At 36.2% G+C, this 72,089-nt stretch overlaps 5 protein-coding genes across 6 annotated transcripts; 2 read left to right on the top strand and 3 right to left on the bottom strand.

The window, feature by feature from the left end:
- The first annotated feature begins 17,639 nt into the window (after nt 1-17,639).
- LOC141640421 (uncharacterized) lies at nt 17,640-26,760 on the top strand. The gene is made up of 4 exons (XM_074449225.1): nt 17,640-17,780; nt 26,122-26,246; nt 26,428-26,542; nt 26,644-26,760. Exons 1-4 carry the CDS (start codon nt 17,640-17,642, stop codon nt 26,758-26,760), a joined length of 498 nt encoding a protein of 165 aa, XP_074305326.1.
- A 4,579-nt stretch (nt 26,761-31,339) lies between these two features.
- On the bottom strand, nt 31,340-33,933 carry LOC141640362 (F-box protein At4g22280-like). Its single transcript, XM_074449167.1, has 4 exons — nt 33,850-33,933; nt 32,605-33,613; nt 32,022-32,171; nt 31,340-31,853 (listed from the first exon to the last, which is right to left on the bottom strand). Exons 2-4 carry the CDS (start codon nt 33,592-33,594, stop codon nt 31,548-31,550), a joined length of 1,446 nt encoding a protein of 481 aa, XP_074305268.1. The 5' UTR covers nt 33,595-33,613; nt 33,850-33,933; the 3' UTR covers nt 31,340-31,547.
- A 429-nt stretch (nt 33,934-34,362) lies between these two features.
- Nucleotides 34,363-38,043, bottom strand: LOC141640363 (F-box protein At4g22280-like). 2 transcript variants are annotated; one of them, XM_074449168.1, is made up of 5 exons: nt 37,508-38,043; nt 36,067-37,051; nt 35,575-35,724; nt 35,118-35,424; nt 34,363-34,497 (listed from the first exon to the last, which is right to left on the bottom strand). In XM_074449168.1, the coding sequence occupies exons 2-4, from the start codon at nt 37,018-37,020 to the stop codon at nt 35,119-35,121; spliced, it is 1,410 nt and encodes a 469-aa protein (XP_074305269.1). In that variant the 5' UTR covers nt 37,021-37,051; nt 37,508-38,043; the 3' UTR covers nt 34,363-34,497; nt 35,118. The 2 variants fall into 2 exon arrangements, with proteins under 2 accessions (XP_074305269.1, XP_074305270.1); XM_074449169.1 differs by lacking the exon at nt 34,363-34,497 and having other exon boundaries at nt 34,517-35,424.
- A 15,988-nt stretch (nt 38,044-54,031) lies between these two features.
- LOC141640422 (uncharacterized) lies at nt 54,032-56,447 on the bottom strand. The gene is made up of 2 exons (XM_074449226.1): nt 56,054-56,447; nt 54,032-54,732 (listed from the first exon to the last, which is right to left on the bottom strand). The coding sequence occupies exons 1-2, from the start codon at nt 56,445-56,447 to the stop codon at nt 54,032-54,034; spliced, it is 1,095 nt and encodes a 364-aa protein (XP_074305327.1).
- An 8,872-nt stretch (nt 56,448-65,319) lies between these two features.
- LOC141640371 (uncharacterized) lies at nt 65,320-67,839 on the top strand. The gene has a single exon (XM_074449176.1). The coding sequence runs from the start codon at nt 66,108-66,110 to the stop codon at nt 67,815-67,817; it is 1,710 nt and encodes a 569-aa protein (XP_074305277.1). The 5' UTR covers nt 65,320-66,107; the 3' UTR covers nt 67,818-67,839.
- The last annotated feature ends 4,250 nt before the right edge of the window (nt 67,840-72,089 follow it).

Consider the following 72,089-nt stretch of genomic DNA (forward strand, 5'->3'; position numbering starts at 1 on the left):
CGACATCAAATATGAAAAACAGAGGGAGGGTTGAACTCCTTACCTTCCTGCCGCCATAGCTGCCACCACGGCCACCCTAGGTCGTCGACAATGGTCCCTTGCTCGTCCTTGCTGCACCGTCAACCACCTATGCTCTCTCTCTCTCTCTCTCGTTTTGCGTGAGGGTGAAGTTTGAGATGAGGAAAGGAGGGGGAGGCTACTGAGTTTAGAGGGAGGCGGGTTGAGGGATTAGGGTAGGTAGTCTTTAGGTTTAATTAGGGTTAGGGTTAGGGTTAATGGGCTTTGGGTTAATTGGGCTGAAACTGTATTGGGCCAGCTCAAATGGGTCGATGTTTAATTGTTTGGCTCTCCTTTCGAATTCAATATAAAAACCCGTCACAATTAACTTCGCTTGATAATTTAACATAATACTCGACTAACAATTAACCCGACATAATTAGTAATATAAAATGTATAATAATTAATATATAATAATATCCGTTTAATTAATTATATAAAAAAAATACGGGGTATTACAGTCTTCCCCCCTTAAAATGAACTTCGTCCCGAAGTTCGCTCCCATACTCAACAACAGAAAGGTATTGTATATTGTACTTACGGACGTCACGCAATTCTAACATGGTTAACACACTTTTGACTCATCAATTAAACGTAACAAATACGGAATGTTACATTCTGCCCTCCTAAAAATAAACTTCGTCCCGAAGTTTAACTCATCGTTACTTAACCCAACTAACTACGACTAATAATTACCCGGGAACACAGATATATAACAACTATATAGTCATCTGAGAACACCGTCATCTTCCATCTAAATTCCGATCTCAAACTCAAGTAACTCAATAACCATGGTCGCACTGGACCGTAAACATAACTCCCGTAATCATCACTCGGCTCATAGGCCAACTCATAACTCATTACCAGTAGTTTAATCACACTCTCCTTTTTCACATCAATCAACTAACCGAAGTAGGAACAAAACATATAGAACTCATTTGCATAGGTACCCCACAACTAAACATCAACTTGATCAACTATAATCTACAAACAAGTGCAAATTAAACATCAAGATTTTACAATCCTCCCCAACTAAAAACATGGTTACGTCCTCGTAACCTCTGACAACTTTCATATACATATGCAACAAAATCACTCTCAACCACGTGTAACAGGAAAGAATCACAAGATAAGAGATTGCGCATTAACATTAAAGTCGAAACAAGGTTTTATTATGGAAATAACTAATTGTCAACAAGTAAAATTTATTACTAGCTCATGCTTAGCTTAAAAACACAACATCAACCTAAGAGAATCAACAAGAAAGGAATCATGGTTTACACGGTTTCACAACTAAACAAATTTGATGATCAATTATAGACTATGAACGAGTGAGAGCAAAATCAACAAAACAATTTAAGAACTTCTCACAATTGTAAACATATCACAGAAATAGATCTACCACTACTATCTATCACAATCACAGGATCTTATTGACATGTCCATACAACCATTTACTCACTCACTGGTTTAGGTCACGAATTAGGTCGATGAATTTAAGCAATCAACAACATACTCATAATTCGTATTTTAAATTATAAAAATTGTTTGCACGATATCAATTCTGAAAACATGTTTCCTAGTAAAAGTAACTACATATGATCTATGACAACAACAACATCACTTTCATATCCCACATATGTTTCATATTTCAGCAATCATATCTGTCAATTGTGTCTAGCAACTTAGTATACTTATTCTCAGCAAAAACAAGAGATATTATATAAATAGTTTAAACGTATACATTTGCCATCATATACTTTGTAGAACACTAGCTATGATAAAAGATTAGTAACTTGAACAACTTTTCTGATTTGCATGATTGAATAATTGGGCAACTCGTAGGCTCAATTAAATGTAACTATAATGACTATCATTTAAACCAATGCATATCATGTGACTCATCAAAAGAGTTATCCCATTATAATTGTCAACATAGTTATCATAACAATCTGTATTATAATATAATTGATAGTAACGACTCGAGAATATAGATATGCCAATTGTCATGTTATATCAAACAGTTTCCTTTATATCACACCCATACAATTGCAAGAATCACTATAGCATTTTATGACAATATAATAACGAACATGTTCAATAAGGAATAACAACATTGTTTATTATCATGTTATAGTTTTAGGTCCCACTGAAATAATTTAATGTGATGAAGGTAATAAATATAACTATTGGCACACAACTCATATGAAAGACATTAGAACTTAGATGCATCCTACCTGTGTGAACATTTAGACATACTCATTCCTATCTTACATATGTAAACATTTAGACATAATTATTATAATTATTCATGCGAGTATATTAGAACAATCAAATTAACTTTTAACGCCATCAACTTTTACCAAGATATGACAACATAGTTTTATATTTATATATATATCCGACCACCATGCAAATATGATGAACATACTAGAGATATTTCAACATGCCAAACATACATAAAATATGCAACAACTGGACTCGTTTAAAATATTTCACCCTTGATTAAGAATCAATTTAAGCTATCCAATTTTACTCACGCTATCATGCCAACAATGTTATCAACTAAGTTTTAATTTTTATCACTTGTTAAGATACATAACTACTGAACATGCGTGCTACTATCGTCATATAAAGCATTATAAATTTACCTTACTAAGGCTCATGAATTAATCAAACAACTGTATGAAACTCAACCTAGAACACACATTTATAAGTCATGTTTCACGTTGTAACTTTCAAAGATCACGAATAAATAACCGTTCGATTAAAACTTGATTCATATTACTTTTATAAAACACGGAGAGATAAAAACACAGGGGAAAAAGAATTAGGTCTAAAGCACAAAAATTTTATTTTTAAAGAATTTTACAACTCAGTTGGTCCAAACAACCATGTGACAGCAATTGGTCCAAAACTTGGGTCAGTTTGCAAAACCTACCGTTTAATATAGAGTCATCAAGAATTTTCGTGGCTTATCAATTTGAAAACATATGCGAATTTTATGATTGATGGAGTTGGAATTATGCGAAAATGATTAAATACAATTTAAATGAGGATTTTTACAAAATCGTTGGTCAAACATCACTGCACAGAAACTTCCTGACCACAGCCCACTAAAATATCTATTACTCCTAATCCGTATATCCTATATGCATGAAACCAACGCCAACAGGACACTAACTCCCAAGGTTATTTCTCATAAAATTTTCATCCATAGGCAATAAACAGAAGGAAAAAAAAATGGCAGTAAGGTCAATTAAAGAGTAAAATCAACAAAACGAGTTTCAGCACTAAGTCGTCCATTTTCTATGTTCCAAACTCTTACAACCATATTATCGATACTAACCCATCCTAACTTAAATCTCACACTGTACTTTCGTAAACATCTATCCCGTAGAATCCCTTCGCCTATCGATCTACTCCGTACATCTAAATCACGATTGCTATGACTATAAACATGCAATTCAAAAGTGTTTCTAATTACTATCACAAGACTATACTAGCATGGCTTTGGGATCACATAACCGCATATTACTAGACATAATAGTACTATCAACACATCATTCAACATCCAACCAGGTAACTATCATCGACTCGCAATTATTTTCATGCTCACGACTAGCACAACTCTTCGTTGATTATTAACCTGACTCGAAATCTTATTTCTCATTTCCACAACATTTATGATCACGTCATCAGTCATACAAAACACCTACCGTAGCGTGGTCCTGCATAATGGTTAGAATATATGGGTCTCAAGGTATTCATCAACTCGATTATGCAATAATCAATGTATCAATCAGTTAATACTTAGGCAACGATATTTGAATTTCATGTTCAACCTCAAGCAACTTTTCTACCCTTTCTCTCATGTACACTCAGGGTTTCCGGGTCAAACTGAGAGGGCCGCTGGTTCGGTGTGAGGGGGCCCCTAACTCATACCTTACCTTAGTGTGCTCCTAACAGTCCTATCCCGGGGTTCATTTTAATTAGACACATCCTATGTTCATTGGGCTCATTGGTTTAGGCCTGAGGATCGTTCGCTCTGATACCACTTTGTAACACCCCCATTTATTTAAGGGCCTGAACTAGGACTCCTCAGATAAATGACGGTGTTACCATCTCGGTTTCCCGAGGTAGTGAATAACAAATTAAACTCCAAGGCAATTTATATAATATTTTAACTTAATTATTACAAATTCTCCTTTTAAATTGAATTACAAAAACTGACGTAAATAAAAGTGAAGTCTTCTAGATGATGATCTAGCTACTAGGTCGTCTGATCCAGTGTCTCACGCCCATCAAGCTCCCGTCCTATCTCTTAAACTCAAGTCTCGCTCCCCATAAAACGGTTCATCACGGGTGTTCACGAATACACGTGGTCAACCACGAGGTTGAGTAGGGAAAACAATAAACAATAAAATATGATATGCATGATACTCCGCCACCTCCATCTCCATCTCAACTCATCACACACATCTCATACCCCGAACGCCCACCATACCGATCCCGGTAGACTATATATCGACCGAAGCCGATCTCGCCACCAATACCAGTGAGGACACCAGGGCAAGTCTGCAGAACCCGCCCGGGCCTTATCACAACATCACATCGTATCTCAACATCGTCACCACCACATCCTCCTCCAACTCCAATGCATATGAAATGCTCAACAATAATTAATGCAATGCAATATGTATATAAATCATCGAATCGATAAATCATAAAGTCATGCCGTTACCCGATGTTGTGATATCATACTCAATACGGTCAAATCAGTCAATCACATTTCCGAATATAAATGGTAACGTAAATCAACAACCAGGAATCAAGTCAACACAATTCAACAACGACGATAATAGGACAAGTGTATTTCCCTACCTCAAGTGCCAGCAAATCCAATTAAGCAGTCCAGAAATAAAGCAATGCATTTGATTATCGATCCTTCACGAATCCGTCACCTAAAACAATTATGATATTTATAATTACTAACTACTAAATATAGAAATCTCCCAAAATAGAACTTTCCCGATATAGTAACTTTCTACTTTAACCAGTCCCGACTCAAAGTCCATCTCTAATTATTTAAACGACTTGGGGATCAAATTAAATAAATTATTTAAATGTCTCGGGAATAATTTATTTAAAAGACTCGGGAATTAAATTAAATAACTAATATGATAAATAAAAGATTACACGAATCATATGATTTCAGAGATACCCGAATCAACTTTAAACAATTCAAACATCCCGACTCAAACCCGTCTTTAATTATTTTAATGCACTCGGGAATTAATTAATTAATTTAGAATACGACCCGATACGAAATATAACGATTAGATGATGAAAAACCCGTTTAAAACCAAAACAGCCCGCATCGCACTACCCCCTTCCTCGCACTCACGCACCACCACGCACCACCTCACCACCGTGGCAACCACCAGACCAGTCCCCCACTTCAACCCAGCCACCAGCAAACACCCCCACTGGGGTCGACCCTCGCCGGCGAGGTGAACCACGGCCGTCTTTTGGCCTGGTTCACAGCCGTGCCTCACCAAACACCCCCGATCTCGCCCAAACCACCACCGCAGCCTAACAACCATCACCTCCGCCAACTCACCACGTCCCGCTCTCCGTCAGCCCGTGAACCCAGACGTCATGGCACCACCATTTCGACCTCCCCCGAGTCCATGGTGGTGCCACCCCAATATAGTCGTGTAAACCGCCTGAAAACCCATATTATAAACCCGTTTCATCACCCCTATCGCTGCTGCCTTTCACAACCACCATTACCACCCTACACCACCCTAACCACCACCATAACACTCGTCCCTTACCACCCATTACCAATACCCCATCAACAACTACTATCCTCACCTCTCTAAGTCACGAAACAATCACCAAAAACCCGACATCAAATATGAAAAACAGAGGGAGGGTTGAACTCCTTACCTTCCTGCCGCCATAGCTGCCACCACGGCCACCCTAGGTCGTCGACAATGGTCCCTTGCTCGTCCTTGCTGCACCGTCAACCACCTATGCTCTCTCTCTCTCTCTCTCGTTTTGCGTGAGGGTGAAGTTTGAGATGAGGAAAGGAGGGAGGCGGCTGAGTTTAGAGGGAGGCGGGTTGAGGGATTAGGGTAGGTAGTCTTTAGGTTTAATTAGGGTTAGGGTTAGGGTTAATGGGCTTTGGGTTAATTGGGCTGAAACTGTATTGGGCCAGCTCAAATGGGTCGATGTTTAATTGTTTGGCTCTCCTTTCGAATTCAATATAAAAACCCGTCACAATTAACTTCGCTTGATAATTTAACATAATACTCGACTAACAATTAACCCGACATAATTAGTAATATAAAATGTATAATAATTAATATATAATAATATCCGTTTAATTAATTATATAAAAAAAATACGGGGTATTACATTGCTTGTTAGAAAAAAATTGCAACTTTACTTTGTTTTCATGTTACCAATCAACTCAAAACCCCCCTTTTATCTATGTTCATCTATTGTTTGTCATTGTTGATAACCATTGTTTGTTTATACACTTGTCATTAGTATTCAATAGTTTAAAATTCAAGTATTTAGCTTAAAAGTCCTTCTCTTGGGGACCGACCCTTACTTGCATTATATTGCTTTATCCATTAGAGTAATCTAGAGTATAGTTTGGCTTATAAATTTTTAATTTGGTAGTTTAATTCTAGCATTTAACGACCTAGTCTTATTTTCTATCAGAAATAAAGGGTAAATTAGTCATTACGTTTCCATCTTGGTTACAGCACACAAATGCAATTCCCTAAACAAACTCACTCATCTTCTCAAAACACATTTGCCCAGACAATCTTTCAAATTTCTAACCTAACATTATTTCACCATTATACCTGAGAAAGATAATTCAAATCCTCAAAACAAAATCCCAATAGAAATTAGGCTCAAATACTCAAACAATGAGTACTCCTCAAACAATTCTTTCACCGTTGTGATTTGAGGGATAACTTCTACCGAGAGTTGATTAATTTTTCTGCAAACAAGAGCCCGTACGGTGTGGATGTTTGGGGTTTGGTTTGGGTCTTTTCTTTCACCTCTTTCCTTATTTCCAAAAAGAAGCGTGCTTCAGTCTCTCAAACTTCTACTCAGTCCTAACTTCTAACTTATACCCATCCTCTCACCAATGCTCATCAATTCAATTCTCACCTCAAAACAAAATATCAACCACCGTAGCAGCAACAACAACCGCAGTATCAGCAGCAACAACGACAAAAACCACAGCAACAGCAGGATCGGCAAGCGCAGTATTTTAATTGATTGCATGGACGAGTCTTATATTAGCATTGCTTCTCATAAACAGCCGAGATTTGATTAGATAATTGTGGGGAGATCGGGAGAGAAAGTTTGGGGGTTTAAATTATTGAGGCATTAAATTGAGTAGACTTAATTAGGTCATTAGGTCAATTCTGGAAAGAATTTGATTTAGGTGAGTGAAGATGACAACATTAGTTATTTAGTGGTATTAGTGAATTTTTTTTTCTCTCTAAAAAAGTGGTGTAAAAATGATCATTTCAAGTTAACCTACACGTGTATAATGCAACATGGAATACGGCTAAACTACCAAATTGGTAAAAAAAATGAAGGTCATTTGCCAAATTGGTAAACAAACTATAGATTGTGACAAATTGATAAAAAAAAGTGAAGATTTATGACAAATTGGCCAAAAATGTTGCATCTTTCTCAAATTTCTTTTATTCCAAATAAATTGACAAAACTACCCTTGTTCAAATAACTCGATTTGAAAAAAAAAATCTCATCCGCAACTCGTCCTTAGCAACTGGACTATGATCCCGATTTCGAAATAATACAACCTTACCCAAACTCGATTTGAACCGAATATTTTTTCAATTTAATGATTTGACCCAAAAATAATGAAATCCAAAATGGCCTTTATTCAAATGTTGCACAGCCAAATAATCGATTTCGCCACGAATGACTCGTATGTCGTAACTTATAATAATTAATAGTCTAACCAATAAATTTCTCTTAAAATGGCATTATCCTCTTTCTACAAAAGCTAAAGCATTTAAAGGGCTCTGATTGGTTCCCTGATTTTGTTGGAATATGTGTCCTCCGACAATAATGCGATCACGACTGTTGATCATGATGATCACATGTTTAAATCTTATTATATAGAATACAATTGGGAAGTAATTTTGTTACTGTCAACTGGTCAACATATATCGGTAATGATTGGCTGACTAGAGTTTGACATTACTGTCGTGTGACGGTGGTGATCAGTTGACCCCCTAGGTCATACCTATAGGGCAACACTCTTAATTGATTATTTAATTAATCGTATAATGTTACGAGTTAATTAAATTACTTGAAAATTGACGGACGATTTTGGAAGTAAAATTTACGTATCATATTGAAATGTGATTTAATAAGATACGGTCTGAGTAATTGAATTGTATCATTACTCGGATGAAATTATTGTTTAAAGAAACAATCGGAATTGAATGAATTATTATAAATACAATCTGTTGTGATTTATAAATTGGTAAAATATTTTGGCACAAGTAATTATGATATTACTAAGTCGATTTTTGTATGTGACGTATTTTTAATACGTTGATTTTTAATATGTTAAAAATACATAACAAATTTATGTTACATGTGACATGTTACATATTGAGAAATTGACAAAAATAATATGGACTCCATATTATGATTGTACCGAAATTAGTGGGGTATTAGGGTAATATTGTGTTGATTAATTTATTAAGTAAACATAATGATTGCCTAATGGTCTAGCCATGCAAGCCTATGAACATTGTTAAGAGCAACAATTTCATGCATTGGCTCACCCATAAAGCCCCCCTCCACCAGGTTTTTGATGACAAAAACCATCATTGGTTTTTCATCTAATTTTACCTAATATTACACTAAAATAAGTTAGTGAATTCATTCTTATTCATTCATCCAAAATTAGTATTCTAGAGAGATAAAAAGCTCTCTATTTCTCCCTCCATAAAACCGAAATATATAAGTGTTTTATAAATATTTTGGTTCAATTTTCTACTTGATTAATATTATACTAGTATTTGTAATATTAATTAAAATTAAGAGAAGCCTTGGGTATAAAGCTTAGGGAGAGATCTTATACTTAGATCTTGTTCATCCATAAGGAAAAGCTCAAGATCAAAAGAGAAAGGTGATCTCTTTTGTGCCCTTAAATCCGAAATCAACAATGGAAGGACATGATTTCTCTTCTATTATATTATTTGTTTGCATGCATAAAATCCGTTTTAATTTTATGACAATTTAGTTAGACATATATGAGTATGTTAGTATGTATATGAATCTACATTTCCTTCAATCGGTATCAAGAGCCACGGTTGTTTGCATGCAAATTGGTTAAAAGTTTTTCCGAGTTATAAGAATAACAAATAAAACTTGTAAAATTTGTGTTATTATGATATATCACGAAATTATTACATGCATGTTAATATTTCTGGTCCTAAAATGTTTTAGGATATTTTGGTTAATTTTTCGGATTTTTATTGTTCAGAATTTACTATAATGGCATTTAAATGTGATTTTATGAGTAAAAATGTCATTTTTGATCTAAAATTAGCTATACTTCGAATTTTAACTTGGTTTTTGGGTATGTTGTTACATATATTATTTTGAGATAACCTGTAAATTTTCATAATTTTTGGACTTGTTATGCTCGAAAAATGAATTTTTCATTATTAAATTCGGATTTAAGTGAAAAATAGGTTAATATGAGTTAAATTTCGAATCTGGTCATAGGAAATTAATATGTTATCACATGCAATTTTACAAGATGTGTGTAAAATAATTGGCTATAAAGAAGTCTTTTTGCATGATTTATGAATTTTTGAAGAAAAATAGCATAAATAGTGACATTATTAGTGGAAAATTAATAAAACATGATCTATGACTTAGGAAAAACGTCTAATGTTTCATTTTATTATATTTTTCAGATCTAAAATTGAAAAGTTAATGAAAATATTTTTTTCATGTTTTTATGATTATTTTATTAAATTCAATAAACCGCAACATTGTTTTTCCGAAAAATTTTCGAAATTTTTTAACCTAATATTTTGAACATTATGAGTGTCATGGAATTTTTCCAGAATGTTCATGAGTTTAAATTTCAAATTTCAAATTTATTTGAAATTTTGTGATTTATTTGAATTTTAATAGCTTATTTTTGTAATTTTGGTCCATTTATGAACAATTTTATAAAATATGGGTTAATTATGGTCAAATTATTAGTGAAGACTATATTTTGAGTCCTAAGAGGTTAGGGTAATTAACTTATGCATAAATATGAGTTTATGTATTTTTGTGATTATAAAAATGTTGAAATCACGCAAATCCGTAAAAACCGAGTAATATACGATATTGGCTAATTAAAGGCGATTTAGCATAAAATTGAGCATGTTCATACATATTATAATGCTGCATTTTTCTTTATGATTGTCATAATTTTAATTTATGTAATTTTGAATTATGTAATTTTACTTAGTATGGCCTTAGTTTTAATTGGTATTTCCCGAAATGTATGGGAATATCGATTCGGTTGTAATTTTATTGTAATCTCGTATCACCGTTTTGTAATTTAATAGATTTATTTTATTTTAGTTACAAATGTATAATAGGAAATTATGTAATTTATTATGTAATTTTATTCATTCCGGAGTTCCCAAAGACGGATTTCTTCAAGAATGGCGATACATAAAGACGGTGTTACCTCGAGATGCGTGCCACAACCGAAGTTCAAGGGACCAATGGAGTTGGTTTTCGAATATGTAATAGTTAAATAGTTTTTCTATTTTAGGAAAGGCCATACTATGATTTATTTATCTTTATGCTTGCATTTTATTTTATGTCACATGCATCGCTAAATCGCCATAACTAAACATGCATTGTCTTTTTATCGAGTTTATCGACCGTGTCAATTAGAATTATCGTAGTTCACCGCTTTAGTTCACTTAAAACGTGATAGATAATAAATTGACATGACCTCTCGCTAAAACTATCAATTGAGACATAGCCTTACCAAATAGTAGAAACCATGAAAACCTATTTCGTGAGGGAGTGCACTCGGCCACACCGGGGTACAAACCTTGTTACGTAGGGGAAGTGGGTGATGAATGTTAATCCACCGAATTCATGTTGATGAGGGATGTATCGGCCCCACCGTGCCCAAATTAATGTGGGTTTGGATCATGGACACATTTATTCGAAATTTGGATTGAACTCAACAAAAGTATTTGATAAGGGATGTATCGGCCCCACCGTGCCCTTGTCGATGTGTTTTGGGCTATAGATAATAATTAATGTAATATTATCGACCAAGAGTTCTAAAAGTAGAATCGATTAAACGTTAATCCACCGAGTTATATTGATAAAGGATGTATCGGCCCCACCGTGCCTAAGTCGATATGAATTTGGGTCTTGGAATCATTTATCTAGTTGGGTAGAGGTCACTAGAAAAATGCATATAACTTGTTTAAATCATACATTTTTACGAGTATTATAAAAACGACAATTGTTTTACTCCTTATATTTTGTTTTGTAGACCACTTCTTTTTCATAACAAATGGCAACATCAACACCAACTCCTAATGCTACACCACTCGCTAGTTCGTCTTGGCTCCGATCCTTTATGGATCGATGTAAACTTGAAAGGAATGGGTCAAATTTCAACGAATGGGATGCCCAACTCAAATTAGCCGCCGAAGGTGACGACAAGCTTCGTTACCTTACCGAGGCCTCTCCACCCGAACCCTCCACTAGGTCCACCGCGGCCACTAGGGAAGCCTATGAGACTTACCAAAAGGAGTCCGCCGCAATGAAAAATGTCTTGATATTTGCAATGGAGGCGGACCTCCAAAGGAGAGCCTTTAAAATGGGCAGTGCTAATGAGATTTACTCCAAACTTGTGACCATGTTTTCACAAACTCCGCGGATCGTCCAATATGAGGCGGCCGCGGCATTCTTTGATCTCGACTTCAAAGAGGGCCAAAAGGTTAGCCCTCATGTGCTCAAACTCATGGAGCTTGTCGAGACCTTGAAAATTCAAAAGGTTGAAATCCCCAAAGAACTCATCGTAGATAGGATTCTACACTCCTTGTCCAAAGTCAAGGCATATGTGCAAATCCGGGTGAATTTCAATATGCAAGACAAGGATGTGTCTCTTGAGGAGTTGCACAAGTTACTTGTGCAAGCCGAGAGGGACATGGGGTTAAATGTGAACCCTCCCAAGGATGTGCTTAACATAAGCACAAAGAGTAAGGGGAAGTTCAAGAAGAATGGGAGAAAGGGCAAGAAGCAAGCTCCCACATTCACCAAAGCTAAGTCTTGTGAAGCTAGCACCTCCAAAGTCAAGAAGGGTCCTCTTGATAAGTGCCATTATTGTAATGGCATGGGTCATTGGAAAAGAAATTGTTCCAAATATCTTGGTGATATCAAAGCTGGAAAGATCACTCCAGTAGGTAAATGACTATCCTTCTTTTATGTTTCAAATTCAACTATGGTATTATGATGCAAAGTTGTGATAATGTATCTCCCTTTTTATTGTAAATAGGGCCTCCACCAAGCAAAGACAAGGGAAAAGAAAAACAAGCATGAGAAACCATGGAGAAGCTAAGGATAGCTTTTGTGGAGCTTTGTTTTTCATTGTCTTATTTTAAGTTATGTTTTGAATTTTTAGAACTTTAAGTTTCCGTGTTCGACATGGAAAAGTATTTTGGATAATGGTTTGTATTTTGGATGATGGTGACTTGGTTTGCAACCCGAGTCACCCGTTTTATCATTTATCCTTTTAATGTTCTAAATTTCATCTTTAAAATGCTTGCATTTTGAAACATAAGATTATTCACTTAAAGGTGATCTAATAGACAATTATAATGACGGGTTTCATTATATGTCCACATGCTTAAGGCTTGTGTATGATCATTTATGAAGCGATTTTGAGTCTATGAACTCTCCTAAAGGTATGTCAATCACCAAGTACACATATGAATTCAATAACAATTAGTCAACCTATGAGGAAGTTCTCCTTATACTTCAACATCATTAATTTGTGTCTCATATGCTATCTTTGAATCTATAGTGTATTTATTCTAAAGATAGAGTGGGAGAAAAATGAGGACACAACACACAAGGCAAGATAAAATTGTGTACTTGTGTATATTAAGATCTACGCAAGAAAGAATGATTTGAATGAAGGTATATCTATTTACATAGTATGCCGAATAGATGAGATCTATGGTCTCAAGTTAGTTCTATAGGACTAAGGAGACCAAGTGTAATAATCATAAGAGTATATTCTCAAGATAACTACACGAGGAGACCAAAAGAAGTTTTGGAATAAAATGACTAATGTAAAGTCTTAACAAGTTTTTGACTAAGTTTATGAAACATTTGACCAATAGTTTCAACCATGAGATTTACTTAAGAGCCTAAATGAATCAAAGTAACATACTAGTTATGATCGAGTTGCAAAATTGATATACCGATATCTTCAATGGCCAAAGTTTTAACCACGCAAATGTCATTGCTTAACCTCCCTATGAAATGGTGAAATCTCCTTCCAAAAGGGTATTTGCGAAGGACGTATTCTAGATATTGTTTATACTTGAATAATGACATTGTTACACATCATTATGACATGAGTGTGTTGGAGATTTAAAATCTCTTTCCGAAAGGTTAAGATGAGACCACTTCAAAATAGGTATTTTGAAGGGATATGATGGGAACATATATGGTTCTATCTAAGTAACTTGGCAAATGCAATTCTTTATAAGTTCCGATTGAGAAGTCGATTTCGAAACATGTGGAATTGAGTGGGAGTTAGGAAATTCTCATGTGATGACATGGAATTTAGTGGGAGCTATCATCCTTTGAATGTTTACAACTCATCACTCATTAAAGAATGACGAGCTAATACCTTCTTTCATAAAGAAGCTTTTGAGTTTTCAATTCTGGATGAAAATGGACTATGATGAATCCAATTACATCAAGGGATGTTGGATTAGTATTAAGAGATACACATCGTATCAACATATACATAGGTTATTCATATGAATGAAAATGGGATTACCATTAGCAGTCATAGTAGTTCATTGAACCTAAAAACGGTTGATCTCATGATTATTAGTAACTAATGTTTCCGCCATTAGAATAGTCATGTACATGTCCAATTATGAATCATATGCATAAGAGCATGATGATTGATTGGTAAGCCATAATAGAAACGTCATAAATTCTCGAGTAGAATCCGATGAGCGATTTCAATGATTGACGGAATGTCCTATTGTGTGTCAAGAGGTTGCACATATTGTAGAAAATCCGAGCACATATGAGGATTTATGAGAATCCCAAATCTTTCAAGCCTAGAAAGAGAAATGAGAAGTTTTGGAAAGATGCTTGGTTGAATAAAAGGTTATTCAAAAACAATCTTTCCTAGTAAAGCTAGGACTTGTGAGAAGTGCTAAGCTAAATAATCTTGTCAATTGTTACAAGATTCTACAAAACATATACCTAGTACATTGTGTGTGGATCGAGTACTTGATCAGTACAAGTTATATCATCCATCACAAATTCGTTCGTTATGAGATGATCGATAAGAAAGTTCTTTCAAGTTAAAGAACCAAAACCAAGGTCGAGAACCTTGATGTGTACTTGGTAAGATTCATGCTATGAGAGAGAACATGAATGTGAAGGAGATTGCAAGTGTAAGAAGTTTGAACACATGGACACATGGGATGTTAAACTTCTATTGCAATCAATAAGTGTTTACACTGACGATATACATCACAAGGTTGTAATATGATATTGACTACCCGAGTGTGATGTCGACATTTGTCGTTTGAGTTATTATTAACTCACCTTGTACATTGTTATATCCAAACGGGCTGTGAAGACAATTGAACCCCGTTAAAGTGAACATGGATTAACATTGTTTTTGCCCATAGTTACTTATATGAGGTGACGTCTCGAAGTGACTAGAGTGTGATGCAATTGATGGCAAGTTCAAGTGCCATAGAGTCATGAGAGATGACTAGTTGATCACATAGGCAGACTGTTAGGAACATTTTGTCGGGCCTAATGACCGCTTATAGAGTTCTGGCAAATTTATATAGCCTGTTCGTGGCGAGAGCTACTATAGTATTCAAATGAGTCGATTCTTTTAACTAAAGACTATTCTCCTAAGATGGCACAGTTTCAGATTAACTTTGATTTGTGTTACTACGACCTTCGTAAATGGGGTCAAATGGGCATATTTTGGGTTATGATGGTTGTGGCTAGTCGAAGGGAATGAGTGCGATAGGAATTGTCCACCCCTAGTCAGGGTTATAACAATATCTCAGGGCCACTCGAGGAGTAATGAACTGGAAATGCGTGGCCACGCTCGGAAAGTATCTATGATAGATAAGTCCGGTCAATCAGTTATTCTCCAGATCGAGGAAACCACTCTCGATATGATCACTTGCAAGTACGACCGAAAGACACCTTGCATTGAGTGGGAGATAGTAATAGGACAAGAGAATTGGTGAACGCACACTTGTCGAGGACAAGTGGGAGATTGTTGGAATATGTGTCCTCCGACAATAATGCGATCACGATTGTTGATCATGATGATCACATGTTTAAATCTTATTATAAAGAATACAATTGGGAAGTAATTTTGTTATCGTCAACCGGTCAACATATATCGGTAATGATTGGTCGACTAGAGTTTGACATTACCGTCGTCGTGTGACGGTGGTGATCGATTGACCCCTAGGTCATACCTATAGGGCAACACTCTTAATTGATTATTTAATTAATCGTATAATGTTACGAGTTAATTAAATTACTTGAAAATTGACGGACGATTTTGAAAGTAAAATTTACGTATCATATTGAAATGTGATTAAATAAGATACGGTCCGAGTAATTGAATTGTATCATTACTCGGATGAAATTATTGTTTAAAGAAACAATCGGAATTGAATGAATTATTATAAATACAATCTGTTGTGATTTATAAATTGGTAAAATATTTTGGCACAAGTAATTATGATATTACTAAGTCGATTTTTGTATGTGACATATTTTTAATACGTTGATTTTTAATATGTTAAAAATACATAACAAATTTATGTTACATGTGACATGTTACATATTGAGAAATTGACAAAAATAATATGGACTCCATATTATGATTGTACCGAAATTAGTGGGGTATTAGGGTAATATTGGGTTGATTAATTTATTAAGTAAACATAATGATTGCCTAATGGTCTAGCCATGCAAGCCTATGAACATTGTTAAGAGCAACAATTTCATACATTGGCTCACCCATAAAGCCCCCCTCCACCCGGTTTTTGATGACAAAAACCATCATTGGTTTTTCATCTAATTTTACCTAATATTACACTAAAATAAGTTAGTGAATTCATTCTTATTCATTCATCCAAAATTAGTATTCTAGAGAGATAAAAAGCTCTCTATTTCTCCCTCCATAAAACCGAAATATATAAGTGTTTTATAAATATTTTGGTTCAATTTTCTACTTGATTAATATTATACTAGTATTTGTAATATTAATTAAAATTAAGAGAAGCCTTGGGTATAAAGCTTAGGGAGAGATCTTATACTTAGATCTTGTTCATCCATAAGGAAAAGCTCAAGATCAAAAGAGAAAGGTGATCTCTTTTGTGCCCTTAAATCCGAAATCAACAATGTAAGGACATGATTTCTCTTCTATTATATTATTTGTTTGCATGCATAAAATCCGTTTTAATTTTATGACAATTTAATTAGACATATATGAGTATGTTAGTATGTATATGAATCTACATTTCCTTCAGATTTAAGGCATTTTAGTTTCATTTTCTAAAGTTGGCCCACTACTAACTTGTCTCACATTATTTAACCTGATTCTGTAAAAGAATTTTTTTTAAACATGGATAATTAGAATTTGGAGAAAATTAAGTATTTTAAATCATATGAAAATACGATTATCCTACCCCCAAAAAAATTATTAAACAAAAAACGTTGTTTGTTAATTGTTAAAAAAAATCCGAAATTCGTAATAGTTATAAACACAATGAAGATATAACAACAAGAAAAATTATTAAAGGAAATTTGAAAAACGGATATTGAAAACAGAAAAAGGATAATTTTTTGAAGAAAAATATTCTAGCAGATTTAATCAACCAATTTTTTTTTAAAAAAAAAATACATATATGATATAGAAAAGTAATAAAACAAAATTTAATAGAATTATCGCAAGCTATTAACACGAGATCTACGAATTTACAATAATGTCTATATTTTAAGACAAATATTTAACTTTTTCATTTGATTTTTCCTCTTTAGTTTTGTAATCATTAATCATTAATTAGCCATAAAAGGAGATATGCAAGCATTTATGTAATTAATATTGATGAATTTCATAAAATATGAAGGTGGTGATTTTTATTGAGTGTGACTGATTAGGGCGGCGGCGATGGTCTTTTTGTCATAAGGAGGCTGTCGTGACAATAACGAAGCCATCATATATGGTCGGTGTGTTTAGCGTAGTGACAAAAAGAGGTGTTGATGAGAAGAGGAAGGTTGTGCATGTAGCAGAGTTGATGGTGGTGGAGTTACGAGAGCAGAAGGATGTAGATAAGTTTACCCGGAATCTTAGGGTGAATGAGGTATAAGTGGGATCGATTTGGATGACGAAATAATGGAAATAAATGTAGATATGAAGGCTTCTAGATTAACTGAGGCTGAAATTGAAGGGTTAATTGGGCCTTATGTACAAGAAAAAGATATGTAAATATTAAGTAAAATAATATCAAGAAATAAATTGACTTACTCTTAAAATGGGCGAGAATGCTACTATCATATAAATTGGGAGTTTAATTAATTTATTATTAGTAAACTAAAATTATTACTCGTATTATTTTTTTATTTTTTTATTATAAACAGGAACTATTATTATTATTATTATTATTATTATTATTATTATTATTATTAGGCTCAATGTCCATTTTTTTGTTGGGCTTTATAGTTATGACGGTTTGATTTACCATGGTCCAGATAATATAGCGTTATTTTCACTTCTGTCTATGTTATGAGTAGAATATCTCTCTTGCACTTTTTATTAATCTATCTATAATATTAAAATTATGTTATGTTCATTAAATATATACTCCCTTCGTCCAGGTCATTTGTTGTCCTTTCATTTTGACACAAAAACCAAGAAAACCACTAAAAATACCAATTTAACCTTCCACTCGTGAATGTTCCAGCGGGAAACTAACTGTAACACCCCCTCATACCAAAGTGCCTTACCAGGACCACCCTAACATGAAAGGATGTTACCATCTCGGTTGCCCGAGGTTAGTATATATCAAAAGCGTCCGTCCTAAACACATTTATTAGAAGTACTGTAAAGTATTAATGTTTACAACAACCAAAACCAAAACAATTACCGATAAAATTAATTCAACTGGTAACAACTACAAAATCATAACTAAGACTCGTAACTGTGATACTACAACTGGTGGTGACGACTTCCCCATGACCGCCCAAGCTCACCAAAAGCAATACCTGTCAAGTCTGCTCACCATCCCCGAATGGATCACCGCAGGTTTTACAAAACAACAACGGGGTCAGTACCATTCAATCAATATAAGACAAACAAACAATGCAACCGGCTGATCATCCTCCGTCCCCGGTCTCCTGATCTCACACAGTAACCGACTACGCACCGAAGTGTGTAGCCCTGCCAGATTACCCATCGCAACAGGTAATCCTCGCCGCCAGTGGGTGACCGCAGCCCATCCCCACCTAGTCCAGCTCATCAACGAGCGACTAACAATCCCTGTCCCTTAATGTGCACATCCCCTCCCGTGACGGGTTCCACGGAGGGCGAACCAGGGTGTGAAGCCACTCCCGCAAGTGACTCCACCAGAATCACACATACCACAGCATCACAACCGTCACAACACAACCACATCACCACCGTCACCACAACAACCATCCTCCGACGATCAGCAGATAACAACAATTATGAAACAAACACAATCTTAATCAATTAACAGTACTGAGTAGGGAAACCCTACCTTTTTCGCAATCCAAGCACACACAAGCAATCAACTATGATCCTTCACATATCCATAACCTACATAACATAATTATATATAATTACCACCTACTCAATAAATTAATGATGCACATAACCTAGACTCATCATAACTTAATAGGAATATCAACTTAAAGAACTAACACGACTTTTCCTGATTTTCCAGCACATGACAGACTCGGTATAAAATATATAACTAATTCCATAAAAATCGAATGGATGAAAAGCCAATTGGATTGGAACCCCATGAGTCTTAGCTACAAATTATATCTAACGAAGTTTTCTCAAATTCCAAACTTATCAAGGGTTTTCAGACTGATTTCCAAAAGCTGACAGAATCCGTCGCATAAAAAGTATTGATTCATAAAACGAGTTTAAATCATTATTTTTTTAGAAATTCCAAATCATATTGTCATCTAGACTCTACAAATATGATGTATAAAAAAAAGCCCCAAAACTGAATCGACATATAAATTAGGGTTTCATATCATTTTTCACAACCAAATCAGATTCGCGGACTTTTCAGCGACATGTTCATAAATAAATCACCTAGGACAAACCATAAGGAATTTGACTACGAGATTTGGTATGCATAAACTAGACTTCAAATAAACAGGACTCTCTTCTCAAACTTTTCGAAGACAACGAATTTAAAATAGTATAAATAATTGAATGAAATCGACTTACAAACAGGGAAATCAAATTAGGTTGAAATCGATGAGAAATCTTCAAGTAAATGAAGGGCTCGACAAATCCTCTTCCTCTCCCTCTCTCTAGGTTTAGAAATAGTTTTAGAAATGTTAAAATGATTTTAGAAAGCATTTAACTGTTATAAACAAAAACCCTTTGGCCAAAACATAAAATAAACCGTCGAACTCGCTGAACCGGTTTACTCGGTCAAGTGCACTCGGCTGAGTAACACACACTCGACCGAGTACTCCAACTAAAATACGGAGTATTACAGTATTCCCTCCTTAAAAAGAACTTCGTCCCTGAAGTTCGCACCAACTACAAACAACGACGCCTAACATCACATATAATGAACATATTATAACTCATATGCATAACTAGTAAAATCTATGCTAATTCATATAAACTTGAGTAAACTCGGGTTGTCACATTTTATCCCCCATAAAAGAAGGTTACGTCCCCGTAACCTAACTCATATAAAACCACACAGGCCACGCGATATCACGGTCCTTCCATACAAATACAATTCATAATAAAGCATATAAACAACATATGCAACTATACAATTCTAAATAAAACATATAAACAGCATATATAACTATAGTTCGACCACACACGGAAGCTATCATTCCATATAATAAATATGTTACCGCATTGTTTCAAGTAGTAATTACTAATTACTAATGGAAATCCAAATAACCAAATAGAAAAACATAGTATCACGTTACATCTCCCTAAAAACAAACTTCGTCCCGAAGTTTCTTATTCATCTCATATACCTACAGACCCCGGGGTTTAGTGATCCACCACCAATATCTTTTACGATATAACAAACCACAATTCACCACATAAGGTCAATATTTGCGCTCATCTGTCATATTTAACCCGTTCCTAAGAGATTGTAAATCATCAAATCATGTCGAATTTCAGTAACAACTCGTGAATCCCTAATACAAGCCAAAACTCACTTAGCCTAAAAATACCAAAAGGACGAGACTAAATCACTGTTTATGCACATATAATCGAACAATAAACACATGAAATAACACAACCTTTAATTACATATCAATGTTATACTAGTTCAACTAACCGAACATGTTTGACTTAATTATTATGTTACTAATCATGCTTTCCGGCAGAGTTACCAATTTCATCGCAATTATCAAGAATGTACAAGGGATGTAAACAACAAAAGTCATCTTATCGTTACTCATGCTTATTACTTCCATTAAGTTGTACATACATAATATAAGTTGCTAATTCTCGCTATTACGCACAAATTTGTATCCACATTAGTACTACTTGGCAAATAAATTAAAATATGCACATGAATCAATTACACATGTATAACCCGTAATTCCACCTCATGCTCAAACTCGGTACCCGCACATGTTCGAATTATTACTACACACTTGTTTACAAGCACAGTACATACTAAGACAATCATCATTTGCATCATTATTAATAACATGTTCTATGTCAACTCATGTGGATCACAAAATTAAAAGAAAGTGCACACTTCAACACCAATATATTACCATCAATTAACTATCATTCAGTTGCTTACATTATCACATAAACCATCTATTTGCACCGTCAACCATATATTGTCATATCTCTAGACATGTTAGACTAATCTTATACAAATAAATCACTTAATACTTCTGTTTCAACATATTAGCTTCTTATTTGTATGTCTACTCCAATTTACATGATAATTACTAACACCATTAACTCATCGTACATTACTCATGGACTATTATATGAATTACCTCATTCTACAACGATTCATTGAACACCTATTGTGTTCTATCCCATATTTATGCCGATAATATAATAATCAACCATGTAATATATTTGACTCGACCAGACTCGTTAACTTAGGTAACCACAATTTACTTGCACGTAATCACACTTGTTACTATCTAGAATATGTGAAACAATCAATCCACTTAATCAATCCTAGTTATCATTCATGTTCATGCTATTTGCAGACATCGTTATGTAATAAGTGACATATAAGACACGACACCCCCCAATCTTTCAATTTCATCACTTATTCCACATAGACTTATAGGTTCAGCTACTTCTCATGTCACCTAAACATGTTGCCAAAACATAGAAACTAAGACTTCGAAATTCATAGTATAACCTTTATTAGAAACTTATCATCAAACACACATTCACAGGCACTATAAAGCATGCTATAACTTCCAGAATCACCAATAAATAACAACTTAACGAATACATGAGTTTTTATACTTTTTAGAAAATACAGAGAGCCACGGAATAGGGAGAGTTGAAATTAGGTCCAATGCACAAATAATCAATTTATAAGGATTTTCCCAAACTGACGGGTCAAAACATATTGTTATCAGCAATTTGTCACGTTTCAAGGTCAACTTGCAAAAATCATAATTCATTAATGACACATCCATATCAGGTGAGGTTTATCAATATGGAAACTTCTTCGAGTCTACTAATTAGGAGAGTTGGAATCACTCAAAAATCACTCAAATAAAATATTTGTTTTTCTTAATCCGTAACTCGTATAGGCATGAAACCAGCAGCAAATGAGAGCTAAGACACGAGACTAACACATATAAAAAAAAAATTTAGATAACATATCTTAATCACGTATAAATTAGCAGCAAAAACAATTAAGAGGCATAATCTGAGAAATAAATCATCTTTCAAGCTTTATTCTTTGTAGTCCTTTATGCTATTGTACATGTCTTTTCCAGGTACTTAACCAAGCATTTATCAAACACAAAGTAACAAACTTAACATCAAGTATTACAATTGGTCATAAGATTCGGTCACGTAAAACAAACTCGGTCGAGTACATGACGTACTCTACCGAGTACAGGACATACGGTCGAGTAGTGAGACTACTCGGCCGAGTTCACGACTCCAGAAGCTGCACAGGATTATCACAGAAAGATTGCTCGGCCGAATATGGGTTACTCGGTCGAGTATGAAAGATACTCGGCCGAGTAAGGACTACTCGGTCGAGTATATGCACAGTTCTCAGCAACGTCCAGTTTTCGTAAAACAGTCATATCTCACTCGTTACTTGGTCATTTGGGGCGTGTGACCTATCGTTAGAATCGTAAGAAGACAAGCTATCACCTCAACTTGGAATTACAGAAATATCATTTCTAGAACTCGACTTATGACAGTTTTAAGACAACCCTTCCGTAATCGATCTTCATACAAATCAAATTTTCTAAACCAATACAATTTGAACATGCATAAGGCAACAAAAACAACTCAATACTTTAAGAAACCAGTACATAGCTGAAGTTTTATCATACCCACATGAAAATTAAACATGACATTCATATATATAGATGCATGACCTTAATCACATGCTACTATCAACAAACAAACATTAAGAACATCATGTTCATACGTCATGTACCACTACCCTTTTGAAAGCCACATGATAAACAGTTAACATGCCAATCATATTTCATGCTCAAGTTTAACATCAACAAATTTTCGATACATCTTTCAACAACTATCACGTTCCACTGCCTTCGTCATCTATTCAACCATGCACAATACTCATGCCACAAGTACTTCACACACATGACTCGACACACAACTGTCCCCCCCATGTGACCGGCTTGAGATCGTAAGGGCCTTAATGCGACTTCGGGACGTCTCCCAAGTCTTTGCGGTAGCTCCAAACAACTCTCCCCGGGTTCATTTTATTTAGACTCCCTAAGTTCATTGGGTTCATTAGTTTTAGGTGCCAGAATCTTCGGCTCTGATACCACTTTGTAACACCCCCTCATACCAAAGTGCCTTACCAGGACCACCCTAACATGAAAGGATGTTACCATCTCGGTTGCCCGAGGTTAGTATATATCAAAAGCGTCCGTCCTAAACACATTTATTAGAAGTACTGTAAAGTATTAATGTTTACAACAACCAAAACCAAAACAATTACCGATAAAATTAATTCAACTGGTAACAACTACAAAATCATAACTAAGACTCGTAACTGTGATACTACAACTGGTGGTGACGACTTCCCCATGACCGCCCAAGCTCACCAAAAGCAATACCTGTCAAGTCTGCTCACCATCCCCGAATGGATCACCGCAGGTTTTACAAAACAACAACGGGGTCAGTACCATTCAATCAATATAAGACAAACAAACAATGCAACCGGCTGATCATCCTCCGTCCCCGGTCTCCTGATCTCACACAGTAACCGACTACGCACCGAAGTGTGTAGCCCTGCCAGATTACCCATCGCAACAGGTAATCCTCGCCGCCAGTGGGTGACCGCAGCCCATCCCCACCTAGTCCAGCTCATCAACGAGCGACTAACAATCCCTGTCCCTTAATGTGCACATCCCCTCCCGTGACGGGTTCCACGGAGGGCGAACCAGGGTGTGAAGCCACTCCCGCAAGTGACTCCACCAGAATCACACATACCACAGCATCACAACCGTCACAACACAACCACATCACCACCGTCACCACAACACCCATCCTCCGACGATCAGCAGATAACAACAATTATGAAACAAACACAATCTTAATCAATTAACAGTACTGAGTAGGGAAACCCTACCTTTTCGCAATCCAAGCACACACAAGCAATCAACTATGATCCTTCACATATCCATCACCTACATAACATAATTATATATAATTACCACCTACTCAATAAATTAATGATTCACATAACCTAGACTCATCATAACTTAATAGGAATATCAACTTAAAGAACTAACACGACTTTTCCTGATTTTCCAGCACATGACAGACTCGGTATAAAATATATAACTATTTCCATAAAAATCGAATGGATGCAAAGCCAATTGGATTGGAACCCCATGAGTCTTAGCTACAAATTATATCTAACGAAGTTTTCTCAAATTCCAAACTTATCAAGGGTTTTCAGACTGATTTCCAAAAGCTGACAGAATCCGTCGCATAAAAAGTATTGATTCATAAAACGAGTTTCAATCATTATTTTTTTAGAAATTCCAAATCATATTGTCATCTAGACTCTACAAATATGATGTATAAAAAAAAGCCCCAAAACTGAATCGACATATAAATTAGGGTTTCATATCATTTTTCACAACCAAATCAGATTCGCGGACTTTTCAGCGACATGTTCATAAATAAATCACCTAGGACAAACCATAAGGAATTTGACTACGAGATTTGGTATGCATAAACTAGACTTCAAATAAACAGGACTCTCTTCTCAAACTTTTCGAAGACAACGAATTTAAAATAGTATAAATAATTGAATGAAATCGACTTACAAACAGGGAAATCAAATTAGGTTGAAATCGATGAGAAATCTTCAAGTAAATGAAGGACTCGACAAATACTCTTCCTCTCCCTCTCTCTAGGTTTAGAAATAGTTTTAGAAATGTTAAAATGATTTTAGAAAGCATGTAACTGTTATAAACAAAAACCCTTTGGCCAAAACATAAAATAAACCGTCGAACTCGCTGAACCGGTTTACTCGGTCAAGTGCACTCGGCCGAGTAACACACACTCGACCGAGTACTCCAACTAAAATACGGAGTATTACACTAACTCTCTAAAAAAAGTGGGGCCCTCCAAAGTATATTCCTATCTTGAATGAAACTAACCACCAGAATTGCTTCTAACAAATCCTCCCTCTGTAGGCCTCTATGTTGTATACCGTACATTATTAGTTCCAATGGAAAACATTCAGACTCTTCCAAAGTATTTTCAAGGGGTAGTATAGTCATAGAACCATTTAAAAGCATCCTAAAATAGAAAGGACAACAAATGACTGAGACACCCAAAAAAGGAAAAGGACAACAAATGACCGGGACAGAGGGAGTACATCTTAAAATCTTAAATGACTTGTTAATTTATCTATCAGATTAATTCAATTCTTTTTATTAAAATGCACTTAATTATATAACATATACTCATATTTTACTTGCATTAAATTAGACCCGTTAATATATTAAAACTAGTGTCAACTTAAATTTGCATTACAGATACTAATTGATTCTTTTTTCAAGCTTGTCTTATGTTCTATTATTGTTGGGTCAACTTCCTCTTCATGTTGTCTTGTGCTACACTGTTACGATGTTACCTGATATCTTAAATCTTAGTACAAAGACATGGATGGTAGTCTTTTTTTTAATTATTCCTTAATCTTGTTTGTTATTCAGCTAATAAATAAATAATTTTTGTAGAATCGCTTCTATGGAAAGTCAGTACCCCTTGGATCCATCGACGCGACAATGATGGATCCGAACGCAAGGGGCAGTCTTACCTCCCAGCAGTCGTTAGCAGACTTTGCTAACATCATCCTTAAATTGTAGTCCGAGTGGTCTGTTCAGTACTCCCCCGTAATAGTGTTCGGGGGTTCCTACGCCGACAGTAAATAATATAATCTAATTTCTTTAATTTTCTGTTTCTGATATTGTATTACAAATTTTGTTATTAACTGATTTTCTATATTTTATTTTTTCTTTTACAGTGTTGACGACTTGATTTAGGTTGAAATATCCTCAAGTCGTTAACGGGGCACTAGCATCTTCAGCGCCTGTCTTGGGATCGGTGGATTTGGTTCCCAAGAACCAATACTGCTCCATTGTTAGCCGTGACTTCATGGTATGTCCAAATTTTAATTTTTATTAATTTCTAACAATTTCGTTATTTTATTCATTTTAACGTTCATAACTTTAACCCTAAAGTTTTGAATTTTTTTTCAGGTTGTGAACAAAAAATGCTACGAGTACATTTCCCGTTCGCGGGGAATGATTGATGAGGTGGCAGACCATCCAAACGGTCTTGACAAGCTGTCGAAGACTTTTAACACTTGCGGGTAATTTTTTTCTATTTCAGTTTAGAAAACAAATCTTATCTTAATAAAAACAAGAACATTTAAAGGATTTCTGTGCAGCCACGTTATCATAGCAAGGTTTTTTTATTTTTTTTTTAAATTCCGGAAATACGGGTCCCACAGAGAAAACTACGGAATTAATTACAAAATAACGTCTCTTCTGATGTTATTTGCGAAGTTGTTCGGAACGTACTGATTTAATTATTCGAATACAACAACTAATGTAGTCTACCATGAAATTTTCCAACATTTGGCATTTGGAATGATATAGACTATTTTCGTTAATTCTACAATTATGTTTCTTCAATTTGATTGTAAACCCTTTTCAAATTTGATAACTATTTCCATTTTATAGCGATATTTATATTGTTTGCTTTTTATTATTTCCCATATATTGCATTTATTATATACTACTCCTATATACTATATACTATGTTTCATGTTATAAAACCGAATTTGTGGGGTTTTTATCACATATTTAAAACATGTGCAAGTTTCAATCCCTTGCAAATTTAGCACGTGTTTTATTCTACTATCAATATATAAAAGAATTACAAATTAAAATATCCATGTATATTACTTACCATTTTTTAAATATTTGCAGTGATTTCAGTGATTATAAATTCATACTCATGCAAATTGCACGGGTTGAAAACTAGTTTGTCTTAAACTCAAGACGAGTCAAATAAATATCACTTGTATATATAAAAATGCATACGGATTAGGGAATATCAATATATTTGTCTTATATATACACAAGTGGTATGATACTTGATCCTTCTTATACTTAAGACGGATAGTGCCGTCTTAAATGAAAATTTGTGTCGAGAATACTCGTACTGCCATATTTACCAAGTTTTCAATTTGTGTATATTTGGGTCATTAATTTAGATAAGGTTACTTTGGTCAAATTTAATTGTAAGAATAGTAATTACATAATGTTTTAGTTTTTTAGCCAATTTGTCATAAATCTTCACTTTTTTTAGCAATTTGTCATAATCTATAGTTTTTTTGCCAATTTGGCAAATGACCTCCACTTTTTTTACCAATTTGGTTGTTTGGCCCATGGAATACACAAAACCATTGCCACTTTGCCAGTCTATGATTTGTTATTTGTACAAAAAAAAAAACAAACCAAAACCACTATATACTAAAGAGCATAACTTAAAATGGTAAGACCACCCCCAAGCAAGGTCACCAACTGGGTCGTGACCTTGTCGGGTCACGTTAATGACTCCTTAAACTAGGATTAACAAGTTGATTTTGGTGACCCTGAGTTGAGAATGGTAATGTTGTTGGTGACCCGGTAGGTGGCGGCTTCTGATTGCTTGGATACAATTAAAGAGGACAAACCAAAGCAAATGTCAGCCCCTCCCTGCCATTTCTGCGGAAAATAAAAGAAGAAAGAAAACCAAACAATTTATAAATTAAATTTGAATTACATCTTAAATTGAAATAAAAAAACAGGAGCATATAAAAAAAAGTTTTATTTTTTAATTGTTTGCAAAATGAACTCAATCTTGATATATTTTGACCTATTTTGAAATCGACGACAAAATCAAAATCAAAGACTTAACAAATTTGCAAAAACGATTTCACTAAATAATCAAAAGAATATACCTAAGTCAAGGAAGAAAATAAAAAAACAAGGATTTACCTACTTGTTGAAGCCTTGAAGGTTAACTGATTGTTGATGGTGAAACCCAGTCGTCTGAAGAAATCACCTTCATCAATCTCGCGAAATAAACCCTAAATCTGGCAAAATTGATCCCAATAATTAATCCCAAAATTAATCCCTAAATCTGGCGAAAATAAACCCTAAAACGATCGAAAAAATTAATCCCCACATCGAAATAAAACCCACATCGTTTGGGTTGGTGAGATGAATGTGTGGATAGATGAATAAATCGTTTTTTGTGAAAAATTTGGATCTTGGAAACCCAGAAAATGAAGAACAAATTAATGATTAATTGAAGATTTTGGGGAAAAAAGTGGGTTGAAGACGAAGATTTTGGGTAAAAAAAGTTAATATAATCTGCTTTGATTATTTGATTTGGTTTTGGGGATTGGGAGTAATTATTTTGATAAGGTTGAATTAGTTTGGGGGTAGTGGGTTAAAGACTTAAAGTTACGTTAACCACCTAACTTCTTTTTTTTTTTTTTTTTTCAATTTTTATTATTGGTGTCTTTATTTTTACGATTTCGGTTACGGCCATCAAATATAATCGTTTGAATTATTAACGATGGTTAGACTATATATGTCGGGTGTACTTCAATTTTAACCGTTCGATTGGATATAACCGTTTATCAATGTAATTGTTTTTTACTTTTTTTTTTCTATTTATCATCGGGACTAAATTTTTTATTTTAATTAAAGACATTCATCAAATTTTTTTATTTATCATATTGCAGTATTATTTTTATTACGATATTTACAAAATTAGAAAATTAAGTTATTTAAAATTTGTTAGTAAATAATAATTGAAAAATTAAGAGAGAGATTTTGGTGGGGTAGTGAATGTGTTAAATGATTGGAAATGTTGGAAAGTGGAAAAATGATTGGGTTGGTGACCTAGGTCGTGACCTTCTGCTTGGGAGGGTAAAAGTGGGTCAAGATTAATAAGGTGCGATTAAAAGGAAAAATTTTGGTGACCCGATTAAGGTGACCTTCTGCTTGGGGATGGTTTAAGAATTGTTTTGTTTCTACTTAAATTAGTACGTAAGATGTAAGAATTATTTTTTGTTTAGAGGATTTTATCTTAGTACTACTTAAAAAGATTTCATAATATTTTAGTAACTGTGCATATATGTATTTTTTCTGATCTTTTAATATTTATAAGTTATATTTTAATTTATAATGTCAAAACACAAAATTAACAGAATTTATATGTATACTTTTGAGCAATATTGTATTTTTTTAACTTAATGTCTAAGTGAACAAGCTCAAATTTTTTAAAATAAAACTTATAATCTTTAAAACAAAACTTAAAAACTTTATAATAAAACTCAAAAATTACATAAACAGTTGTACTACATCAAAGGTATAATTTATGAACTGAAAAATATAGTATGCACTAAAAATTTACAAATTCAAATTTTTCACGTTTCACCATAATAAATCCATGGGTAGTTGGGGACTAAGGAAGAATTAGGTGAAATTGTAGAGCTCCAAAGTTTCTTAAGAAAAGTCACAAGAACAAACGACCAAAACCATAATATAGGTGTATAATAGATTATCTACATTAAATAATACTTAAACAATGCTTAATGCTAGCATGTGACAATGACGAAAAAATAACGGAACAGAAAAAAAAAAAAATCAATGTCAGTTTATCTTAAACAATACCGGCAGTGAAATACCAAAAAAAAAAAAAATAGGCTTGCGTAAATAAAAGATAAATTGTGTCGTTTAAGATTCATTTTGCCTAAGATTTTTCTAATTTATGGCTCATTTTTATAAGAAAGATTCAAAAGTTGGATTATTAGTGTTAAAAGTAAAAGATTAAGTTTTTCTTTTCGAAAGAATAGTGAAGGTTGAGTTATTTTGTTAAATTTAACTATTACTAATTAGATATAACTTTTGACTTTCATTTCATAAATTTATTAAATAAATTGTATTTTAAAAATTACTAACCCCCCCATGATTTTTCACGGTACACTAGTTACGTTGTACTGTACTAACCTCGCGCATACACAAAAAGGCTAAATTGGTTGAGATAGCTATTTAGTACAGTATCTATACAGAGAAAGAGGTTACCAAGATCTGTCACTAGCACCATCTGTTACCATTTAGGCATTTACCTATGTCTAAAGTCCTCCACAAATTCTCATTTGTGACATGCACTATCCGTCACTTTGGAGTGACGGATACCATTTTACCTCACAAAGTACCTACTTTTTCTCTCTCTGCAACACTGTTCATGTGATCCCCTTTCTCCACTAACCCATTTTATTACCATTTTTACTCACAAATTATCCGTCACAAATGGTAACCCGTCACAAGGGAGACCAATTGAAAGTCCACAGCTATGGTGAAACCTACTCGGATCCAACTGTGGGCGGAAACTCTAACACGCAACAAAACAAGTACTCAGATCCAACTGTGTGGTCGAAAACTCACATAATAAGCATGCAGTACTACACATACATATTAATTTCTTCCCCCTCCGCCTTTTCACAATGTAAAAGGTTCTTACCTTGGCAAATTTGTTATCTTCTAAAGGCCATACCGAAACCTGATACAATCGAAAACAGGCCTGAATGCTATGTCAGTCTGAGAGATGACTGTCAACTCGGCTGTTCTACCATCAGTCAGACTCACACCACCTGTTCCAGCCACTCGGCTGCCAACTCTATTTCATCAAAACTCCTCTAGGACCGCATAAGAACAGAATTAATTACCACCGGCCAGCCTTTTCAATGGTCCAAGACCTACTCATGTACTCCCTTCATCTCAATCATTTATTTACCTTTCATTAAATACCCCTCACAGAGAATACAAAAGGTAAGCAAATGAATGGGACGGAGGGAGCATAAACTTAAGTTCGTCAAAGACACTGCCAGAATTATAGAAAATGCCATTGAATCAGATGCTTTTTAAACCGCTACAACATTCAATAGTGCCCCCAAGCTGCTTCTTACAGAAACTCCACCACGATTAACATTAACATCATCGGGATGAAGAAAGAAAACCCAGTTACAGCTTTAAAATAGAGAACGGATTCTTTTCCAGCATTTCTCTTTCCAAAAAAAAAATATAAGAGAATGGAAACCCTAGTACACTTCTACACAACAATCTCTTGAAACCCTTGGAAGCATCAATAGGTCCTTACAAATCTCCAGTTCCTCCTCCGGATCAAGACCAGCAATTGTATTAACAACCAACCTCTTCAGGACACCCGCATTTCTAAGAAGATGCCCCATAAGTAACAATGGACCATCATGCCCACAAAAGTCACGCACTTCAATCACTTGGACATGACATGAAAAGGGATCTAGAGGTATATCTAAAAGTGACACTAAGTCATAGTTGCAGTCATTCGGATAGTAGTCATTTGGACAATGACAGCAATGAAAGCCCTAGAAAACAAATTTAACAAAGTGAGAAAGGTACTGCTAAAAGGTAAACAAAAACTAAAAACCGGTTACAACGAAAAACTGTGTCATGCATATTCATGTGGAAGGCAGTCTCACCCAAGCATTTGGGTTAGTTATGAATTAACAAAGCCGTTATTGGTTGATGCTAACCGTTTCAAAGATGAGAGTTTCAAGTTGAGGAGATTTGGCAAGCAGACTAGTTACATATTCCCACACATCATAGCGACAGTCAGCAATGTGTAATCTTGACAGGTTATGAAAATCAGGCATTTGCTCGTCATCATCTAGCTTCAGAAGAATCTGTACCAAGACAAATTTTAATAAATAGAACGCTGAAAATATGTTTCCATTTTCAATACAGCAAAATACTCTATTACTCCCTCTGTCCCGGTCAATTGTTGTCTTTTGGTTTTGACACAAAGACCAAGGATAGAGAAGGCCAATAACTAAATGACAAGTGGAACAAATTGAATGAGAATGATCAAATTACTCACCAAATTCATTCTTAAAATAGAAAGGACAACAAATGAATGAGACACCCAAAATGGAAAAGGACAACAAATGACCGGGACAGAGAGAGTATATGGCTTCAAATTATCATGGAACAAAGTAACATGACTTTAATAAAGTGATTCTTTAAAATGTGAGTTAGAAGTCTTGTTTTTTTTATGCAGTTTCTGTATGGGTCAGCCGTAAATAGCTAGTGTTGTAAACACAAATCAAATACATATACCTGTGCTGAGTCCATTTCAAAACGTAATTTTGTAGCTTTATAGGCAGCGGCTTTTAGGAGTTCACGTTCATACTCGACTGTACCTTCATTCCTATCAAGATCATCATATGCACTACACTTGAAAACTAGCTCTGCCCTTACAAAAGAGCAAGAATATTTCCACGACGGAACAATTTTCACACCAATATTTGAATTGTAAGCTAAATATGAAAGATTAGGGGCGTCAATCTCAAATGTACCAAGCGAAAAATAGCAATGCTCTATAGTTAGCATTTTGAGTAATCCAGTACAATAAATTACGCGACCTTCAGTTTCGTAGTTGCAATATTTGAGAGTCAATTCTTCAAGCAATTCACAGCTAGACAGCAATCTTTCCATTGAATTAGAATCAAAGAATACAATGAGCTCCAGATGAAGGATCTTCAGTTTTGGCAACGAGGCTGATAAAGGGATTTCAATATAAGACCAACCACAATCTATAAATTTCAAATTCTCGAGTGTATCACACATGAAAAAGCCATCATAATCAGGCACATTATCAATACGATCAGTACGATAAGTACGATAAGTACGATCAGCAATCTCGTAATGAAGCTGTTGCACACCCTTTTGTAATACATTCCTAAACCATCGATTAAAGTCTGAAGCATTATAGGTGCCTTTACAGACTAGACTGAATTTCTTGATGGGTGAGCTTTGGTGTAATTCCAAAACATTATCAACAAAATCCTTAAACCTTCGAGTTGCTTCTACTCTCTCATTTTGTTCCGGATGACCAAAACATGGTGCATCATCAAAAGAAAGGCAAGTCGTCAATGTAAAAAGGTATCGCCATCTTGTTGATAGAATACTTGTGCTCACAGCACACCTAGTTGGTAGAAATGAAAGTATGTGACCAAGCAGTTCATCAGGTAAACTGCTGATCATATCCAAATAATGCCCACATATTGGGTCTTCTAGACGTTTACCAAGTTTCATAGGTGGTCTCATGGTCTTTACAGGACTCTACCTGAAATGTAATGCAATTGCAGGCAAAATCAAGGGATAACCATGCTCGTTATACATAAACTTATTGAGAACTGAGCAACCAAGATCATCAGTTTTCCAAAAAAAAGAAATAGTCAAGGAGAACATCTGATCAAATGGATTTTTAGCAATCTTCAGTTGAGTTTGTTGTTACAGAACGATTTTTAACATATTTAATAAAACAGGACATGAACAAAGTAAAAAACTGAACCATATTACCAGTATGTACTGATTGGAACTCCAGTTGAGATTCTTCTTCCTCCTTGATTCTAATGATTTTTTACCAAAAAAAACTGATTGGAACACCAGTCACATTAAGGTGCAATGACTTAGTAGTACTCCACCAAATCTATCGCCGGCTTTGACTTTAATCAACCTTTCTCCTGTTGATATATTTCTCACAAACAATGAACGGGTAAACGAATGATTTGGACGGAATAAATAATAGGTAGAACTTTGCTGTCGATTGATTGACAAAGTCAGAGATTAGGAATGAATGTACGATAGAACTACACAAACATTATATTAACGTGCTATCGACAAAGTCTACGTAGCTAGAGATTAAATGTTAGTAGTAGTCAGTAGTCACAATTCTTAAGATCTTATTCATTTAACAAAGTCTGAACATTTTTTAATACAATGAAGTAAATTGGCAGGAATTTAGTAAATGGAAGGACCATAAAAGTTGAGGAAGAAAAGGTAAGTACCTCAAGCAGCTTCCTACAGAAACTTCACCGCGATTTATAATAGCATCATCAGAGCACAGTCTATACAAAACAGAATTGATCACTAGGTGGCAGGCGCTACTTGAGCCATTCAGGGAGCTAATACGACCTGGCGTAGAACGCTTCGAAGGTTGCATCAAATCTGCATTTACAAGGGGGCAACTCCTTGAATGAACGAAGCAGTTCAACAGTCTAATGGAATGCATATATGTAAGGAAGAAAAACCCGGCCTAGAGGGAGTACTAGGGGGTAAATAAAAGGACCGTCTCAGTAAATATGTGTTTATATCACCAAGTTTGTATATATATAGAAGGGAAGTAATGAATCCGCGAATGCAAAAGGTACCTACCATCTCTTTCAAAAAAAACAAAATGAAATCTAATCACCAAAAAAATGAATCGGCCTTAAACAATGAAATCTAATCACCAAAAAAATGAATAGAGACCACCATCTCTTTCAAAAAAAAATGTACATACCTTACATGGTGAAACCTAATCATTAAGGGAGAACAAGGAGTATAATGAAGTAATGAACTAAAGTACGCAGAATGTTCAACATTAATGAACGTAATAGATAAGAGAGAATGGATAAACTGGTCGCTCTATGTATGATTGTCCAAATTTAACACGATAAGAGGATCACTATTTTCTTTTCAAATCCTTCCATTTCTATCTCTTTTGAATCCTCTAAATAAGTGATTTTTTTTTGCACGAAATTTGTCAGTATTGAGGTCCAATTCTATCTTCGAGATGTTCTTCTTACGCTAGTTCATTTCTACACGACAATCTCTTGAAGCCCTTGGAAGCATCAACAGGTCCTTACTGATCATCAGTTCATCCTCCCAATCAAGATCATCGATTGTATCAACGACCAACTTCTTCAGAACACTCGCATTTCTAAGAAGATGCCCCATAAGTGCCAGTGGACCCACATGTCCACAAAAGTCACGCACTTCAATCACTTGCACTAGACATGAAAAAGGGTCCAGAGGTAAATCTGAAGGAGACAGTGAATCACATAAGCAGTCGTCTGGACAGCGGACATTTGAACAATGGCAACAATGAAAGCCCTGCAAACAGATTCATGAAGTGAGAAAAATACCCTTAAGAAGAAAAAACGGCTACAAATAAAAACACTGTTAAACAGATTCTTGTGTAATGCGTTCTCACACAAGCATTTGGTTTGATAATGAAAAAAGCTATTATTAATTGGTGCTAACCGTATCAAAGATGACAGTTTTAAGTTGAGGAGATTTATCAAGCAGGCTTGTCACATATTCCCACGCAAAATAAGGACAATCTTCAAGGCATAATTCTGTCAGGCTATGAAAATCAGGCATTTGCTCCTCCTCATCTAGCATTAAAACAATCTGTACCATGACCAATATTTATTAATTTAAAGATGAAAATATGTTCCCATTTCCAATGAAGGCAAAGACTCACTACTCTGTCTCTCAATAATGAATCACTAAAGTTTCTACATTTTGCTTCTATTAAAGATGAGTTAGGAGTCATTGCATATTCTCAATGTATTTATGTATGTTTAGTCTGTAAACAGTCCGCGTTACAAATACAGGAGCAAGGCGTTGTGCATACGCCGATTCCCTAGTCCGCCATTTATAGTATTCGTTCAAGTGATAATGTTCCCAATATGTGAGGAATATAAGGGGAATAAGTGGTAAATAAGCGGTAAATACAAATCATATATATACCTGTACTGAGTCCATTTGAAAACGTAATTCTGTGGTTTTACCGGCAGCAGCGCTTAGAAGTTCATGCTCACACTCAACTGTATCTTCATTAGTAACAAGTTCATCATATGCACTGTGCTTGAAAATTAGCTCCGCCCTGACAAAAGAGCACGAGTATTTCCACGACGGAACAATTTTCACACCAATATTTGATTTGTAAGTCAAATATGCAAGATTAGGGGCATCAATCTCAAATGTACCCAACAAAAAACAACAATCTTCTATTTTTAGCACTTTGAGTATATCGCTACTATGAATTGCATGACCTTGAGTTTCACACTCGCAATAACTGAGAGTCAATTCTTCAAGCAATTCACAGCAAGACAACAACCTCTCCATTGAATTAAAATCAAAGAATACGATGAGTTCCAGGTGAAGGATCTTCAATTTTGGCAACGAGGCTGATAGAGGAATTTTAATATAATACCCACAATGTATAAATTTCAATTTCACCAGTGTTTCACACATGAAGAAGCCATCATAATCAGGCAAGAAATCAGTATCGATATAATTAGCAAGCTCGTAATGAAGCTCTTGAACACCCTTTTGTAGCGCACTACAAAACCATCGATTGAAATCTGAAGCATCATAGGTTCCTTGACAGACTAGACAAAATTTCTGCAATGGCGAAATTTCGTGCAAGTCCAAAACTTTGTCAACAAACTCCTTAAACCTTCGAGTTCCTTCAATTATCTCATTTTGTTCCAGATGACCAAAACATTGCGCATCATCAAAAGAAAGACAAGTCGTCAATGTAAAAAGGTATCGCCATCTTGTTGATAGAATACTTGTGCTCACAGAACACCTTGTTGGCAGAAACGAGAGAATGTGACCAAGCAGTTCATCAGGTAAACTGCTGATCCTATCCAAACAATTCCGACTTATTGGGTCTTCTAGATGTTGACCAAGTTTCATAGGTGGTCTGATGGTCTTTGCAGGAGTCTACCTGAAATATAATGTAGGATGAAATAAGGGATAACAATGCTAAAGAAGCGCATTCTAAGGAACCAGGAGACTGCCGGGCGATTAATGCTTTCCCCGTCTCATTTCGGATATTTGAGAGAAGGTTTTGATACTTATTCTCTGCTAGGCTGCAAGAAGCACTCCTTCTCAATCCCATCCCCCGACCAACTTAGACTTGCCAAAATCAAAAATAAACATAAATTACATAATACACCAATTTCAGCATTTTCTCATGTGCTTCCATTTCAGAACTGAAGATAATAAAATGCAAGGGGATTCAGAGGTAACCAACAAAAGAAATTGAACAATACTCTCTCCGTCCCAATCATTTGTTTACCTTTGATTAAAATACCCCACAAAGAATACAATTGGCAAACAAATGAATGGGACGGAGGGAGTTAAAAAGACATAAGCTAAGTGAAAACTGAAAACAGATTACCAGTATCAATATGAAATAATGGGGTTGAGATCCCTCTTCCTTCTTGACCAAAAGCCTGATTGCCAAATTTTGAAGGATTCCACTTGCTTCCTACTAACTTATTAATTCGTTCATCACATATATTGCCGGCTTTGACTTTTGTTATACAAGTTGGCTTTAACAAATTTTCAATGGGACTTGGTATACCCTTACCGTAACCGAACCTCAACACTTGGACACACACCCATGCTTCCTACTTACTTATCTCATTCATGATACGATTTCAACATTAATGATCATAAAGGCAACTTCAGTTCTGTTTTCTCGGTCAGCTTAACGGAATTTATGAGGAAATTTCAGAAAACCGATGATTACAGTGAAATTTAAGCAAGATCAACTTCCTCCATGTCAACAGTGTCAAATTTACGCAAGATCAACTTCTTTAAGGATCCGACATTTCTGAGAAGAAGCCCCACATATATAATGAATACTCGGAGCCACAAAAGTGACTTCATTTGGAGGTGATTCGGAACCGTCATAGTGGTCAAGGCCCTAAAATAGAGAACTGATGAGCTCCTATTTCTATTAAGTTTTGGCACCATTTTGAGATCATTTGGTAACATTTAGGGTGGTTTTTGACGATTTTTACATTGTTTAACCAATTCCGAATGCTTCACCATTTAGCATGAATTCAAGTGAAGATTAAGAAGCCAAGAGATCGAGAGAAGTGTCCAAGGAAGAGCCAAGAACAAGCTTGAAAAAATACCACGAGAAAGCCTTCCAAAGAATCAAAGAAAGCACGAAAGAAAGACGCGTTCCAGGACCAAACTCGCACCGTGCGAGTTTTCCAGGCCCAGAACTCGCACGGTGCGACTTTTCTGGGATTGTTCCCGTTTTGTATTACGGGCTTCTCTTGTGTTAAGCCCATGATTTTTAGGTTACTTTAGACTATATATAGGATGTTTTGTTCTAAGTTAAGACATCTTATGCCACTTTTAATTAATCAAGTTGTAATTTGGGAATATTTTCATATTTTTGAATTGGGTTTAGATCTAAGCATGGAGAACTAATCTCCCTTTCTTAATCCGACTCAAAGGCTTAATCTTTGGTTGTAAGACTCCCTAATCTTTCCTTAATTATTATTATTGTTCTTAATCTCTTGTGTTTAATTGCTTAATTTTGGAATCCTTGTTTGATTATTGTTATTAAGTGTGATTTCCTTGTTACATAATCTTTCCAAGTTCCTTAATTTATTGTTGTTGGGTTTATTAAGTGTGATTTCCTTGTAATCCCATGTTGCAACAACTTGTTATTAGACTAATGAATGTGATTTCTTCTTGGTTTAATTAACATTTGAGAGATTAAGTTGTGATTGCTCATTAATTGTGATTTCATTGTGAGTAATTCCACCTATTAGATTCATATTGCTTCATCTTCTTGTTAATGAATCTATGTGTGTGATTTCCACTAGAGGAGTTGATAAGTTGGGTCAATCATTAAGTGTGATTTCCTTGTGATTGACTTCTAATTAAGGGAATTTGGAGATTTAATCTCACTAATAGGACAATAATATTTGATTAGAAGGATTGATTGAGAGGTTTTGTCAACTAAAGTGCCTAACTTTGGGTCGGGTTAAGTCTCTCTTAAAATTGATTAATTTCCATCTTAAAACTCTCTTACTTGATTACTTGTTGCATACTCTTGTTTGAATTTCCTTTAATTGTCCTTGAAAACTCAACCCCCCCCCCCCTCCCCTTTTTACATATTTGTTGTTATTGTTGTCACAATTGTTCTAATTGCTCTTTTAATTTCACTATTGCAAAACCTATCTTCTCTTGGGTTCGATCTCTTGCTTGCTATTTTCCTAGTTTATAATTAGTGCTAATTAGTGTGTTTAGTGGTATATAAATTGTTAATTTGGCCGTCTTTTAGTGCGACATTTTAGGCGTGTCAAGTTTTGGCGCCGTTGCCGGGGAAGGTAACGGTTTTGCTAGTGTGTTATTTGTGTTTTAGGATAGTTGTGTTAGTTAATCTTTGTTTCTTGTTGTTAGTGTCTTGTTCATCACTTGTGTGAACTTTTTGATTGTGTGCTCTTGTGTAGAGTTGTTTATGGTCAATACTAGGAATTCGAGTGAACCACTTTTTCCATACAATCCGGAGATTCAAAGATCACTTGCTTGGATAGGAGGAGGTATTAAAAGAGGCAACCCGGTTATTGAAGAAATTGATCCCGTTTTCAACAAGACCAAAGAGAAGATAACAACATCCCTTTTGAACAACCCATACCCATACAAATCATCATGGGTGATCGTGAAGACGGGAATCCACACCAAGATGGCGAGAGAGAGAATCCACCAAGGCCTAGAACCATTAAGGAACTTACCGCCCCAGATCTCACACAAGTGCCCTTGTGTATCTCATTTCCGGTCTTGGCGGAAAATGCCACCTTTGAGTTGAAGTCCGGGCTCATTCACCAATTGCCCCAATTCCATGGGCTTAGCACGGAAGACCCCAACAAGCATCTAAACAAATTTCATGTGGTTTGCTCAAGCATGAAACCTAATGGGGTTACCGATGAGCAACTTCAACTAAGGGCCTTCCCTTTTTCACTCAAGGACGCGGCAAATGATTGGCTTTATTATCTCCCTACCGGGAGCATCACCACTTGAAATTTAATGAAGAAGGCTTTCTTAGAAAAGTATTTTCCCGCTAGTCTCTCATCTCAATTGAAGAAAGAAATAAGTAATGTTGAACAAATGGATGGAGAGAACTTGTATGAGTATTGGGAGAGGTTTAAACAACTTCTTTCTAGTTGCCCATACCATGGGTATACCGACCACAACCTTCTCTTGAACTTTTGTGGTGGTCTACTTGAGGATGATGCTAGGATGATTAAAGCCGCTACCTAAGGAGGGATTGAATATATGTCGGTCCAAGAAGCAAATGAGTTGATTGAAAGGTTGGTAGGAAGCTCTAGGAATTTTGGGAGGAGAATTAGGAAGACAAGTGGGACATCCTCTTCAAGGCAAAGCTCCAACCATATGGAGGAGAAAGTTGATTTTCTTACCAATTTGGTGAAGGAACTAACAAAAGGAGGTGGAAGTGCTTCTCATGTGAAATTTTGTGGTCTTTGTAATGATCCAACTCATCCCACCGATGGGTGTCCATCTTTGAAAACGGAGGAGGCAATTGAAGCGGTGAAGGCTATTGGGTTTAAGAAGTTTGACCCCTATTCCAACACTTACAATGAATGGTGGAAATCTCATCCAACTATGGGTTGGGGTGGAAACCAAAACCAAAACCAAAATAAAAAAGGGCCTTTCAAACTCTTCCTTTCAAAAGCCAAATCAAAATCAAAACCAATCACAAAATTCCTTGGAAGAAATGATGAAAACACTTACCATGAATCAAATGGCAATGCAAAACAATACCAAGAAATTTCAAAATGCCGTGCTTCAACAAAACCGACTCACCGACTCTAGGTTTGTTAACCTTGAGACCCAAGTTGGTCAAATCCTCACTATACTCAATTCTCAACCCACCCAAGGATGGAGTCTCCCTTCTCACACCATTCCTCCACCCACCAAGGAACAAGCAAAAGCGGTCTCTTTGAGGAATGGTAGAGAGTTGGTAGAGGCACCCAAGGGTCCTAAGAAGACAAGACCACCTCCTATTGTTCATGAAGTGGAGGTTGTGGTTGAAGATGAAATTGAAGTGGTAGTGGAACAAGGGGAAGCATATACACCTCAACAAGTAAGGGTGGATGAACCGCTTCCGGAATATGAGCCACAAGCTCCATTTCCAAGTGCTTTGAATGATACAAGGATAGTTGACAAGAAAACTTCAAGCCTTTATGATATCTTTCGTAAAGTGGAGGTAAACATTCCTCTCCTTGATCTTCTTAGTAGTGTGCCCAAGCATGAAAAATTTTTGAAAGAGTTGTGCACTACTAAGAGGACCAACAAGGCAAAAAGCATGAAAAAGGTAAGGGCTAGTGAACATGTGTCGGCAATTTTTAAAAAACGGTTGCCACAAAAATGTAGTGACCCGGGCATGTTCATCATCCCTTGTAAAATTGGTGAATTGGATTGTCAACATGCTATGCTTGATTTAGATGCATCTATTAATGTCTTGCCCAATTACCTTTATGAGTCACTCAAGCTAGGGCCTTTGAAACCGACTCGTACGGTCATTTCTTTGGTCGATAGGTCCAATATCTATCCTAAGGGGGTTGTGGAAGATGTCTTGGTGAAGGTGGGGGAAATGCTTTTCCCCGCCGACTTCTATGTGATTGAAATGGAACCCGAGAAAGGCTTCACTCCCATTTTGTTGGGAAGGCCATTCATGAGAACTTCCAACACCAAGATTGATGTATCTAGTGGACGCCTCACAATGGAATTTGAGGGGGAAAAGATTGAGTATAGCATACATGAGGCTATGAAATACCCATCCGAGACTTCATCCTTGTGTTTTCTTGAAATTTTTGAGCCAATTGTGCAAACCGTGTATGAATTGTGCAAAGTTGATGCATTAAATGTTGTTTTGACTAATGGATTGGTTGGAGAGGATACGGGGTATGCTTTGTCTTGTAATTTGCAGGAAACAATCAAGGACCTAGAGGAAAATCCCCCAATGGAAGAATGGGAAGAAAAGGAAGAAATCCGGAAGGCAGCAGCAAACTCGCACCGTGCGAGTTTTCCAGCTCCAGAACTCGTACGGTGCGAGTTCTCCCCTGTCCAGGAAATTTTCTTCCTTTCTTCCAACTTGTTAGAAGAGCTACCAAAAGAGAAACCCGTTCCCTCTATTGTCAAGCCTCCTATTGTTGAATTGAAACCCTTACTAAGCAACTTGAAGTATGCATTTCTAGGAAATGAAGAAACTTTACCGGTAATTATTTCAAGCAAGCTTACTAAGGAGCAAGAAGAGACTCTCATCCGGGTTCTTAAGCAACACAAAGAAGCAATTGGGTGGACAATGGCCGACATCAAAGGCATTATTCCTACTTTATGCATGCACCGAATTCTTCTTGAAGATGAAGCAAAGCCCGCCCGACAACCACAAAGGTGTTTGAACCCCCCAATGATGGACGTTGTGAAGAAAGAGGTACTCAAACTCCTTCATGTAGGTATGATCTATCCTATCTCCGATAGTCAATGGGTTAGTCCAACCCAAGTTGTCCCAAAGAAATCCGGGCTAACGGTAGTCGAGAATCATGAAGGTGTTTTAACCCCCACTCGAGTTCAAAATGGGTGGCGGGTATGTATCGACTACCGTAGGCTCAATGTCGTGACCTGAAAAGATCACTTCCCGCTTCCCTTCATGGATCAAATGTTGGAGAGGTTAGCGAGAAAAGCTTTTTATTGCTTTTTGGATGGCTACTCGGGTTATTTTCAAATCCCAATTGCACCCGAGGACCAAACAAAAACAACCTTCACATGTCCCTTTGGAACGTTTGCCTATAGAAAGATGCCTTTCGGTCTTTGTAATGCTCTGGGAACGTTCCAAAGGTGCATGATGAGTATCTTTTCGGATCATGTTGAGGACTTTATTGAGGTATTCATGGACGATTTCACCGTTCATGGCCAATCTTTTGAGGATTGTTTGAGTCATCTCACTTGGGTCTTGAAGAGATGTATTGATACCAACCTCGTTCTCAACCATGAGAAATGTCATTTCATGGTTGATGAAGGAATAGTCTTGGGACATGTGATCTCCTCTAGGGTGATTGAGGTTGATAAGGCCAAGGTCGATACCATTCGCACCTTGCCTTATCCTACTAACGTGCGTGAAGTGAGATCTTTCCTAGGACATGTCGGGTTCTACCGGCGTTTTATTAAAGATTTCTCCAAGATTGCCGCTCCTCTATGCAAGCTACTTCAAAAGGATTGTGAATTTGTCATGAGTGAAGAATGCAAGGGAGCTTTTGATATGCTCAAGGAGAAGCTTATTTCGGCACCTATAATTCAACCTCCCAATTGGAAAGAACCGTTTGAGATAATGTCGGACGCAAGAAATTATGCCCTTGGCGCGGTACTTGGCCAAAGGGTAGGAAGAACATCTCATGTTATTCAATATGCATCGACAATGATGAATGAGGCTCAAAGAAACTATACAACTACCGAGAAAGAATTTCTTGCGGTGGTGTTTGCTTTAGATAAATTTCGACCTTATATTCTTGGAGCCAAGGTCATCATCTTCACGGATCATGCCGCCTTAAGGCATTTGGTGAACAAGAAGGAGTCCAAGCCCCGTTTGATGAGATGGGTGCTACTTTTGAGTGAGTTTGACGTTGAACTCAAAGACAAGAAGGGCACAACTAATACGGTGGCGGATCACCTAAGTCGAATCGTACAAGAAAAGACTCAAGAAATCTTGGAATCACCAATACAAGCTTCCTTTCCAGATGACACACTCCTAGCATTGTCATCCATTGAGCCATGGTATGCACATATAGTCAACTTTTTGGTCTTACAAGAGTTTCCAAAGGGTCTTTCACGCTCTCAACGGGACAAGATCAAGAGTGATGCCAAATACTATGTGTGGGATGACCCATATATTTGGAAATTTTGTGCCGATCAAGTTATTAGGAGATGTGTCCCGGATACCGAAATCCTTTCAATTCTTAAGTTTTGTAACGAGTATGCTTGCGGTGGGCATTCTGGAGCCAAGAAAACGGCTAGAAAAGTCTTGGAAAGCGGTTTCTTTTGGCCCACATTATTCCGAGATGCTCATGCTATGGTGAAGACATGTGATAGATGCCAAAGAGTTGGCAACATTTCAAAAAGAGGAGAAATGCCACAAACTCCCATGATCTATTGTGAAATATTTGATGTGTGGGGTATTGACTTTATGGGACCATTTCCCGCATCTTGTGGCAATATTTATATACTTTTGGCGGTGGACTATGTCTCCAAGTGGGTGGAGGCTAAAGCCACCAAGACCGATGATGCAAAGGTAGTTGGAGAATTCATCAAAACCAACATCTTTTCTCGGTTTGGTTTCCCAAAAGCCTTGATAAGCGACCGTGGCACACACTTTTGCAACAAAGCCATTGGAGCTCTTCTCAAAAAGTATGGAGTACTTCATAAAGTATCAACCGCCTATCACCCCCAAACCAACGGTCAAGCCGATGTTTCTAATAGGGAGATTAAGGCTATCCTTGAGAAGACGGTGAATCCCGACCGCAAGGATTGGAGCTTGAGGTTGGATGATGCCTTGTGGACGTATCGCACGGCTTACAAAACGCCAATCGGGATGTCACCTTACCGCTTACTTTTTGGGAAATCATGTCATCTACCCGTGGAGGTTGAACATCGAGCTTATTGGGTAGTCAAGTCGTTCAACTTGCAAATGAATGAAGCGGGCCTTCATAGAAAACTTCAACTTCAAGAATTGGAAGAAATTCGGAATGATGCTTATGAAAATGCTTCCATTTATAAGGCAAGAACAAGAGCATGGCACGATAATATGATTTCAAGAAGAGTGTTTCAAGTGGGAGAGAAAGTCTTACTCTTTCAAAATCGGCTTAGACTTTTCTCCGGGAAATTGAGGTCTAGGTGGATGGGACCATATGAAGTGGTTCGTGTCTTCCCATATGGAGCAATTGAAATCAAATGCTTGAAATCCGGGAAAGTTTTGAAAGTGAATGGGCAAAGGCTTAAGCATTATCATGAAGGAATTGAAGTGGGTGAAGTGGAAACACTCCACCTTGTTGATCCAATTTACTCAAATTAATGAAGATGCAACTTTGTCGAGCCATCGACGTTAAATAAACGGCAAAATTTTGTAAATATTTCCTTCCCTTGCATATTTAAAGTCCGCATTGCATTGTCTTTATTGCATTTTTTATGTTTAAATTAATTTCATCCTTTAATTCTCGCATTATAAATTAAATCATTTGCATTTTCATTAATGTTTTTGGCATGTTAGGACGGTTTAATGTGTGTTTTAGTGATAGGATACCAACTCAAGGGCATATGTGAAGAAAGGAAGGAAGAATGATGTGTAAAAGGATTGGCTAAAGTGGAGAATTAAGCAACAAAAAAAGCCACTTCCAGCAGCAAAGTCGCACGGTGCGACTTTTCTGAGAGCCTTTCTCGCACCGTGCGAGTTTTTGAAGAGACATGCATTTCAGCCTCAATTCCCACGACATCCTCATTTGTTCTTCCCCAATTCCTTTAGCATTCACACTCCCTCTTCACACTAACCCTAAACCCCTAAAAATCACCCATCAAAACCTTATCAAATCATCAAAATCAAGCAATTTACCTTCAAGTTTTATCAACTTTCATCTCCCAACATCAATTTGGGCAAGGTAAATTGCAGAAAATTCACAAAACCATCATCATTTTCGACTTAGGGTTTCGAGTAATTGAACAATTGAAGATTTCTGGGTTGCAAATTGGATTGAAGGGACGACTTTAAGCATTTTGGGATAGCATTCATCAACCAACACTACTACAAAAATAGACAAAGAGGACGGTTGAAAACCGTCCTAAAACCTTAAAACAACCGTCCTTAATTCACCCGTCCTCGTTGACTACGATGACGGTTGACAAAAAGTCAAACCGTCTTGTTTGGGTTTTCAGAAGAGGACGGTTGGTGCCTGGAACCGTCTTCTTTTGCATTTTTATGGAGGACGGTTGGTGCCTGGAACCGTCTTCTTTTGCATTTTTATGGAGGACGGTCCTCAGTCTCAACCGTCTTGTTTTAAAGTCATGGCGCGAATAAATTTGGTGCCAACTTCATGACGCTTTGTCATAGAACCGTCTTTACATATTTTTTAAAAAATTAATTTAGCGCCAATTTTTGAATGAAAACCGCCCAATTTTTTGCGCCAATTTATGAATACAACCGCTTTTTTTTTGGCGCCAAGTTATAAAATCAAATCCATGGTCATTTACAACTAAAAATGTGAAATAAAAATTGTTTCATTCATACGCTATACGACAATAGCCGTATAGCTTAAATATTTCCTCCTACAATTCAGAAAATCCAACAAATCTTACATTTATTCTCTAAATCCAACAGAACGGAATAAGTTTGAACCTCTAAAATATGAACTATCGACAATAAGTTTAACCCAAGCACTAACAAGAGTTTTTCCATCTACACACCACACTTTTAAGCTACCTAGATAACATCAAAGTGTTAGCATACTTTAAACGTTGCCATCAAATACTTCCGCCTTAAACTGCAATGCATATGTTGCCCAAATGTCCCGCACCTCGTCAATTTGCTGAACTGAATATATCTTTGGGGCTTTAAACATGAACTACATAAAACCAAAAAACACAATTCTAATTATTTACATATCAACACGTGTAATTTATATAAAACGACGAAATAATTATTGAAACCAAAGAAACAAATTAAAGGACGTACACTTGGAATAATATTAATATATCGTCCTCTGATGATTTCCAACATATATCGGCAGACATAATATCCACATAATACACTTCCAAAGGGTGCGTAGGACACTAAAATAGAAATCATGTCAACTACATTCTACAACTTATAAACAACAAATCCATAACAATGAAACATAGACTATATAATTTAGGAGATAACAATATTATAAGTTCAAGAGGTACCTTTATTATTTTCCATTCAAGCTCTTTTTGCTGACATTTCTCAGGATCCATAGAGTTTATCTTCGTAATTGCCCTGCGTTAAATATATATTAGCTTAATTATATTTATTTTATGAAAATAAATGTAAATCTACGAGATAATTACAATTTCTTAAATCGTATCCATGCTGAACTTACATATTAATTGTATCTTTCAAAAATTCACGAGGCTCTCGAGTTCCAGCCGGATCACACCAATATACTACACTATCCTTTGGATTAATGGCAGCCAACATCCAATGATTACTACAATTTATAAAATTAACAATCAACATCGCATTAATAAGTAGCATCAAACCGGAATAATATAATTAATAGTAGCTCGTATGAAAAAAAAGATACATACCCTTCAAAGTATGGAGCAAAAACAAGCTTTCGCCCCCTTTCACAACCCGTACATGTCATAGCCTTAACAATATAGTCCGACCGATCATCTTCATTTTCAAAACTAGCGAACTTGGACAATGATGTGGGGCACAAGAATCCATATGAGGTTGTACATTGAATACTCACTACTAGTTCAGTTAAATACCTACCAAAAAAAAAATTGATAATTGCTAAATTGTGCATAAATCAGCAAACATATCATAAATCAGTTTAATGATTTCGGAGCATTCAGGTTCTTTCTTTTTAGAATTATCTTCATGTTGAACACAGACAAGAGGGCCTTCCTTCACATCAGTTGAAATAAAGAAGTAAAAAAAAATGTTTTCAGATGGAATCGAACACGGACAACTTGGAAGTTGGGCAAAAGCTTAACCACGGCACAACAACACACTTGCGTTTAATATTGTCTGCTACTTTTATTTAATGATTTTTATACGTCGGTGGCGGGGTAGCATGAGTTGGTCGTCTCCATCGAATTTCGGGTTTGACCAACACCGACAAGCTGCCGGGTCTAGCATCCTTCACCCTCATACCGGTTTGAAGTGTGGGAATGTTAATAGCAAAGACATACCAATCAAAGTCAAAAACAATTTCATAATAATTATTCGAACAAGTGGTTAGTATTGACCTAAGGATCTCATTACAGAACTCTAGGTCAGACTTAAGAGCATAATTAACCAAAACCTTGATAATTTCCGCTAAATTATCAACAGAAACCATAGCCATAATAAGTTTCAAAGATGCAAGCTAATGTTAGGATCCACATCTTTGAACTCTAGGTCAGATTTTTGCAAAGTTGGCAACTTCATTTGAGATACTATGTTAATGATGTTGCAAGTTGTTGAGTATCATTTATGATCCCTTATAAATTAGTATTTGGGATCTTACCAGCTACCATGTATTATTTGACAATATTTTCAATCTCTGTTTTTAGGTTTGGATTCTAAAAATCCTTTAGTATAGTCCCTGTCCTATGGCTTGATCTGCAGTATTCTAAAAATCCTTTAGTATAGTCCCTGTCCTATGGCTTGTTCTTTTTATGGGAGTTTATTTTCTTTCTTCATGTAAAACCAGGCGGTGCTAGTAGCATCGGACTGCAACCCCAAGTCGCTCATTAAGCATCTGCCAAGCTTGGCTACCTCCAGGAAAGTACCACTTTTGTATGTGAAAGATAAGAAAGAAGGTTCTGTGAGGTTGGGTGAGCTTGTTAAGGTCAAAACGGCGATGGCTATCGGAATTAAGGTAATGCGAATCACAATCTTAGTTGTCTAGCTTCTCTGTTTTCCTTTGTATATACATGATTTTTCAGTTTTCATGATAACGATGGTTTGACTTTTAATTTAACAAACATTTCTGTGAGATGAACAATATTTTGTTGATCAAAACACCCCAACAGCACACATATTTTGTTGATCAAACCTCATGAACAAAGCAATGTGTATAAAACGTATTCAAAGATTAGAAATCAAACCTCATGAACAAAGCAATGTGAGAGGCACTTATCTCTTCTTCATCACACCAATGAATAAGGTCTTCATAGCTAAGCATGCATTTCTGTTCACGATGTAGTACATGCTCTTCTATATCCACATTGATCATCGTTGCACTTGTCTTTAACACACGAGCCTCATTTGCCAACTTCTTCAACGACATGGTTCTCCACTTTTGCCTGAACTCAAGACTAACTTTTACGCCAAGAAAACGTGATGTTGTTGGGTCTAAAGGCTTAGTCTTTGGTTGTGTAGAATTGGCTGATTCATGTGCCTCTTCTTCTCGTGCATTTTTCTTCAAAAAGGATAAAAAGAAAGATAAATAGAAACCACTACAATTTTCCATATTTTTCAAGGGAGAGTTTTATGCATACATGCCTCTCTAGCGTGGAAAATATTTAAGGTTGAATATTAAGGTCAGCAATTAACATTACCTCATTAGGACTATGAATATTACTTTGTGGCCATTGAACAAATGAGCTCTTAGCATCATTTAGTATCTCCAAGTCGCCAACGGGCACCGGTAACAAAGCATTTTCGGACCCATTGTACACTTTCTTGATTGTGACTTTTTTAAAACCATCACGTAAGGAGGCGCCGTGAACGGAAACAAACTCCCCATTACGTGACATGTATACCAACGCTGAAGCAACCATCTTTATCGGTTTTCCTGGCAATGATAATATACAACTTTTCCAAGCCTACACAATTCAAATTAATCATAATTTCAAGTATGTCAAATTAATCATAATTTCAAGTATGTCACTCTAATTCGAGCTTAAATCATGTAAGCTAACTTTGATATCAGTCTTCAGAGCAAACAAATTCAAAATTCAAATCACCAAATACATAAATATGATATAGTGGGTGAGATTATAATTTGACTACCTCTAGTGGTGATGTAGAAAAGTTCCGAATGGTGGCCACTGGAGTACGGAAAACCTCATCAGAGAGTGGCTCCTCGAGACGTACGAGATGGCTCACTTGATTTCTCCTTATGAGATGGCTCGTCATCAGGTGACTCCTCTCTAGCTTGTGACTCCTCTCTAGCTTGTGACTGAGACCCCTCCATAGATGCATAGTTTCCTTGTGTACTCTTAGTCATCGCATCTAAGAAACGAGCTAATACTTCTTCACTTGGTCGCTCACTGTTTGCGAACTTCACCAACATCATTTGAGTTTCCTTCAGTTGCTCTTCCAAAGTACTTATCTACATAAGAAAAAATTTGAATAATAAATCAACTTCCTACTGAACACTTCTTCAACTTTTCTCCAACTCTTGAATTCATTAGCTAATGATATAATATAAGTTAACCTTTTCCTTCAACCGTGTTGGAGTCGGGTTTTTGGGAGCTTTCCCAAAATATTCTTTTATGCCTATGCCATTAGGAACTCCTCGAACACGACCAGGATGTTCGGCCTTGCCAAGTGCCTTAGCGAGTATATCTTCTCGTCCCTTGGGAACAAATACACCTGCCTTCACGTCTTTGTTTATTGCTTCCTGCACCAATTCATATAAAATAAAGTAATTGTGTACAAAATTAGCTATATGTATATTAGTTTCAACATTTCAAATGTCATACTAACTTACAATTTTTTTTTTCCACTTCTTTAACATAATCAGTCATATCTCCATTCTTAGACTTGTGAGCCCTTAGCCAAACTAAATATCGATCAACTGTCTCCAATGGGCATCCCTTTGCGGCAAAGTCTGCTTTCTATAAAAAAACATTCAACTTAACTTGGCTAAAATATCAAATAATTGTGAATAAGAAAAGTTAAATCAATTAAAAGATAACTTACGACTTTCTTCTCAACTCCCCGATATCCTCCTCGAGAACCATGGTATTGTGCTTGCCTTTGAGCTGCATTCTTCTTGTTTTTCTCACTAATGGCCTGTTTACATTATATAATCATCAATTTGGAGCAACAAAAACAGTAATGTACATCATCAATTTAGGCTGTTTTGTATCCGTTTATAAAAAAAAAAAAAAAAACAACTTCCAGGGCCAACTGCAGGTACGCAATGAAGACACCCTAATCGTTAAAAGTCACAAATGCTGGCTATCACTGTGCACTACTAAGTGACTTAGTATCTCATAAATATCCTTGATATATCAACTCAGGCATAAAATTCGTCAAATGAGAAAATTATGGGCAGACAGAGGAGTTATGACAAATTAACCATAAAAACCGTAGAAACCCAGAATGAATAGAAGAAAATGAAGGAGGTTTAAGGTAGATGATGGTCATATGAATAATGGGGTTTTTGCCTCCTACTTTAACTTATGTGCTCTGGTTCCTCTTAACATTTATGACCCGGTTCAGCGTACAAGTTCTAGTCGTCCTACCGGTGTTAAATTGCAAACACCACAGCAAATCATGACTAATTTATCAAGTATTTGAAAGCTAGATAGGCTACTCTGACCATGTTCACGTCGCAACTGTTTTTTTTTTTTACAGATAGCACAGCTATTGAAATCAAGCTTTTACTTGGTGATTTTGGGACTGAGTCCTCAACCCCGTATTCTCGCAAAGATTACTTGAACAAAGATAACGTAGAGACATGGACCAAAATGTCGAAATTTATAAATGTAGTGCTCACGATCGGAGAATATTCAAATAAAACTTTATGAGTTGTCACTTGTCGTGATTTCAAAACTTGTCATCACATTCTACTTGGAGTATTGTCATTAAATTACCTTAAATGCATCAGTAGTATGGGAGGCCACAAATGAATTCCATTCATCTTGTGTTATCTGTTTCCACAAGGTCGGTGGTGTCCTCCGGATAGCTCCTGTCTCCTCATCGTATAACCACTCACAGACTAACTTACTCTTCCACTTTCTCCATAACTCTCCTGCCTTACCAAGACACCAATCTTCACGTTCCTTTCTAACTGTGAATGCCCCCTACATTGTCAAAGTAAAACAAAAACAAAAACAGATATTGAGAAAAAAAAATCCTTTGTATAAGAAAACATAATTGATAATAAAAAGTAAGTAATTTTCTACATACTGTGATCATATCTAACATATCTCGTTTTGTCGGCTGCTCCACATCGTCCCATTTTTCAACCGTGCAGCTAACATGTCCCCGAACAGTAATCCCAATCCAACTATCGAACTTAGCAGCCCAATCTCCAATCGGCAAATTCACTCACTATCCCATTCTAACTTAATTGGGTCCTCATCTCTAATAGCTTTTGTTGCTAACTTCAGGACTGATCGACCCCTCTCGTAACGCTTCCCTCTCTTTTTCGTACCTCATTAGATTGGTCGAGTCTGTATTTTCTCTTACTTGTCTTTCTCTTTGGCGTTGTCATTGATCAACCTGCACATAAATTTTTACAATTAGTATTCGTAAATCACAAATACACCGCTTCTCTTTACAAACTAGACAATTGGTGCCAATATAATCTGGGAGCAAAGAAGAAAAGGAAAAAATGCAGGACCAAGTTCTACAGATAAAAAAAGGAAATCGATGAAAAAGATGACTATCCAGTGAAAGTGAATGAGAAGGATGTGTTTCGTGTTGCTTTCTAATTTGTTCTGTACTCAAAACAAGCATGGTAGAGTTGTTTACTCAAACATCAACATAATAAATTACTTAAATAAAATAATGAAATACACGATAAATATAAACGAGAAGGATGTGTGTAGCATTGCTTTCTAATTATTTCTTTGATATACCTTACATTTAAGCAAAAAAACTAAATAACAAAATGAATTACTTAAATAAAATAATGAAATAAATAGTAAACATAAATTTGACTATGTTTACTCAAACATCATCACGGGGACGTTTTTTTGAATTGCTTTCACCGTCAATCCATATCCCCTAATTGTGATCATCACGCGCGTATAAACTCGAGGGGTTAACAATATCAGCGTCATCGAACTGTGATAACTGATGATCAAAGCCCTCAAATACAACATCTTCATCACAAGTATCCACTGCACGCCTACCCCGTACAGATAAAACAACAGACCAATTTTTGTCCGCCGGATCTGTTACATAGAACACTTGTTTTGCTTGACTGGCTAGTATGAAAGGGTCTTCCTTATGACCGACTTTACCAAGATTCACCAACGTGAATCCTAATTCATCCTTGCGAACACCATTATTACTTTCAATCCACTTGCAACCAAATATAGGAATTTCAAATTCTCTGTAATTCAACTCCCAAATCTCCTCAATAACTCCGTAGTAATGCATTTTACTCAAAATTGGATTTTTATCTTTCGAACTAGCAAAGTACATTGCTTCTGCTTCTACACTAACCCCACTATTTTGCATTGTGCTCATGTCATCTTGCTTACGAGTGTAAAACGTACAACCATTAATGGCATAACCAGTATAAGAAGAGGCGGAAATATCTGGCCCATAACAAAGTCTTTTTAATCTGGAAGAGATAGCTTCTGGACATTCTTGCAAGTCTTGAATGACTCGACCCTTAAACCAAACTCTAAAAGTCTTATTGTGCTCACTTGCAATCCACTTCTGGGTTTTATTTCGATGATTATCCTTTAAGAACGCCATGTGTTCTTCGATGTATGGTTGTACCTCATCCTCGTTGTGAAGGACATATGTATGTGCAATATGCCACTTCTCTGTTGTCATATCTTGACAAACATGACCTCTAAGCCCTTTCCCCATCATCCACTCACTATGCCGACTCTTAGGAACCCCAAGTAATTCAGCATCAGATAAGTGAGTATAAAAAAAAGAAAGTGCTTCGTCAATAATTGCACGCTCAGCAATACACCCTTCAGGCCTATATCGGTTAGAAGTATAGGACTTGTACACTTCTATCCCTTTATCCCATAATATTCTCAAATCGTCAAGAAGAGGAGCTAAATAGACATCTATATCATTACCAGGTTCCTTGGGCCCAGAAATCAACAAGGACAACATCAAATATTTTCGTTTCATGCATAAATATGGAGGTAAGTTGTAAATAGCTAAAAGCACCGGCCAAGTACTATGTTGACTACTCAAACTTCCATAAGGATTCATCCCGTCGGTTGATAATCAAAGACGGAGATTTCTGGGTTCTTTGCCAAACTCCGGATACTTAGAATCAATGAACTTCCACTCTAACCCATCAGACGGGTGTCTCAACTTCCCATCATTAGCTTTGGCAGTTTTATGCCACGTCAATAGCTTTGCATCTTCCTTATTCGCAAAAAGGCGTATCAACCTTGGAATTATTGGAAAATACCACAAAACTTTTGCCGGGATACCCTCCTTCTTTTTATACCGCCACTCTTTACAAACCGGACAGTGAGTGCATGTCTCATATTCTTTGCGATACAATATACAATCATTAGGACATGCATGAATCTTTTCATATTTCATACCAATTCCTCGAAGTATCTTCTTTGCCGCATAGGTGCGATTAGGAAGAACATTATCTTCGGGAAGCATGTCTCTCAACAATTCTAGGAGGTCATTAAAACTCTTGTCGCTCCACCCATTTTTAGCTTTCAAATTATATAACTTAACAATTGATGCCAATTTAGTGTATTTCTTGCAGCTCTTATACAATGGCATCTCAGAATCTTTTAACTTCTCTAATACAACACTTATGTCATCCAAATTATTTTCATCAAGGTCTTCTTCATCATCATCATCTATAATATCTTCATCAATATTTATAGACGACTTCTCTACTTCCTCATTCTCTCCACAAAAATCTCCCCAAATATTTTCAGAGTTATCCTCAGACTCATCTGTAACACCCCCATACTCCGAGTGCCTTACCAGGACCACTCAGGTATGAAGACATCACCATCTCGGTTGCCCGAGGTATGATAATCAAATAGACAAAACAGAAACAACATTTATTATAAGTAAGTTAATGAATAAGTACAATCCTCGAAACCAAACTGAAAGTACAATACATTATTCCAAACTGTCTATTCTCAACTGAAATGTAAATAAAACTAAACTACAGCGGAAGACTCTATCGTCATGTCGTGGCCATCCCCTATCCCCGTATCATCTCTATACTGCTCAATATCGCTCACCATCCCCGAATGGATCACCGCAGTTTTACAAAACAACACCGGGTCAAGACTAATCACACAATCAAAATAAATAACAACAATAAGACAAAAGACAATTTGAACTGTCACACACACACACAACACCACCAACTCCCATCATCTCAATATCGACCGTCCACCGGACCAGCCGCTGCTGGGGGACCGCAGCTGTTCCCACCTAAGCCCCGCTCATCGTACGAGCGATAACCCCGTCCATTAATGTGCACATCCCCTTTCGTGGCGGGTTCCACGAAGGGCGAAACTAGGGCGTGAGATCACTCCCGCAAGTGACCCCACTCAGCCGAGAACGCATCTCGAGAACCATCAACAAACACAACCACAATCACAATCACAATCACAATCATCATATCAAACAACTAACTACAAAGACATCACCAATATCCCATTATGGGACTAATACCGAGTAGGAAATCCTACCTGGAAAGCACAACACGCAGACGGTATCTCAAACTGTCTCAAAACGCCTCTTCTATGAACTCTCCTCCTATCATACAACACATAAATACTACTATTCAATTACTATTCATAAAAACCCCCAATTCCTAAATTAGGGTTTCACTATTCATAACAAAACATTATACCAATTACATTAAAGGCTTACCCTCGACGCAAGGAATCAAACGACGCAAACTACGATGCAAACCGACCGTCTGAACTCCGGGAATTGTCAAGAGCGCGATTAGGAAGAAGACAAGTTGCTTTCTCTCTTAAACAGGTTTTAGGTTTTGTAAAAAGTGATTTAGAACAAAGACGAATTGGTTTAAATACCTTAATCGCGTAATTAACAAAACCCGAGAAAACTCCCCCGTAAAACCGGACACTCGATCGAGTACCCAAGGTACTCGATCGAGTACTTCCTTACTCGATCGAGTGCCCCAAACTACTCGATCGAGTGCCCAACAGTCGAAACTATTTTATTCTGCAACATACCCTTACTCGACAGAGTAAGGGCTACTCGATAGAGTACCCCCAAGACCATAAATACGGAGTATTACATCATCAACCGAATCAGAATTCATATTCATTCCCAAACCCGAATCTTCTTCTGCCGCATCAGAATCCTTTTCAATTAGATTAAAACATGTTTCTTTTTCCGTCTCACTAAATTGGATATTTATATCTTCTCTCATTCCTCTTTTTATGGTTCTAGATTCTCCTTGAAAAGTCCAGAGTCTATATTTTGGATTAAACTTTCTCTTCTGTAAATGAATTTGTACATCTGGCAAGCTCATATGCGTCATATTAAGACACATATCACAAGGGCACGCCATACTAGATGTGTTCGTCACATTCTCTCTAACAAAGGCATAAAATTCAGCTAACCCGGCATCATATTCTGGGTCACCTTTTTTTGCATCAGACATCCAAGTACGCGCCATATTTATCTATATAGTTAATTATATAGATAAGTCAAATGTCAAAAGTTAGAAGACTAACTGAATACCAAATTGATAAATTCCGACTTCCGAGAATCACATAAATTCTGTATTTCACTTTTTTTTCATTTGAATACGATGATGTGACACAATGCTAATAAAAGAGTGTCAAAAATGATTTGATGGAAGATGAACCTGAGCTAAATTCAAGTATAACAAAGTGTCCACATAAAAGAAAAAATAATTGATTAGAAAAAAAAATAAAGGAAGCGATAATTATGGTTGTTATTTTAGAAAGCGATAAACTCATGTTCCCACACACCTCAAAATTGCCTATCTCCTAAATTAAGTTCGGGAATTGCCTTAATTTACATGATCGGGACTCGACATGATCACCTCCGAATTGACATGATTAATTTTTCTATCCCTTTTTGCAACCTAATTGTTGTGCGAGAATATAATTCTTAATGTAGATCATAGAGTTCTTTCTAGGCTAGCCTTGGAACCGTAAAACAATTAGCATCTCTTGAACAAAGGACCGTTCTACAGTCATAAGACTTCTGTAGATCAATTTTCATCATGAGTCTAGGAGAACAAGCTTTCCTTTTAAATCACTTGATCAGGTCCCGACACATTAGAATATGGGCCACTATATCCCTCCCTTTCACAACGGCACTTTAGGAAGCACTAATGATATCAGGAAGGATAATGCTCAATCTGGTTTGTACAAATGTATAATTTTATATGCACAATCGATGAGTTCTGTTATAATGTTATGTACTTACTGTCTCAATCTGACAATTCTCGCTCAGTCACTTGTAATCAGTATACTGTTTAATGTGTCTGTTAAGTTATTTAATTTAGTTAAGCCTGGTTCGACAGGCGCATTTCAGTATTGACATTCAATATTTACAACCCTCTCGCAAGACGTAAACCGAGAGTAGCTTCGCGCTGTTTCCGGGCCCTTGCCCTTTGGTGTTCCAAACACAGTCAGCCAAGGTAGAACCCAGAGACCATATGTAGCTGTGGCTAGGGATGGGAAACTTCATTATATATAATTTATTTAGTGTGTATATTTCCTTGAGTTACTAGTTCTGTTTACTTTTGACTTAGAATTCTAGTTGAAGTCTCATAGACATCTAGACACGGACATATGATTATCAATGTGCAAGTATTTAAACCACACGAAATATGATAATGATTTGTATAGGACAAATCTTTCCTAAATGAGGGGTTTAATTGGACAAATAACAAATTTATTATATGACAAATAACAAATTTATTATATGAGCATGAAAATGAAAATGAAAATGAAAATGAAAATGAAAATGAAAACGAGAAGAAAGACTTGCTGGAAGAGAGACTGTGACAAACAATCGGGGAAGGTTCGAAAATGATGTTAATTAGGGTAGTGGGATTTCATGTGATGGTTGTAAAGATTTCGGAAGGATAGTTATTGAGTGTTGATAGAGGGTACAATAACATTCTCATATTGGTATATCCTCTGCCAAGAATGATTCTTTTTTATTTAAAATTCAAAGATGTTATTAGCTCGACACTTCCGGTGTTTTTTTTATCTTTGGTGTTTCATTCGAATACGATTGAGTGATTTAATTTTGTCTTGATGAGACACGCCTCTTACTAGACCTCCGAGTTCACAGGCTAAGAACCGTATGCTTGTGAGTTGTGACTCTAAACATGTCATTACATATGTTAATTCGACTCTTCATATCACCTCGGGGAACTCGTGTACTCATGTTTGGTATCCGTACGAGACTCTTCTAAGAATGTTTCTAGGGGTGGAATCTTTGTAGTACCTAGGTTTTCGGGAGCACAGGGAATGCAACATAAAGACCGATTACAAATACTAGGAAGGTTTATAGCAAACAAAGACGATGAACAAGTAAAACATTGACAGAGATGTCATACCAGAAATCAATTTCGAAAACTAAACACACAGATGATTTCACTAGATAAAACATGAACATCAGAATACTAAAATAGACTAATTCATTAAAATGCCAAATTCTACTCCACATTTGACAGAAGTCACAAGTTACTATGTCGGTAATTTAGTATGGAAATGTAACCAACTTTTGATACACAAAATAAATAACCTCAATAAGATCAATGTTGTCGTTGCTGACTGCATAGGACAAATCTTTCCTAAATATGGGGTTACTGAGCCTGGTATTAGGCCTCTGATCCCTACATATTTGTAAACTAATGGTTGAAGAATAGGACCTAAACTTTATTGAAGAATCTAAAAACAATTGTTGCCGTGTATCATTTGCCATAATTCACCAATTTTATGGCAAATGATCATCAATTTCCCATTATAAGGGTTGGTCTCATGATAATCTAACTATAAAACTGTCTTACACGAAAGAGCTTGCAGTAACAAAGATTGATAAATTCAGCAAAATCAACAATTAAACAGATAAGCACAAGCAGAGTAAGGGGATTGGGGATAAGCACAGGCAAATTAACGAAAAATTGGAGCAATAGCACAAGCAGATTAACGAATTCTCTAAAATAAATGCAGAATATGATTGATTTCATTGATTTCATTGTTCAATTATGATAGTTACGAAATCAATTTGTACTAAATAAACGATTTATCAGGTACATAATGAAGAATATGACGATTGACACACACCTCGATAAGGCGATGAACGGCTGGCGGCGGTCGGTGCTAGGCTGTTGCTTTAGGGCGATGATGAATAAGAAGGTCGGGGCGGTGGTTTGCGAGACGCTGGTGGTTGCGTCAGATATGAACGACAGACGATGATGGTAGTTTATGTGCTTTAGGGTATAAGGAAGGGTTTCATGTATATCGCGTATTGTTTGAATAATAAGCAGAGGTATAGCAGGTTTGGGATTTTGGATCATACAAGAAGACGGTCGACTAATATAACCGTCTTGTATTTTAATAAGAAGACGGTTGTATTGACCAACCGTCCTTGTTAGTTTTACAATGAGGACGGTTGTCTCTATTAACCGTCCTAAGTATGTATTCAATAATGGCGCCAAATTTTTTGACTGATATAAGACGGTTCCGTGTCCAACCGTACTCTAAGGGGCGTCCTCTTTGAGTAAAATTGTAGTAGTGCAACAACACAAACAAGGATCAAAGGGAGGTATAACTAACACCTTATTCTTCTCCTTGTCATTCATAGTTTACTAGATTTCGAATTTGAGTGCTTCAAAATTGAAATTTAGTTGTTTAATTGTGTTGAAGTTGTCCTTAAACAATCTTTTAACTTGTGAGGTGTTTTTATTTCAACAAATAACTAATTAACACTTCATTTTTGTAGTGCATATTAGGTGTTTGTTCTTTTGCCTCACCCAAATCTTTTCCACAAAAATTGTGTTTTCTGAAAAATCAATTGTTCTACAATGGGCAAAGGCAAAGCAACCGAGCCTTCCTCTTCAAAAGGACCCAAGGGAGCCTCGGATTATGATGAAAATGAATACTCGGGTAAGGAGGGCCTCCGAGACAAGGCCCTCTCAAATTGGAAGAAGTTTGCTTCGGTGTCAACTATGGTACAAACTAAGTTCCTAGACCACGATGTTCTTTCGGAATTGGGAATGCTTGACTTGACCCGAATGCTCTTGGAAAAAGTTGGACTTGAGACCTACACTAACTTGGCCGCACACACCCGAAGGGGTGTTACCTTTGAGTTTCTATCTTCGTTGGAAAAAGTGAAATTGGGAAGGGACAAGGTCCCGGGGATCAAATTTCGGGCATGCCGCCTTACCCATACATTGACTTATGATGAGGTACGAGAGGCCCTACATATCACCAAAGCCCCCATCAAGGAAAATCTTCACAAAAAATTGATGAGTGCTTTTTGGAATGATATTACGGGAGATGTGCGTCATGGAAACTCAAAGAATACCACCATCCCCAACCCGGTCTTGCGCCTCCTAAGCCGTCATATAAACACCAACTTCTTGGTCATGACCGAACCAACAAAAATGCAATATCAACAAATTCAATGTCTATGGTCGATGACCCCGAAAGGAAGGGGAGTACCGGATTGGGTGTATTTGTTTGTGAGTGGTTGCCTTGAACTACAAAAGAATCCAAAAGGGACCATTTTTATTGGGGGCATGATCGAATTGATTGTACAAAAGACGGGTGTACCATTTCCACCCAATGCTTATGAACTCGATGGTAGTGGTCAAATTGACTACCATTACTTGAAGCACGCCAAAATGATTGAGGTGGTTGATAAAATCACCCCCGTGGTCATTTGGTGCATGGGTGGGCAAAACTCCAAGCATTACATGTACCTACCCCGTCCCTCTAACTCACCCTTGGGTTGGGGGAGTGCACAAGATTTCTACATGCCTCCCGACGATGCCTTTGTGTACCTTTGGGTTGATAGAGCCCAAGTAGTTGAGCCGGAAGAGGATGAGGGAGGAGAGCAACCGCAAGGGGGGGGGGCTTTGACTTTTGGTGACATGCCTCATAATGATGCATCATTTGATGAACCCATGCCTAATGCCCCGTATGATGAGCCTCACTTCACTCCACTCCAAATGCCACAACAAACACAACAACAATATCCTTTTTCGGACCCTCAATTCAACTACCCGGCCTTCCAATCATGGCAAACCAACATCACCAACCGTGTCTCAAACATTGAGTCTACCCTCTCCCAAATACAACTAACGGAGAATGCTCGGTGGGGAATCACCGAAAACCGCTACCACCACTATCAAGAGGATTTGGAAGAGATGCGTTATACTTCAAACGCAACTTTTAATATGGTGGCCGCGATGAATGCTCAATTCATGCATCAATTCCCCACCCAATACCAAGGGTATAGTGAGACTAAGGTTGAGGAAACAAGAGCCGAAATGGCTAGATTTCGAAGAAGAAGAAGAGAATCAAGAAGAAGAGGAGGACCTCCGAACTTTGGAGGTGCCTCAAGCTCACACTCTTGAGTGAGTTTAGGGTGTTCACCTCACACTTTGGGGACAAAGTGAAGATTTAAGTGTGGGGTGGGCATGAGTTGGTATCATGTATATATTGTAATATATTGAATTCCATGCATTGTATTTCATCTTAAAAAAAAAAAAAAAAAAAAAAAAAAAAAAAAAGAGAAAAATCCGGTTAGGATGAAAACCCGAAAGGGCATCCTAGGCAAAAGTGGAAAGTGGCCGAGGCCGGAGTGAAAACCCGAAAGGCCGCTCCGGGCAAAATGAAAAAAAGAGTGCGAGCCACGAGAGTAGAGGTGAGGAAAAGAGCTAAACCGAAAACCCGAAAGGGCGGTTTAGGCAAAATGAGAGAAGTAGGAAAAAAAATTGAAAAAACTTGTGACCTCTTTGAAACCTTGAAATCATGTCACATACATGACTACTTCCATTTGGAGTTGGTGACATAAGTGGCGGAGCTCTAGAAGGCCGGAAGGGTAGGATAGTAGTGTGCCAAGGCTAGGAGGGGGATTCGGAAGCTTACTTTGTTACTAGTGCTTGTCATACTTGTTGTTGGGATTGCGTTGACTTGTATTATGCATTGTTGGAGAGGTTGTGTTTGATTGTTGAGTTGCTAGAGAGTTGTTGAAATGAAGGTGTTTGAGGTTGCCAAATTGATAGATAGGAGAGGCTTTGATGACCATGGTAGCCTTGTATGAACCAAGTGGAGTGATAAGGGGGAGTAATAAGGAGAATGTGATGAGTTTTGGGAAAGGATGAATGGATGAATTGGTGGACTTAGGATAATCTTAGAAGAGGGATGACATAAGGAGGGGGAGTGAGAGAAGAGAGGTTCGTATTGGTGGAATTTGGGTCACTTACTTATTGGAGTTATGAAGGAAAGTGACCATAATCTTAGTCGAGGGATGACATAAGAAGGAAGAAGTGAGATGAAGAGTGGGAAATTAGGAGTGCCCATAATTTCTTGGCCTAGATGGTGATTAGGTTTACTCTAGTTTGCTTGGGACGAGCAAAGGGCTAAGTGTGGGGTGTTTGATGAGCTCCTATTTCTACTAAGTTTTGGCACCATTTTGAGCTCATTTGGTAACATTTAGGGGTGGTTTTTGACAATTTTTACATTGTTTAACCAATTCCGAATGCTTCACCATTTAGCATGAATTCAAGTGAAGATTAAGAAGCCAAGAGATCGAGAGAAGTGTCCAAGGAAGAGCCAAGAACAAGCTTGAAGAAATACCACGAGAAAGCCTTCCAAAGGATCAAAGGAAGCACGAAAGAAAGACGCGTTCTAGGACCAAACTCGCACCGTGCGAGTTTTCCAGGCCCAGAACTCGCATGGTGCGACTTTTCTGGGATTGTTGCCGTTTTGTATTACGGGCTTCTCTTGTGTTAAGCCTATGATTATTAGGTTACTTTAGACTATATATAGGATGTTTTGCTCTAGGTTAAGACATCTTATGCTACTTTTAATTAATCAAGTTGTAATTTGGGAATATTTTCATCTTTTTGAATTGGGTTTAGATCTAAGCATGGAGAACTAATCTCCCTTTCTTAATCCGACTCAAAAGCTTAATCTTTGGTTATAAGACTCCCTAATCTTTCCTTAATTATTATTATTGTTCTTAATCTCTTGTGTTTAATTGCTTAATTTTGGAATCCTTGTTTGATTATTGTGATTAAGTGTGATTTCTTTGTTACATAATCTTTCCAAGTTCCTTAATTTATTGTTGTTGGGTTTATTAAGTGTGATTTTCTTGTAATCCCATGTTGGAACAACTTGTTATTAGACTAATAAATGTGATTTCTTCTTGGTTTAATTAACATTTGAGAGATTAAGTTGTGATTGCTCATTAATTGTGATTTCATTGTGAGTAATTCCACCAATTAGATTCTTATTGCTTCATCTTCTTGTTAATGAATCTATGTGTGTGATTTCCACTAGAGGAGTTGATAAGTTGGGTCAATCATTAAGTGTGATTTCGTTGTGATTGACTTCTAATTAAGGGAATTTGGAGATTTAATCTCACTAATAGGACAATAATATTGATTAGAAGGATTGATTGAGGGGTTTTGTCAACTAAAGTGCCTAACTTTGGGTCGGGTTAAGTCTCTCTTAAAATTGATTAATTTCCATCTTAAAACTCTCTTCCTTGATTACTTGTTGCATACTCTTGTTTGAATTTCCTTTAATTGTCCTTGAAAACTCAACCCCCCCCCCTCCCCTTTTTACATATTTGTTGTTATTGTTGTCACAATTGTTCTAATTGCTCTTTTAATTTCACTATTGCAAAACCCATCTTCTCTTGGGTTCGATCTCTTGCTTGCTATTTTCCTAGTTTATAATTAGTGCTAATTAGTGTGTTTAGTGGTATATAAATTGTTAATTTGGCCGTCTTTTAGTGCGACATTTTAGGCGTGTCAAGAACCACAATCCACAAATGAGGAAATTTCTTAATTGCTCAATATCTACACCAAAAGGAAAAAAAATCAATTATTAGTTGATGCCAACCCATTCAAACAATTTTCTATTCTTAGAACTTTAAGTAGTCTAGTAGAAATCATAACATGACGGCGAGTATCATTATCTAAGATGCTGACATCCTCAAGACAAAGGATCTTGAGTCTTGGAAAGCAGGCTGATAAAGGATCATTTTCAATCCCACAAGTGTTTCACACATGAAAGGAGGCTCATGATCCACCTGCACATTAACTTGATAATCAAGATCTTGAACTCCCTTTTGTACCGCATAACTAACCCATGCATTTATATCCGACTTATCGTAGTCACCATGACAGACTAGACTAAATTTCTTGATGGGTACAATTTGAAGCAATTCCAAAACCTTTTCAACAAAGTTCCTAAATCTCCTTTTTTGAACCGGGTCTATGTTCTTAAGGCATCCGAAACGAGGAACATATGGCCCACCATCAAAACATGGTGTATCGTCAAAAGAAAGAAAAGTCGACAATGTAAAAAGGTAACGCCATCTAGTTGAGAGAACACTTGTACCCACGACACACCTTGTTGGTAGAAATGAAAGCATGTGAGCAAGCAGTTCATCCGGTAAACTGCTGATCCTATCCGAACAACTTCTTGTGTAAATGACATGTTTACCACGTTCTAAAGATGAACTCATCTCTCTACCTGAAATGTGCATTCAAAATAAAGGGATAACTATGCACGTACAATACATTCATACTAAGCAGCAGGGCCGGCCCATAGCCTTGTTTGCTGGGTTTTGTGACAAGGGCCCAACAATGAGAAGGACCCAATCTTGAGAAGACAAAAAAAAAAAAAAAAAAAAAATTCTAAATTTTACGCACGAACCGACAAGCAGAGAAACAACATTGCAGCAACAACTTTATTCATTTTCTACATTTAATTATTATCTCCTCTCTCTCTCTCTATATTTCCAAATCCCAAAATTATTTTTTATTCTAAAATTTCTAGGGTTCTTCAATTACTCTCTTTGTTTAATCGTCTCTACGACTCTACTGCTAGGCTGTTCATCGACTTTTGTTCAATCGTTCACCTATTGCTAGGGTTCTTCAATTTCTAGGGTTCTTCAATTTCTAGGGTTCTTCAATCACTCTCTTTGCCGATCTGCCTATTGCAAACATTCAAAGGAATCAGGGTGTTCTAATCCTATTTCTTTGCTTCAATTTTTATTAAATTATTATTAATTTCAATTTTAGTTATTGAATATTGTCAATTTGTCATATTAATTGTACTGCTGGGGAATTTTGTGCTGCTGTTACATGATTTTTTTTTTTTTTTCCGATTTTTAGCCTTTATTGTTAAATGTTGTTTTGCTATCTTTGTTTGTGAATTATCGATTATCAATGTTGCCTAAAAAACACTTATCCGGATGTGAGAAAAGAAAAAAAAACTTACTGAGGATTTAATAAAATCACAACAAGGTGTTATTCATAAATTTGTATTTGGAAATGTTGTCCCTAGAAATTTGTCTCACCCAAATGAAAGTTTGCACAATTCTATTAATGAAAATTTGTCAAATGATGTGCCAATTGATGTTAATGACAATAATGTTGAAAATGAGTCTAATTTGCCAAATGATGTATCAATGGATGTTAATGAAGATAATGTTGGAAATGAGTCTAACTTGCCAAATGATGTGCCAAATACGTTTATTATTGATATTTATGATCCTATAAATTGGATTAATCTTGATAACAAGACAAGAGATTCTATAGTTGAAAAGGGACCTATAAGAGAATTGGATATTGACTTTCCTCTTGATGATAATAATAGACATTTTAAATATGCTTATTTTTCTAGAAAGATGAACAATGGTGAGATTAGTGATAGAAAATGGTTAGTTTATTCTAAACGTGTTGACAAAGTATTTTGTTTTTGCTGCAAGTTGTTTAAATCAATTACTAGTAAAAGTTTGTTGGCAAATGATGGTTTATGTGATTGGAAGCGTATTAGTGAAAGACTAACTCAACACGAAAATAGTACGGAGCATATGAATAATATGATTATTTGGAATAAAACGAGAGTAAGGCTAGATAAGTGTGAAACAATTGATAAAAACTTGCAGGAAATAATTATGAAAGAAAAAAAATCGATGGAGGCAAGTATTACTTAGAATTTTTTCAGCCGTGAAGTGTCTTGCTACTCATAACTTGGCATTTAGAGGATCTCATGAAAAATTATATCAAGATAATAATGGTAATTTCTTAGGTTTGATTGAAATGATTGCTGAATTTGATGTGGTAATGCAAGATCATGTTAGACGGATTCAAAATCATGATATTTATCATCATTACCTTGGACATAAAATTCAAAATGAACTTATATCTCTTTTGGCTTATAATGTGAAAAGTTCTATAATCAAAATTATCAAAGAGGCAAAATATTTTTCTATAATTCTTGATTGTACTCCTGATATTTTTCATCAAGAACAAATGACTTTGATAGTACGATGCGTGAATATGTCAAATGAAAAAATAAAAATTGAGGAGTACTTTTTAGAATTTTTGGAGGTGAATGATACAATGGGATTAGGACTTTTTATTGAATTACAAAAGGTTTTAAAGCCTCTTGATCTTAATATTGATGATATAAGAGGTCAAGGTTATGATAATGGTTCCAATATGAAAGGGAAGCACAAAGGCGTACAAAAACGTTTACTTGAAGTGAACCCTAGTGCATTATATATGCCTTGTGCTTGTCATAGTTTAAATCTTGCTCTTAGTGATATGGCACATTCTTGTACTAGGGCTGTTTCATTTTTTGGTATTGTACAACGCATATATGCATTGTTTTCTAGTTCGTCAAAAAGATGGAAAATTTTGCTTGATAATGTTCCCGAACTTACTTTAAAATTTTTATCTAATACTCGTTGGGAGAGTCGAATTAAAAGTGTTAAAGCTATTAGATTTCAAGCACCCGAGTTAAGGGTGGCTTTGTCAGTTTTATATGATTCGTGTGATAATGATGCAATGTCAAAGAGTGAGGCTGAAAGTTTGTATAATTCACTTGGGAGTTTTGATTTTTTGCTTGGCATGATTATTTGGTATGAAATTTTATTTGTCATAAACAAAGTAAGTAAGAAATTGCAATCTAAGTCCATGTGTATTGACACCACAATAGTACATGTTGAAGGTATAATATCATATTTTGAGGAGTTTAGAGTTGATGGATTTCTTTCTTGTATTAATATTGCTAAAAATATTGCTCTTGATATGGATGTAGAACCTACACTTCCGACAAAGCGTCGCATTATTAGAAAAAGACATTTTGATGAAACTAATGAAGAACAAAATAAATCGCCTGAAGAAGTATTTAGACTTGAGTATTTTTTGGTGGTTGTTGATATGGCAATTAATTCTTTGAAAAGTAGATTTGAGCAACTAAAAACTTTTGAAAGTATTTTTGGATTTTTGTTTGATTCAAAAAAGTTAAAGTCATTAGATGAAAATGAATTGAGAGAATGTTGTGTAACTTTTCACTATACATATACATTTGATGTTGATTTAAATGATCTTTACTCAGAATTAAAAGTTTTACAATCTACTTTGCCAAATACATTGTTGTCCGCCACTGATATTCTTGAGTTTATCAAATGTGCAGATTGTTATCCAAATGCTTCAATCGCATATAGAATCTTTCTAACAGTACCGGTAACCGTGGCATCAGCCGAAAGAAGTTTTTCGAAGTTAAAGTTGATTAAATCCTACTTGAGGTCGTCGATGTCGGAAGAACGGTTGAATGGTCTTGCAATGTTGTCAATCGAGAAAGAACTTTTGGAAAACATTAATGTCGATGTTATTATTGATGATTTTGCATCTCAAAATGCTCGTAGGCAAAAAAATATACCATGTATTAATAAAGACACATGGTTTTTTTTTATTAATCGAAGTAATTTTTCTAAAAGGGTCCCGTTTTATTATTTTGCCTAGGGCCTCGAAATGTTTAGGACCGGCCCTGCTAAGCAGATATGGCCTGGAAATTAACACCCATTATGGTGGGATTCATATACTATTATACAAATCAGACAGTACCAAGTTCAGAAATCAGAACGTTCGGAGGAAGACTCGATAACCAATCTCTACGACCTAGGTTCCATGGACGAACATGAAAGGTCATGAATTTGACTCAAACCTACAGTGGCGTCTCCAGGATTCTAGTAACGGGGGTGCGGATTTCTACGAAAATTTTTTCATTGAAAATATTATTTTATCACTATTACAAATAATAAAATATTTATCTTGGTCATCCATAACATCAAAACATAACAATTTATATTATCTATAGAATAACACTTAAACATATGGTAATAAAGGTTGCTTAAATGAAATAAATTTTTTTTGAGGTTCATACATTTTTTTTGAGGGAAATTTTGAGGTTCATACATGAATACATCTAAATAGCTAAAAGTAGTAATTAATATTTTCCATCAAAAAAAAAAGTAGTAATTAATATTTAATATAACCCAAGTATGATAGGGGTAATAATGCCATGAATATATGAAATGGGTTAGAAGTTGTAATTAATGCTTGCTTTTTTAGTTGATGAAATGGGCCAATAAATCTCGAAACCCAAAGACCACCAAAAAAATAAAATGCTAGTAGCTGGATTTGAACCTGAATGGCAGGGGGAAGATGGTGGGACTCAAACCACTGCACCAACTAAATACTACTGAAACATATACGCTGTTTGTTTTACTTATTTTTGCAGAAACAGGGGGTGCGGGTGCATCCACTGCACCCCGTGGATACGCCTATGCAAACCTATAACATAACTATTCCATGCTCAAACACAACCTTAATTCTTTAGCAAAAAGCAAATGAGGCAATTTCCAAAGAATCGCAGGTACTATAATTCGTCCATACTCAAATGATGAACAATCAAAACCATCAATTTTACACGCACCAAATTAAAACCAACAGTAATGAAATTTTATCAATAATGCAGTTGATGATTACATTTCAGGGGAATGAACAGAACCCCACATATAAATAAAGTGAAAATTAGGAAGAAATTACCTCTATTTACTGATCGGAATGAATAAAATCTTGGTGTTAAGGTTAAATTGAACTACGTGTGTTCCTCTCATCAAGGTAATTTGGGACACAAATTCTTATTTTGACGGAACGATTCGTCTGAAATGTTAAATAGTGTCTTTTTTGTGTTTGTGACCCGCCAGTTAAGAAAATGGGTAGGATGTGATTTTGTTTTTTATTAATAAATTGTTTGTTAAACATTTATTACTGCATTTTATCATTTCCTAGAGTTGCTACCTATAACCCTATACTAGTTTTAAACCCGTGCAAAATTGCACGAGTTTGTATTTAGGACGGTATGAATGTTTTTTGATAAATATTTTATTTTTATATTTCTATTGTAATTATCTAATTGTTTTATATCAGTGATCAGTGATCTAACTGAAAATGAACATTCTCCACGTAAATATGATGCGTTAAAACCACAACTACCGGGTGAATGTTCATTTCCAGTTACAGACGGAATAACATCAGTAAGAGTTTCACCATATTCGGCATATATGTTGAGTTTATGGATTCAAGTACCTAAGAGGGGGAGGGGGTGAATTAGGTACCCTTTTTAAAAATTTAACTTCAACTTTATTGGATTAAAGTAAGTTAAGTGAACAAAAGAGATTAGATGATACTTTGAATAATATTGAAAGATTGAACAAGTATCACAATTAATGTTTGCTGAAGTATGAAAGCAACAATCGTTTCGATCGTATCTATTTGTCTCGGTTGTGGAGTATTATCTGCAGACCAAATACGACAAAGATGATGAACTATTACTTCTAAGTTTAAGCGAAACAAAACAAACAAAGTTACAATGAATGTTTGTTTGAAGTATGAAAGCAACAATAGTTCTGATGTATCTATTTGTCTCAGCTTGTGAGTATTACAGACCAAATACGACAAGATGATGAACTGTTGCTTCTAAGTTTAAGCGAAACAAAACAAACAAACAAAGTAAGAAAGCAGCGGAATTAAAGAGATAAACAATGAACACGAGTTTTTGAATTGGTTCGGCAAAAACTAAAGTGCCTACGTCCAATCTACCTTTTTATTACTTTCCTTTAGTGATCTACTCCGACAACTAAAAGACCCTTGTAATAAAAGACGCCAACCTACTCCGGTTGCAAAGCTAGTACAAGAACTACTCCGTTCTATGACAAGCTAACTCGCAATCTACTCCGATTGCCAACTCACAACCTACTCCGGTTGTCAAGAGTAAAAGACTACTCCGTCTTAAACTCTTCTAACACACTTAAAATGTAAAGGATCAAGTTTCCACTAACACATTCTTAACAAAGAATAGAGGTGGACAACTTTTACAAGATCAACACTTTTAAGCAAGAGAGTTTAGTATAGAAAAGTAACAGTGGCCACGACTGTAGAAACTGAAAGACACTTGAAGACTTTTAAAAAGATTTTGCAAGAGACACGATTTAAATCTTTAAAACACTTTGCAAAACATGAAAGAATTAATTCAGAAAGTCTTGGGGATTTATGGAAGAGGGACACGGTATTTATAGAGGAGGTGAGTGAAGGGGTTGCTAGGGTTTTGAAGGGTCAAAGGCTTTGCATGTGAGGGACAATAGCAACCACCTAATAACTTGCACCAAAAAGGAGTCTTTTGCAAAGGCAAGAATAGAGAAAGAAGGTTTGAAAGACAACCTTAAATGCTCATGTAATTTCAGAAAACAAAGGATGTGAGACAAGTCACACAAAGACAAGTTAACACCAAAATGGCAAAAAGCAACTTTTGTTTTCTTAAAAACCAAGGGATTGAATTTGCACAAAGAGGAAACATTTTGAATAATTCAAACCACTCTTCATTGGATACTACCTCCTCAAATAAAAATCTGAATTTCTCTTTGAAAAATGATAATCACGTGAAAGCATTTGAGAGAAAAAAGGAAGCTTCAAGTTTTACGAGTTATGGCCTAGTCCACTCAGCTGTTTGCTTGTTGAAGCAACAGTCATCTGGACTGTTTCTATTACTCTGCTATACTTAACTTTCTCACTTGTACATTAGATGACACACGACTAATTACAAAGGGATTAATAACAACTTCAACACTTCTTAATCCAAGCTTGATTACATCATTAATCCTGAAAAGGTAAACTAAGAATACACAAATCAAATGGGCATGTTATCATCAACATAAGGAACCCAACAAATTCCCCCTTTGATGATGACAAGCCCCAAACGAATGTATAAGCAATGTAAACACCTTAATTCAAGATTTTAGCAAGCAAGATCAAATGATAGAGAAGGGACAATATTACCTTACCTTACCATGACAATTTTACATTGCCCCAAACAAGAATCAAGCTAAGAAGGTTAAACAAGCCATTAGTTTAATCAATAAGCAAAGAGATTTAAAGCATGAGTTTACCTTTTCCCCCTCTTGACATCATCAAAAGGATAGGGATGTCACAAGCATTAGAGTGCAGATTTTTCATAAGAGAGCACAAAAAGACACATGGAAGTGTGACAAGGTAACAAGGTCAACATCAACAAGGATTAAACATATGTTAATCAAAGTTCAACAAAGCTAAATAGAGTTTATCATACACCACCAAATGTTCAAAATAACAAGCAAGAGAATAAGTCTTAGAAAGGCACAACCAAGATGGAACAAAATAAAGGGGCACGGGTGTGGGTTAATAGGCCGAGAGGAAATGGAAAGGCTAAGGAGAGGAGGCTTGTTCACCATCCGAGCCACTACCCAACGGATCATCATCCACAATAGCATCTTCACCAATCTCTTTTGTTGACACAAGGGTGGAAATAATATCCACCTCTCCACGGATAAGGTCCAAAGAAGAAGCAAGAGCTGAAATAGCCAAGTCCTTTTGGCGAGCATCTTCCCTAATCCACGCACCTAACTCAGCCACGGCATTAAGCACATCCCGCATATTACCCGTGTTCCCTTGACTAGATGACCCAACTTAGGGTCCTTCTTAATTTTCACAACAATTAACTCATCATTCTCAATTTTGAGCAACATCTTCCCCATTTGCCCATCACTCATGGTATCACACATATCCAACGAACCCAAGCTAGTATTCACTAAAACCCCGTGTGCCTTGAGCACAACCGATAACCACATTCCATAGGGTAAATGAATCAAGCTAGAAGAAGGTCGACGAAGCTTGGTCGAGATAAGATTAAAACGTTTA

The sequence above is a fragment of the Silene latifolia genome, unplaced genomic scaffold, assembly GCF_048544455.1.
Source record: "Silene latifolia isolate original U9 population unplaced genomic scaffold, ASM4854445v1 scaffold_79, whole genome shotgun sequence".
Lineage (NCBI taxonomy): Eukaryota > Viridiplantae > Streptophyta > Magnoliopsida > Caryophyllales > Caryophyllaceae > Silene > Silene latifolia.

Coding starts and splice junctions, on each gene's coding strand:
- LOC141640421 (XM_074449225.1), top strand. CDS start 17,640: ATGGTCGGTGTGTTTAGCGTAGTGACAAAAAGAGGTGTTGATGAGAAG. Junction 17,781..26,121: donor GGAATCTTAGGGTGAATGAG/GTATAAGTGGGA, acceptor TAATTTTTGTAG/AATCGCTTCTATGGAAAGTC. Junction 26,247..26,427: donor GCTAACATCATCCTTAAATT/GTAGTCCGAGTG, acceptor GACTTGATTTAG/GTTGAAATATCCTCAAGTCG.
- LOC141640362 (XM_074449167.1), bottom strand. CDS start 33,594: ATGAGACCACCTATGAAACTTGGTAAACGTCTAGAAGACCCAATATGT. Junction 32,172..32,604: donor TTGAAATGGACTCAGCACAG/GTATATGTATTT, acceptor GTCTTGGTACAG/ATTCTTCTGAAGCTAGATGA. Junction 31,854..32,021: donor AAACTCTCATCTTTGAAACG/GTTAGCATCAAC, acceptor TTTGTTTTCTAG/GGCTTTCATTGCTGTCATTG.
- LOC141640363 (XM_074449168.1), bottom strand. CDS start 37,020: ATGAAACTTGGTCAACATCTAGAAGACCCAATAAGTCGGAATTGTTTG. Junction 35,725..36,066: donor TTCAAATGGACTCAGTACAG/GTATATATATGA, acceptor GTCATGGTACAG/ATTGTTTTAATGCTAGATGA. Junction 35,425..35,574: donor AAACTGTCATCTTTGATACG/GTTAGCACCAAT, acceptor ATCTGTTTGCAG/GGCTTTCATTGTTGCCATTG.
- LOC141640422 (XM_074449226.1), bottom strand. CDS start 56,447: ATGGCGCGTACTTGGATGTCTGATGCAAAAAAAGGTGACCCAGAATAT. Junction 54,733..56,053: donor GGTTGATGATGTAATACTCC/GTATTTATGGTC, acceptor GGGGTGTTACAG/ATGAGTCTGAGGATAACTCT.
- LOC141640371 (XM_074449176.1), top strand. CDS start 66,108: ATGATTGCTGAATTTGATGTGGTAATGCAAGATCATGTTAGACGGATT.